The sequence below is a fragment of the Vigna unguiculata genome, chromosome 11 (genome assembly GCF_004118075.2).
Source record: "Vigna unguiculata cultivar IT97K-499-35 chromosome 11, ASM411807v1, whole genome shotgun sequence".
Classification (NCBI taxonomy): Eukaryota; Viridiplantae; Streptophyta; class Magnoliopsida; order Fabales; family Fabaceae; genus Vigna; species Vigna unguiculata.
This window is the reverse complement of record NC_040289.1, coordinates 5,200,366-5,267,926: the sequence shown is the minus strand read 5'-3', so window position 1 is coordinate 5,267,926 and position 67,561 is coordinate 5,200,366. Positions and strand designations below refer to the sequence as shown.

At 33.3% G+C, this 67,561-nt stretch overlaps 2 protein-coding genes and 2 non-coding genes across 5 annotated transcripts; 2 read left to right on the top strand and 2 right to left on the bottom strand.

Annotated features, from left to right (window-relative positions):
• Window positions 1–19,156: 19,156 nt before the first annotated feature.
• On the bottom strand, window positions 19,157–19,229 carry TRNAR-CCG. The gene has a single exon. It is a non-coding gene; the product is annotated as a tRNA-Arg (tRNA).
• Window positions 19,230–23,908: 4,679 nt separating this feature from the next.
• LOC114170122 lies at window positions 23,909–35,458 on the top strand. The gene is made up of 7 exons (XM_028055609.1): window positions 23,909–24,061; window positions 24,415–24,497; window positions 24,637–24,709; window positions 30,057–31,585; window positions 31,627–31,875; window positions 32,761–34,345; window positions 34,850–35,458. Exons 1-7 carry the CDS (start codon window positions 23,909–23,911, stop codon window positions 35,456–35,458), a joined length of 4,281 nt encoding a protein of 1,426 aa, XP_027911410.1.
• LOC114170904 lies at window positions 30,582–30,688 on the bottom strand. Its single transcript, XR_003601258.1, has one exon. It is a non-coding gene; the product is annotated as a small nucleolar RNA R71 (small nucleolar RNA).
• Window positions 35,459–45,350: 9,892 nt separating the features above from the next.
• On the top strand, window positions 45,351–56,757 carry LOC114170278. 2 transcript variants are annotated; one of them, XM_028055760.1, is made up of 9 exons: window positions 45,351–45,610; window positions 46,243–49,206; window positions 49,297–49,380; window positions 54,061–54,213; window positions 54,361–54,524; window positions 54,818–54,965; window positions 55,048–55,170; window positions 55,534–55,621; window positions 56,370–56,757. In XM_028055760.1, exons 2-9 carry the CDS (start codon window positions 46,417–46,419, stop codon window positions 56,561–56,563), a joined length of 3,744 nt encoding a protein of 1,247 aa, XP_027911561.1. In that variant the 5' UTR covers window positions 45,351–45,610; window positions 46,243–46,416; the 3' UTR covers window positions 56,564–56,757. The 2 variants fall into 2 exon arrangements, with proteins under 2 accessions (XP_027911561.1, XP_027911563.1); XM_028055762.1 differs by having other exon boundaries at window positions 45,353–45,610; window positions 46,429–49,206.
• The last annotated feature ends 10,804 nt before the right edge of the window (window positions 56,758–67,561 follow it).

Here is a 67,561-nt window from a genome sequence, read left to right as displayed (position 1 = left end):
ATGGATGGACTAAATTCAAAACAATCATTATTAAGCTGGCATGTGGCACAACACTAACCTGACACGTGACAGTTTATTTTTATTTTTTAAGAAAATAAAAAAATTTCAATAAAATAGAAAACTTCACAAATTAACATGTGGCACGATCATGACCTAACACGTGGTAGTTTATGTTTTTTTAAAGAAAAATAAAGAAATAAAATAAAAATAAAAAAAAATGAAAATTCCACAAGATGACACGTGGACTATACTGACATCGTGTTAGCGTTAACTTAACAAAAAGGAACAAATTGAACCTTTTTAAAAAATTGGATGACCAAATTGAATCCAAAAGTAATAAGAGGATCAAAATGAAAAAATTGTTGACAAAAAGAAGAAGATGGACATCTTCCTCCAATAAGAAGTTTTTATGAAGATGATGATGACTTATGAAGAAGTATGGAAGACTTGATGATGATGCATTGAAAAATGTTGAAGACTTAAAAGAATGCTTCGATTCAAGAGATACATTGAACACTTAGGTGTTTAGTTATTTAGGTCTTTATGTGTATGTTATTTAAAATAGTTAAATTAGTATGTCAAGAGTCAAAAGGCAAAACCCAAGTAGTAGAGCACTAGGAGAATTTTATTTATTTGCAAAACTCATTGGAATAATCGATTATTCTTAGTGATAATCGATTATCTTAGTTAAAACTGATTTTTGAGAAAAACCTCTACGATAATCGATTATCACCTAGTGACAATAGATTATCCTGACTAATAATAGGTTATCACAACAAGAAAAATGTTTTTAGAAAAGTTTATTTGATAATCGATTATCACTTATGATAATCAATTATTTATGGCAGTTGTGACTTAACATTTCATATTCTTAACCTAATTTCTAAATAGGCTTCTATAAATAGAGTGGTAGGCTTTCATTATCAAATACAGAAGTTAGAGAAGTCTGAGTACTTGAGAACTCTTTGTGAGAAAGCTTTGAAAAACCTAGTGTGGGTAGAGCGATAACTTTCATCAAGTGAGATATTGAGTGATTGAGTGTTGTTGTTGTTGCTAGGAGAAGTCAGTCATCCTTTGTGTGATTCAAATGAGGTGTTCATTCCTTGTGTGATTCAAGGAAGGCGTTTTCATCCCTTGTGGATTTCAAGAGAGGTGTCTTCATCTCTTATGTGATTCAAGAGAGGTGTTTTTTAAACCTAATCTTTATTATCATTAATTGTAAGTTTTGTTTATTTTAGTGATTGAGTTGATCTCGTTTTTTAGAGATTAACAACTAGACGTAGGGTCTTTTAATCCGAACCAGTATAAATATTTTGTGCAATTTTCTCTGATCTACTCTCTTTATTTTATTGTGTTTATTAAAATAAAGGAAAGAATTTTAATTGATCTTTGATATTAAAAGGGAAAATTTTAAAAGCACAATTTTTATTAAGAACTCAATTCCCCTCCCTCTTGGTTTTTGTCCAAACGTTAATCATTCCGCTACGCGATACCAACAAAAACCCAACCAAATAGAGGACTAAATTACTAATTAAGCCAAAATATTTTTTAGTCTGCTTTCCAGCCAAACAAATTTCATAAACTGTCTCGGGCAGGATAATATTTGGCAACTCTGACACCATTTTCTTTGCACTAAGTTCTTAAAAGTTCTTGAAGTTCAAAATGGCCAAACCTAGAGTGTCATAATCATTTATCATCATCATCATCATTATTTATTGTAGATAGGCATTGTATTTTCCTCAAACATTTTGTTCTTGGAGAGTTTACTTAAAATTATATTTTTACCAGCATCAAACAGTTCAACCTTATCATAGTTTCCCATTGTCGTTGTGAACCCCTTTTGCACCAGCTAACCAATACTGAGGAGATTACACTAACAAAATATCTAAGATAATCGTCTTTGATCCATTCTTTCTTATAATGACTACATCTGAAGATCCTTCTACCTTCATCATCATCAAGAAACTTGACTTTGCTTATCTTTGTTGTATCAAAGTTTATCAGCGATTTCTTATGAGATGTCATATGATGCGAACATCCCAAATTTAGATACCAAGACTCAACCTGAGAATTTGAGTCTTCTGCATTGGTGGTCAACATTAAGATAAGTGGTTTAGAGTCAGAATCTTCCCTCGTCATGTATGTCTATCTTCCTTGGAACTTTTTGTTCTTTCCTTTATCAGTGTGACATTCATAAGACTAATGTCCTAACTTATGACAATTAAAACATTTCACCTCACTCTTATCTTTCTTCTTCAAATTCTTCTCTACTCTGCCATTTTTCTTTGTTGAATCACATTTTTCAGCATTATACTCAACTTTGTCAGATTTTCGGTCACCTTTTGTTCGTTGCCGTATTATTATTATTATTATTATTATTATTATTATTATTATTATTATTATTATTTCAATGGTAGTTTGTTTTTATATATTATTATAGTGGGAAAATGGGTATTTCACCTATCAAAAAGGCCGACTAGAAAGAAAGTATGAAAATGACTAAAAAACCAATGTAAGAGACACGTATCAAATGAGGAACATTAGGCAAAGCACAAATTTTGCGGTTTGAAATGACACAAAAACCATTAAAAATGAGAGCTATCAAATAATTAAGAATGAGTTGTTTGAAAATCTCAGCTTTCCTTTGTTTTCTTATAGATATAGATATAATATTACAATCGTGCATTATTACGATGCTAGTTTGTTTTTATATATTATTGTATATTATTATTATTATTATAGTTGTTTTTTTTTATTATTAATAATGTTATTATCTTATTATTATAATTATAGTATTATTGTTACTATTAATATATTTACTATTATTATTATTGTTTGTTATTATTATTATTTGTTATAACATAAAAGAGAATAAATGACAACAAAAAGGCAACCTTTATACTGAAGGGTAAACAGGAAGAAAAATAAACTTTTACATAATAAATTAATACATAATTTTTTTTATAAATAAAAGTATCTAACTGGATGGAGAAAATATGAACTTGAAAATTAAAAATGGATAAATGAGAATAATCATAAATAATAGGAAGATTTTTTTCTTTATAAATGTTTCGTAAGATTCACTATAAACAACAAACTTACATTCACTCCTATAATTCACGTCAATAAAATATTAGATTGGTTTTAATTACTCTGTTCATATTTTTTTTTTCAAAAATGTTAAGTTATTCTTCAGTGTTTTTTAACTTTTAATTTGATCTCAATTTTTAAAAAATTGATGTAATTTGGTTCTTTTTGTTAAATTTCTTAGAACAAATCAATGATTTTCTATCAAAATTGACACTATGATTATGTTAATTATATCAAAAAAGGAAAACATCCTTATTAACAACTTCAATCTTGATGAAAAATATTTAACCCGTTTCAAAAATTTTAACCAAAAGGACCATATTGCATCAATATTTCAAAAATCAGGACCAAATTGAAACTATAAAAAATTTGAGGCCCAACTTGATTTTTTTGGAAAAAAAATGATCAAAAGATTAATTAAACCTATTAGATTTGATTATCTACTTCGTGTAGGCATACTTACCTTTGCTTTTTCTATTTTATTTCAAAAAGTGACAAACATTTTTGTTTTAAAACAAGTTTTAAAGCAATTTAAACATTTTTTTAGATAAACTTATCGAAAAATAACCTTTGCCTTCTTTAATTTAAAAAATATATAAATTGAATAAAAAAAATGAAAAAGTTCACGGTCAATTCCAATCCAAAGAAAAAAAAATATTTGGAAAGAATATTAATGGTTAAGATTTGAAGAAAAAATGATATTTTTTAGAAATCAACAAGAGCACTCCGAGTTATTACTATAATATTCAAATTTCGAAATAAAAAAATTTTCCATCAATAAAAATAAAAATTGAAATATTTTGAAAAAAAAGTTTTTTTTCCACAATCAATCGATACGCAACAATTCTGAAACTTTTGGTGTAATTTTTTTTTCTAGTTAACTCCAATTTTCATCAATACAAAAGTGGCACACCTAAAGAAAAAGCTCATTCGTCAACTCTATTTGCAATTTCTGGTGGAGTCAAATTGTGATACCCCTTTTTATTATTTCCTTCTTCTCTCATTCCAGAACACTAAAACACATACACCCCACTCCTGCTTATTCTCTCTTTGCCTCACCACCACTCTCTACACAGTTACCCTTAATCACTCTCTATCTAAATCCCTTTCCTTACACTTGGAACAAATTTTGGAAGAGTGACCTCAACAGGACCTTCTACTGTTTCCACTCTCAGCTCCCCTCCTTCTAGGTAAGTCTTCATTACCGTTTTGGGGTTCAATTCCAGCTTAAGCTCGAAATTTTGTTTCTGTTCTGAGTTTAATCAAGGGTTCCTTCATTCCCTGTGTCTTGATGATGAATTCTTTAGGTTGAACTAAAGGATTATGCATTGCTTCTCTGAAGTTGCTTTCACCAAAGCATTCACCAGAAAAAAGGTAAGGGAAACTAACCTTTCACTCTAATTTTGCATAAACATTGTTGATTAGGGCTAGAATTGCATGAATTGGGTGTTGATTGATGAGTGGGAACAATTGTGTGTGGTGAATTATGACTTTGGCATGAACTGTGTGGCTTGCATGTGAAAACAGATTGGTATTCTGATGATTTCGCCCAGGCGAGCAGCTCTCGCCTGAGCGAAAATACCAGAATTTCACCCTTGTTGTTGCGCGAGGTCTCGCTTGAGCGAGAGTCACTCTTGTCTAGGAGAAACAACTTAGCCTGAGCGAGAATTCACTCAAATATTGGGGTTGCTCTCTGTTTGAACTCTCGCCCAGGCGAGAGTGGCTCGCCTAAGCGAGACAATTCTCTAGCTCAGGCGAAATCCTCTAGCTTAAGCGAGATTCACTGCAGAATTGGATTTCTTCTCTATTTTAGATTAAATGAAGCTATGCTAATTGAATTAATGTGATAATTGTCTATCATGTACGTGAGTTTTATGAATAATAGTATATGCGATGGAATTGTGTGAATTTGGTTCATTAGAGAATGTGATGTAATTAGGATTTCAAGGGAAATTCTAAAGATGATGGCTTTAGTGAATGTAAGGACATGAGGACTCATTTTGGTGGTATCTTGATGCTCCAATAACCATTAAGACTCATATAGAGTATAATGGATTATGTTGGGAGGAGTAGTAGGAGGTCCTAGTCCATGGACCCGATCCGTCATAGACATGAAGGGGACCTTCCCTGAGAGTGGTTGGGTGAATACCCCTTGTGCCCAAAACTCTGCAGAGTTTGGGAACCGTCACAGGTGCAAGCCACCAAGAGCTCTAATGTCTCTTACATAATCCAGATATCGAGTCTAGAATCATGAATGCGTGTTATGGTTGTGGTGATTTGAATAATTATGATAAATGTGATAAACCTTGATTGATGCCTAATTAATAAACTGCATGATTTCTCTTAATTAAGTTAGTTTACCCTTCTTGCATATGTTTGTTCTTTTGTGCCTTTCTCTTTTGCAATGATCGCCCTTAATGATTGGCGTGAGCAAACAAAAGAGCAGGTGAGGACACACCCCTCCTGGATAGGAGTTGAGTTGTGGCTCGAGCGTTCCAGCAGTAGTAGTTACCCTTGTTTAGTTTAGATGGATGGTTGTTTTTTAACCCTTTTTCAATATAGGCTGTGTTGTTAGACAATACATGTATGGTTATTTTTGGATGACTATATTGATACTTTATATCAGCCTATTCTTACCATCTGCTTTGAATTATCATAATGTAATGTTTTGTTTGATAGCATAAAAACTATTAAAACGAGATGTTACACAAATTATCTTTAATACGAGTCCAGGGAATAAATCCATGTTCTATTACATAAGTAAAAGTACGAGTAAAAATACTTCGTTCTTGAACTCTTGTTATTATTCTGATAGATTTAATCTCGTTCATAGGTATTTTGAGAATAATACAATGATTTTTTCTAGGAAATCCCCAACAAAGAAAACATACTTTTTCTTTCTTTTTTATATCGAAGATATCAAAACCACTGCTAATATCCCACAAAATAATCCACCACAAATAAAAACTAATAAAGAGACCTAAAATCCATAAAAAGTCATCCTAGCCCCTTGTGGAATAAATAGAAAAATGCTAATTTCCTCATAAAAAAAAGGAAAAGATTCATATCAAGATAACATGAAATTGCAACCAACAATAACGCCAATGAACCTAAAAAAATGATAAGGCTGAAAAGATATTGCTTATTTTGCGAGACTCATATAATAGATCAATACTTCTTTTGATATTTTTTTTAAATATAATCAATTGCCCCCTCTTTTTCTTTTTAAGAATAATAATTATGGAATAACAAACCCCATAAGTTTACTTGTTTCTAAAGTAATTTTCATCAACTAGCACTACAAAAATGTAAACCTTTAGGGAGAATTCATCCAATTGTTTCAAGCTCTAAAAAAAAGATCCATAATATTTTTCCTTATTGACCACCATAACTAAAAAATCTTGTTTTTTTTAATATAAAGAAATAAAGAAGTCATTGCAATTACCAGAAATACTAGAATCACTAAAGGAACAAAAATGGAAGGAAATTTTATCATAAATAAGAGTACCTTGATTTACTATTTGTACTATATTTATTTTATTTTTGTCAATTTTTATTCTTATTTTTATTAAAAAAATAGGTCTATAATCACTAGAACTCCTATATCTTTATACTTAGTATATAGGAATTCTAGTGATTATAGCTAAGCCGATATATATCATAATATACTCTTTTATTATTCTTAGTATTTTTATTTTATTACTTTGATCTTATATATTTTGATTTTTTATTTCAATTTCATTATTTTTTCATTTTTAGGCAAAGAAAAAAAATTATGTAATTGAAATAACTCGGTTACAACTCATTTTAAAAGATTACATGTTTCGATTGAATCAATTAAATCCTCATGGAATAAATATTAAGCTACTTGTGAATCTTCAGGCACGGTCTTATCCCCGATGTTTGCTCAATTACTCTTTTACCAATTTAAATACAATATAAGTGTTTGGTTCAATAATAATGATATTCCCCAACATGCTAAAACTAGTTGTGATCCTACAGGTAGAGTAATTTAAATGTCAATGTAATAATTATTTTTATTTATCCAAATAAAATTATTAATTTATCAATTAAAAATATAAAAAATATTTATATTGTATAAATACTTTTAATATATATAAATATACATATATATATATATATATATATATATATAAATTTTAAAAATCAAATAAATTTAAAAATAAAAATTGGCGGACTATTCCACCAACCTAGGGATGGCAATGGGGCGGAGCGGGGACGGGTTTCGCTATCCCATACCCATCCCCATAAAAAAAATTCATCCTCATCCCCATATCCAAACCCAACGGGTATCAAAGTTTTATCCTATCCCCATCCCCGCCAGGTAACGGGTATAATCTCGTACCCATACCCGTACTCGTTTCCTTACTACTTTAATATAAATTTTAATTAATTTTTATAAAATAATAAAAACTCACAATAAAGAAAACATAATATTATCAAATATTTAATATTAGGATGATGATTGTTTCTTCGATATCAAATACTTTGAAATAAATTATAATTCTTTACATCTTAGATTAGAATACCAAATAAAATTTCATGAGAACTAAAACATTTATTAAATTTGCAAACTACAAACATTAATGAAACCTAGTTGATAAAATTAAAAATTATTTTTAAAAAATTTAAAGAAAACAATATTTAAATTAAAATACATTTTAAATGTTTGTTTACTTCTATTTTTTAAATTCTAATGAATCTCTTTTTTTATACACTAATAAAAATGATAAACATAATAATAAAATTTTAACATGAATATTGTATCTTTTGAACTCCAATATATGTTGGATGGTGATAAAAAAATATTCTTGGTAATTACATTAAATTTTGATATTATAGTAAATAAAAATTATTTATACAATTATAGTAAAAAATTACAGTATAATTGATATAATGAGTTAGAAAATAAAAAATAAATGGATAAAATATACTGAAATAGTATTCTACATGATGAAAATAAACAACAAATAAAAATATTAAAAAATTAACAAATGTATGTCTTAGAAACAATTTAAGAAACTATTGAAAGAAATCGCACAAAGGAAAACGAATGTATAATTAAGGGTATGATAAGATGAAAAATACCTTAGACATCTAAGAACACTTTTCAAACATCAACATATATACTCAATGGTTGAGATGAAAACGAATGTATAATTAAGGGTATGATAAGATTAAAAATACCTTAGACATCTAAGAACACTTTTCAAACATCAACATATATACTCAATGGTTGAGAAATAATTGTTTTAGCGAAATAAAAAAGTTCTTCAAATGAAATAAAAATTAATAAAAATAAGTAAAGAATTTTTTTATATTACCTACTAAATGAAAGGTTAATGCTATTAAACACTTAAATTGAGAGTACTAAACATACTCATATGAAAAGAAAATATACAATAAATAAAAATATTAAAAAATAATAGAAATATTCATATATGAGACATAAAAAAAAATTAATTGACATACATTATTTTAACATAATTACATAGATATTATGATAAGATGAAAAATATATTGGAGATGTGAATGAATTTCATGACAAACCAAATGACTAGAAGAAATAAAAAATTAAATATATATATATATATATATATATATATATATGGTTACTTAATTAATTGTAAATATTTTAATAATTTAAATAATGATGAAGATATGGCGGGGACGAGTATTATAGCGGGGATATGTACAACCCCATAACCATCCCCATACCCAATTGAAAAAGTCGGGATTCTCCATACCCATACTCATACCCAGTCAATACGGGAATCCTCCGTCAAAACGGAGACGGGTTCGGACAATATCCATACAGATGTGTTTATTTGCCATCTCTACACCAACCTACACTTTTGGGTGAGTTACAAATTCTAATCCGTTTTGTTATGACAGGTTAGCCTAACCAATATGTTTTTAGCATACCCATAACAGACAATCAAAATGAATTGTTGAACTAACTCGATTTGTTACTCCCAATGTGTTTTACTCTATTGAATTTAATTTATCTTTCTTAATAAATGGTTCTCTCTATACACATAACACGACCTACGCGTATGTATTTTCACTAACATATATTATCATAGTTTCATTTTATTTTTATTACAAAAATTGATAAAAATTTCCTTTTATAAAAAAATTTATAACTTTAGCAAAACTTTTAGTAGTATTTTTAATTATCTTTTTTATAATGATGAAATTTTAATTATATTTTTATTAATTTTTGAGTTAATTTTAACTACAGAATTATAATTTTATATAGTTATAATTATAAAAATAAAGATAAATATTTTTTAAAATTTTATTGTAGATAATTTTCTTAAATTGTTTGCAATATTTTATTATAAAAAATTATTTTAGTTCGAAAAATGAATTTTTCTGTGAAAGAATTAGCTAAATTTAAAAAACAGTAAAAAAAGATAAAATTGATAAACGATTAATTAATATTAGGTAAACTTGAAAAACAAAATGTACAAAAAAATGAAATATCCTCTTTATGTAATAGTATAGATTTTAGTGTGAAAAAATTATTAAATTTAGAAAAAAAAAAATGGCTAAATTTAAAACAACAAATAGATAAAGGAAAAAACTTGTTAAACTATTAATTAATAACGGATAAACTTGAAAAAAAAAAAGTGTACGCTGAAATGAAATATTCTCTTTATATTTAGCGTAAACACATGTTCTAAGGCATATGTGTATGTATTTTTTAAATATGCGTGATATTATATTAATAGATGATGATTTTGTAATATTATTAAGTTAATATATAAAATTATATTTATTAAAAATAAAGTGAAATATATCAGTAAAGATGAGAGAATAATGGTTGATAAATAGGAAAAAAGAGAAGAATCAGAGATAAACGATCTTATTAAAAGCTTGTAAAAATAGAGGTCAATTTTTAAAAATTTTAAAAATAATTATATTTTAAAGAGTAAAATTGAAATTTTAAAATATGGATACAAAAGAGAGAATATCTTTATATATTAGCATAAACACAAGCATTATCGTGCTTGTGTGTACACATTTTTTAAATATGCATGATACATATTAGTAGATGATGATATTGTAATGTTATAAGTTTATATAAAATAAAATTATATTTATTAAAAATAAAGTGAAATATATCAGAAAAAAATAAGAGAATAACGCTTGATAAATAGAAAAAGAAGAGAAGAAGCAGAGATAGATGATCTTATAAAAAACATGTAAAAATAACGGTTAATTTTTAAAAAAATAATAAATAATTATATTTTAAAGGATAAAATTTAAAATTTAAAATATGAATAAAAAAAGGAAATCTTTATATATATATATATATATATATATATATATATATATATATATATATATATATATATATATATATATATATAACAAAAAATTCATTGATCATTCACTATCCACCTATTTATTCGTCGGGTGTTTAAAGAACATTCGTGAGTGTTTTAAAATCCATAGGTACTCGTAGATACCCGCAAATATTTAAGAAAAGATAATTCAACAACTTTTCTTTCTTTTCAAATATCTAAATATTTTACTTTTAAAAATAATCATCACATATTTTTTTCTCAACATATTCTATTTAAATTGTATTATTTTAATATATTCTTAAAGAATTATATATTGAAATTATATTATTTAGTGTAATAAATATGTGACGTACATGGAGAAATATATTTAGAGAACGTTTTATATTATTTTAAAGTATGTGACTTTGATACCATGTTAGAAAAGAGGGCTTTAAGCCTAACTCAACCCCACAAAAACAACTTGTAAGGTGAGGTTTGCACCTCACTTATATACTATGAAATTGCCTTATGTCTAGTCGATGTGAGACTTTCAACAAAAACAAATGGAACTTAAAATGAGTAACTTACTAGAAGACATGTACATTTCACTTAGATGACAACAGGTTAAGTCGAGCACAAATAATGTTTACCTACAATTTGATCCACAACACGAAAAACACCAATCACCCACTATCTGTCTATTTACTCGTTAGGTACCTATGGATACCCGCAAATATTTTAGAAAAAATATTTTATAAATTTTTAAATAAAATTAAAAAAAGTATAAATTAAATTTTAATTTTAATTAAATTTAACTTAATAAAACATTAGTTAAATTTTAATTTTAATTTTTTGCGGGTAATGGATATCCGTAGGTACAAATATTCTAATACTTGTACCTGATCCATTTATAAACGGGTATTAAAATACCTACTATATGCGAATGATAAATATTCGTGGATACCAACTATAAGTCACAGATTTTATCTGCGGATACCCGTAAGAACGAATATTCTTGTCATTCCCAATTCCACCTAATGAATCATGTTGGTCGATTACATATCTCCTCCAGCTTAAGAAACCCCACATCAATATTTATGTATGGTTAAATCATTCTATTGTTAGAATTAATTGACGAATTAATTCTATTAGTGACGCATTTGCAATATTATGATGGGTCCAATTGTGATTTAATAAAATCTAAAGACCTATTAATTATTATTATGAGAAGTGATAATAAAATAAAATAAAGATAAAATAAAACCAACTTGATGGACGTTGGTTTATAAAAGGGATTGGGGTTCTGTCTCTGGCCATAAGGTTCTTTTCATAGTAACCCATGAAGAACGTGTGAGAAGAGAAAGAAAGGCAAAGAGATAGATTGGGAAACGGTGGTTCAAGAGCACACGAAAGAATACAAATTGAAGAACGCATATTCACATGATCTCTTATGGATCAAGGTTAGTGCTCTATTATGTTTTATCATGTGAGAATCCTAAATTCTAAAGATCCTTAATTGTCAGAGCAAATGTTGTAGGATTTATGATTCTCCTTAGATGTTTCTCCTTTTATGATGTTTGTCTCCAATTTTTATGAACCCTAATTAAAGTTTTAAGGGTCATTTAAGTTTTTTGCCGCTTTAAAAGTTGAATGTGAATGCATGTTTGAAAATGAGAATTGTTTATCGCTGCTGAAATTGCATCTCATTGTTGCCATTAATTGGAATTGTGTGTGTGGTTTAACTACAAATAGATTGAATGTGCCATTATTGAATACATGCCACTAATTGAAATCATGTTTCCGCTACTGTTACGTGTGTACATATGAAAGTTGTTTATTTTAATTTGGAATGAAGTAATGAATGGCATAGTATGAAAACTGTTATTGTGAATGTGTCAATTCCAATTCCTTTTCTCTTACGCTATTTTATTTTTTTATTTATTAAGATTAAAGTGTAATATTTTTATTGGTTTACGTTACCAATAAAATTAATATTAATTATTTTATTTATATAAATAATTAATAATTTTATTTTAATTTGTAATAATATTTATGATTGTTATTGTTAAATTAAAATTAATGAGGATGCTATATAAAGTTTACAACAATTAAATGTGTAATTATTTATTTGAAATCAAGTATGATAAATTTTGTAGTCACCAAAGTGGCCAAAGTTTTAAAGTTTTTTGTGATTTCAAATTATTAATGTTTTTTATTTCAATTACCCTTAGTATGAATGCTAATTTATGAATAATTAAATTTATGGGTTAATTGAAATTCATTAATTATAAGGCATTTCAGAATCGCCCAAAGGTTGATTAATTGTTCTTATAATTAATGAGCATGATTGTAGATAATTTTGTATGTGTCACTAGTTTTATTTATATACCCAAAGGTAGTAGGTGATTCTAGTTGATGCATATTTTAATTATCAATTATGTTATAATATGATTAGCATCATTATGCTTATGTTTGTGTATTATTGGATCTCCCAAAGGAGAACATTAGTATGCATAGAATGATTGTTTATGTCTGAATCTATTTTTTACGTTTAGTTTTATGACTCAAAGCATTAATGTTAGGCATGTATTAATTACAATCTTTCTTCTGGTATCTTTACACTCGCATGCTACGTCTGTTCTAGTCTTTAATGGGTTGAATTTCCCTGACTGGAGTGAGCAAGTCCAATTTCACTTAGGTGCGTAGGATCTTGATCTAGTTTTTCAAGTTGAAAAGCTGGTTGCTATCACGGATGCCAGTAGCAATGAAGGGAAGGCCCATTACAAAGCTAGGGAAAGATCAAACATAATTTGCTTAATGTTTATGAGAATGAGCATAGCAAGCAATATAAATTCAGCTATTCCTAAAACCGATAACGCAAAAGAATTTATGAAATTTATGGAAGAGCGCTTCTAAACTGCTGATAAATCTCTCGCTGGGACACTGATGAATACGTTGACCACTATGAAGTTTGACGGTTCGCGTACTATGCATGAGCATGTGATCCAGATGACAAATATCGCAGCAAGACTTAAGTATCTAGGAATGACAGTGGATGAAGGTTTTCTCGTGCAGTTCATTCTAAACTCGTTATTGTCTGAGTATGGTCCATTCTAGATGAACTACAACACCATGAAAGACAAGTGGAATGTGCATGAATTCCACAGTATGCTAGTTCAGGAGGAGACCCGACTGAAGAACTTAGGAAGCCACTCTATTCAATATGTGAAGAATCAAGGAGCTGTTGGAAAGAAAGTTACTAAGAAACATGGAAAGGATAAAGGACCACTGAAGATTGACGAGTCCTCAACCAAAATCCAGAAAAAAAAATGACAAATGTCATTTCTGCGGGAAGTCTAGACATTTCCAGAAGGACTGCATAAAGCGTAGAGTTTGGTTCGAAAAGAAAGGTGAGCATAATGTTTACGTATGTTTTGAATCAAACTTAACTGAAGTTCCCCATAATACGTGGTGGATTGATTCTGGATGTACAACTCATGTTTCTAATGTGATGCATGGATTTCTTACAACCCGAACCATAAACCCAAATGAGAAGTTTTTCTTCATGGGCAATAAAGAGAAAGTTCCAGTGGAAGCGGTCGGGACTTATCGTCTAATCCTCGACATTAGATATCACTTAGACCTTATGGATACTTTTTATGTACCTAGTATCACTAGGAATTTAATTTCTTTATCTAAGCTTCATGTTGTTAGATACTCTTTTAAGTTTGGGAATGGTTGTTTCAGTTTGTTTAAGTGTACTTTTATGATTAGATTTGGTACACTTTATGATGGTTTATATAAATTGAATTTGGATAATTTATATGTTGAAACTCTTATGACTTTGCATCACAATGTTGGCACTAAACGTAGTTTAGTGGATGAACAATCTGCTTACTTGTGGCATAAACGTTTAGGACATATTTTCAAAGAAAGAATGCAAAGATTAGTAAAGAATGAAATCCTTCTAGATTTAGATTTTACTGATCTGAATGTGTGTGGATTGTATTAAAGGCAAACAAACAAAATACACAAAGAAAGGAACCACGAGAAGCATTCAACTTCTTGAAATCATACACACCGATATATGTGGTCTGTTTGATGTAAATTCTTTCAATAAAGAGAGGTACTTTATCACCTTTATTGATGATTTTTCGCGTTATGGACATGTTTATCTACTGCATGAGAAATCTCAATTAGTGAATGTCTTGGAAGTTTATATAAATGAAGTAGAAAGGCAATTAGACAAAAAAGTGAAAATCGTAAGGTCTGATAGAGGTGGTGAGTATTATGCAAGATATGATGAAAGTGGACAACACCCTGGTCCGTTCGCTAAGTTCCTTGAGAAACATGTTTGTGCTCAATACACAATGCCAAGCACACCACAACAAAATGGTTTATCAAAAAGGCGTAATCGAACCTTACTGGATATGGTTATGAGTATGTTAAGTAATTCATGTTTACATGTATCATTGTGGATGTATGCTTTAAAGACTACCATGTATTTGTTGAATAGGGTTCCTAGTAAAGTTGTTCAAAAGAATCATTTTGAGTTGTGGACGAGTAGGAAACCCAATTTGAGACATTTGCATGTTTGGGATTGTCAGGCAGAAGTAAGAATATACAATCCGCAAGAAAAGAAACTGGATGAAAGAACAATCAGTGGATATTTCATTGGTTATCTAGAAAAATCAAAAGGGTATATGTTTTACTGTCCTACCCATACTAAAATAATTGTTGAAACTGGAAATGCTCGGTTCATTGAGAACGGTGAAACCAGTGGGAGTGAAGCTTCACGAAATGTGGAGATTAAGGAAGTTAGAGTACAAGTTCCTTTAGCTAGTACTTCTTTATCAAGAGTTATTGTTCCACATGTTGTAGAAACTCACAACAATCAAGAAGAACAATAAATTAATGATCCTGAGGTTAACAATGAATCAATAGTAGAACAACCACAAGAAATAGTATTAAGAAGATCTCACAAAGATAGAAAGTCTGCTATTTCGAATGACTATGTGGTTTATCTACAAGAGTCAGAAAATGACTTAAGTATTGATAATGATCCAATTTCTTTTTCAGAAGTCATTAATGGTGATAATTCTGATAAGTGATTAGATGCCATGAAAGATGAGCTTAAATCAATGGCACATAATGACGTATGGGACCTTGTGGAATTGCCAAAAGGATGCAAGAGAGTTAGGTGTAAATGGGTCTTTAAGACTAAGCGTGACTCTCAAGGCAATATTGAACATTACAAGGACTGACTTGTTGCCAAAGGTTTTACTCAGAAAGATGGCATTGACTATAAGGAAACATTTTCGCCTGTTTCTAAGAAAGATTCTTTTAGAATTATCATGGCATTAGTAGCTTATTATAATCTTGAGTTGCATCAAATAGATGTTAAAACTGCTTTTCTGAATAGGGATTTAGAAGAGGATGTTTATATGGACCAACCGGTGGGGTTCACTGAAGAAGGAAAGGAATACATGGTATGTAAACTTAAGAGATCGAGATATGGACTTAAGCAAGCTTCTCGACAATGGTATCTTAAGTTCAATGATACTACTGTGTCCTTTGGATTTAAGGAAAATACCGTTGATCGGTGTATATATCTGAAGGTCAGTAGGAGTAAGTTTATATTTCTGATTCTGTATGTTGATGATATATTGCTTGCGACTAATGATCTTGGTCTATTAAGTGAGACTAAGATGTTTCTCTCTAATAAGTTTGAAATGAAAGATATGGGTGACGCATATTATGTGATAGGAATAGAAATATTCTGTGATAGATCACAAGGACTGTTAGGTTTATCTCAGAATGCATATATTAATAAAGTTTTAGAGAGATTCAGAATGGATAAATATTCAGCATCTCTTGTTCCAATACAGAAAGGAGATAAGTTTAGTCTCATGCAATGTCCAAAGAATGATATGGAATAGAAACAGATGGAAAATATTCTTTATGCATCTGTTGTTGGAAGTTTGATGTATGCTCAAACCTGTACGAGGCCAGATATTAGCTTTGCAGTTAGTATGCTTGGTAGATACCAAAGTAATCCAGGACTGGAGCATTGGAAAACTGCAAAGAAAGTTTTAAGATACCTACATGGAACAAAGAATCACATGCTTACTTATAGAAAATCTTATCACCTTGAGGTGATAGGTTATACAGATTCAGACTTTATCGGCTGTGTGGATACAAGAAAGTCTACATTTGGTTATGTGTATCTTTTAGCTGGAGTAGCGATTTCATGGAAAAGTGCGAAGGGGTCTGTCATTGTTGCATCCACCACATAAGCTGAATTTGTGGCATTCTTTGAGGTCACAATTCAGGCTAATTGGTTGCGGAACTTTATTTCAAAACTTGGAGTAGTCAACAGTATTTCCAAGCCGCTGAAAATTTATTATGATAATTTCGCAACAGTCTTCTTTTCTAAAAACGACAAGTATTCCAAAGGTGTTAAGCATATGGAGTTGAAATACTTTGTCGTTAAAGAAGAGGTTCAGAAACGTAGAGTGTCAATAGAACATATTAGCACAGATCTTATGAATGTTGACCCTTTAACAGAAGGGTTACCACCCAAATTGTATGTTGGCCATGTAAAGAATATGAACATTATGTCTACTAGTGAATGTTAAATGTTGATTGTTAATGTTATTAATGTTTATGTGACACTCTGAGCTCCCTAACGTATAAGTTTATGAAATCTGTGTTTTCTTCTTTATGTTTATGCATGCAAATTATGATGAAGAAAACAAATTATGTTATGTTATTGCTTTGTAAAATGACATTATGTTTGAACCCATTATGAACTTCTCGTTTTTAAGGTTATATTAAGGAGAAAGGGATGATATAGTAGTACATGGAAGGGATCATGTCGACCAAATGATGTGTGACGACCATGACTCTTATTATTCTATATCTTTAATTATGAATAATGATGGAACCAATCTATGCAATGTCTTTTAATGCGCATTATGTTTATGTATTAAATCACATAATGTTATGACATCATATGAGTCAAGTGAGAGAATGTTAGAATTAATTGACGAATTAATTCTATTAGTGACTCATTTGAAATATTATGATGGGCCCAATTATGATTTAATAAAATCTAAAGACCTATTGGTTATTATTATGAGAAGTGATAATAAAATAAAATAAAGATAAAATAAAAACAAACTTGATGGACGTTGGTTTATAGAAGGGATTGGGGTTTTGTCTCTGGCCATAAGGTTTTTTTCATAGTAACCCATCAAGAACGTGTGAGAAGAGAAATAAAGGCAAAGAGATAGATTGGGAAACGGTGGTTCAAGAGCACACAAAAGAATACAAATTGAAGAACACATATTCACAGGATCTCTTATGGATCAATGTTAGTGCTCTATTATGTTTTATCGTGTGAGAATCCTAAATTCTAAAGATCCTTAATTGTTTTACATCTATTGGTCCCCATTTTTGTAGGGAAATCTCAAGTAAGTCTAATTCTTCTTTTTTTGTCTCAATTAGGTCCCTATTTTGGGAAAGTTGCTACAATTGGGTCATTTTCGTTAAAAATACACTAACAACGTTAACTATGTGTCACGTGTCAGCTCGTGGTTTTTTAATTTTTTTAACTTTAATTTTTTTATAATTTAAAAAAATTGTCACGTGTCAAGTTGACGTTGTGTCATGTGGCAAAGGGTAGTGTGATGTGGTAGTAACAGTGTCACGTTCACTATTAAATGTGAAAATTCTTAATTTAGTCCCTGTATTTGTTATTTTGTCTCAATTTGGCTCCAATATTTTTTAAACTAAAATAATTGATCCCTATTCAAATTAAGACAAAATTTAAGCTTTATATAAATGTCACTATAATATTTTTAGCAATATTAAGTTTATATTTTATATTGAACTTTATTTAAATATTTTTTTCAAATATTTATATATCAATAATTTCTAGATAAGTGTTAAAGTTGGTTTAAAAGTAACAACTTTATAAATTGAGATGTAAAATTTTAAATAAATATATTTAAAGTTCAATGCAAAATATAAATTTAAATAAACTTAATTTGGTTAAAAATATCAATTATAATAAAATTACTATTGTAAAATTTATATAAAAATGAAATTTGGTATCAATTTAGATAAGGATGATATTGCTTTAGTTTAAAAAAAATTGAGACTCAATTGAAATAAAGTAAAGAATACAGGATTAAATCAAGAATTTTCACATTCAATCGTGACACGTGACATTGTCACTGCCACATTATACTGTCTCTGCCACGTGGCACAACGTCAACTTGGCACGTGGTATTTTTTTAATTAAAAAAAATAAAAATAAAAAAACCATGAGTCGACACATAACACATAATTAACGCGGTTAGTGCATTACTAACACAAAAGACCTAATTGCAACAAATCTCTTCAAATAGGAACTTGAGACAAAAAAAAGAAAGAGATTTACTTGAGATTTCTCTACGAAAATAGAAACACTATAATGATTTAACCTTTATATATTTATGATCTATAATCGTTTTCATTTACTTAAAGAAAATCACATGAATAGTTTGTAATGAATAGTTTGTATATAGTTTTATAATAAAAAAATGATTAAGTTTAAACAAACAGCTAAATAAAAAATTGCTAAATTTAAAAAAACAGTTATTTAAAAAAGAAAATTAATAAAAATTATTTAAATTGGGAAAAAGTATGTAGATTAAATTGAAAATTCCCTTTATTTATATATATAAAATATTTAAAAAAGAAAGCGATCGCGATGGGACTCGAACCCACAATCTCCCGCTCCGGAGGCGAGCGCCTTATCCATTAGGCCACGCGATCAGATATTTGAAAGTGCTTATATTATAAGTTCTAAATTGTACTACTTAAACTGTCCCAAGTGAGGATAAAGTCAAATAAAAATAAAAACTTTTAAGTATAATATTGGTCCTAAATTTTTATAAATGTGTAGTTTTAATTCTTATTATTTCTAACAAAAAATGTCGCTGTGTACATTATATAACAGGATTGATTACTTATTTATATAAAAAAAATTAATAATAGCTTTTAGTTATACATTTTATTATTATCATAAGAAAAAAATGTTAATTGTTTTATTAGCAATTAGATGGGAAATATTATGTTAGGTTAAAATATTTTCATTTTAGAAACTTAAAGAAATTTTATGTTAGGAATCAAAATTATTCATTAAGTGCAAACTAAAGAAAGTTTAACTACGATAGAGTTCAATCTAAGAACAATCACATCTTTATAATTTGAAGATAAATGCAATTAACTCAAGAAAACAAATTGAGCATCAAAAAGTTTATAACCTCTTACTAGATTTATTTAGGCTTAATAGTGATTTAGTATTTTGATTAACTTAGTCTTTTATTCCTTTTAAAAAGTTTAATTTGATCCTTTAATTACTTAAAAGATTTAAATTTAAAAAAAAATTAATTTAGTCAAACTATTTAAAATTTTGATTCAATTAGTCATCTATTTTTAAAGACTGATCTATTTGTTACCATTTGATATTAAATTAGTAATTAAATTTAATTTTAAAATATATCCACATATTTTATACGAGCATAAACATAGACATTGTTGCGCATGTACACACTTTTTAAATATTTATAAATTTTCAGTCTTTAAAAGTAGTAATTAGAAAGAAAAAATTGAAAAAACAAAAGATAAAGATAATTATAGATAAAATCAATTTTAGTTATTAATAAAATATATTAAAAGTAATATTGTGTAAATAATTATTTAAATTTAAAAAAGTAGTTACTAAAATCATAAAAAGATTAAATAATTCTCTTACCATGAGTAATTATTTGAACTAAAAAAAGATCTTGCTAAAATGATAACCTGAAAATAATTTTTTATTATCAATAATTATTTAAATTTAAAAATTAAAAATTAACATGATAAACTTGGAAAGAACAAAAGAGGGTGTATCTTTTTCCATATATAGTTATAGGCTAAGATAAACAAGGATACTATATCACATTTTTTTGAATATTTATAAATACCTAAAGATTATAGATGAAATAAAGTTTAGTTATTGAAATAAAAAATTAAAAAAATAATACTATGTAAATAGTTTTTATATTATAAATAATTATTTAAGTTTAAAATTGTAGTTACTAAAATTAAAAATATTAAATAATTCTTTTATAATCAGTAATTATTTGAATTAAAAAAATATTTATTAAGATGAAAAACTGGAAAATAATTTTTTATTATAAATAATTATTTAAATTTAAAAATAATAATTAAAAGAGTAAAATTGTAAAAATAAAATAGGACATAATGTATCCTGTTTTATTATTTTATTATCAAAAATAGGATTTATAAATATATATATATATATATATATATATATATATATATTAGTTACAATTTTTGAAATAAAATGTTATTTATGCTTTGTTTCCTATTTATTCATTCTCTAAAAGTATATTTTTCCATTATTGTTTTTTATTTCTTCCACTTTTTTCTGTTAACTGTCTTGGTTATTTTACTTTTTTTTTGGATTTTTCTTTTACTATTTTATTTGCTAAAAGGAATTATGACAGACAAGAGATTTTTTTTTTTTTTGGAAAGAGTCCAGTTTTAAAATAATTATAAGAAAAAATTGAAAATAAATACATTCTTGGTAGTCAATCTCTTGCTGCACATTGTATACTGCAACGCAAACAAAATTAAAAAAATAAGTTTCAATTAGTTCGTATTTCCTCTTTATAGCTATAACACTACAATTGATCTTATTTTGATTAGGAAAAAAGAAAGAGAAAATTCTTATGTTCCTCTTTTAATTATTTCTTAAGAAAGTTTAAATGAGTGAAATATGAGTATGTTAAATGTAATTTGACTGATTTTCTTAACTCAATTTTTCTCTTAGCATTTTAATCATGAGTGAGGTGAAGAAAAAAAGGAGAGATAAGGTATGTTTAACAAAACTTTTAATGCATGAGTGGATAACAAGTTCTATAAATTCGTGGCAAAAAGTTATGAAGGGAACTATGACAATTAAAACACCAAAGAGGGGTAAATGAATTAAAACTTGAAGATTCGTTTGATTGTCGCTATTACTCAGGTTTACATACTCGACTTCAATTTACATTATTATTTACTACATAAACACATGTGGTATCGCACTTGTGTGTATATATTTTGTAAATATGCGTAATATTATATTAGTAGGTAATAATATTGTAATATTCTTAAGTTGTTATATAAACTAAAATTATATTTATTAAAAATAAAGTGAAATATATCAGAACAGATGAAAGAATAATCATTGATAAATAAATAAGAAGAGAAGAAGAAGCAGAAATAGCCGAATTTATAAAAAAATTGTAAAAGTAACGGTCAATTTTTAAAAAATTAAAAAATTATTATATTTAAAGGGTAGAATTGGTATTTTGAAATATGGACACAAAAAGGGGAATCCTCTTTATATATTGTTATATATAAACTTAAAATGGGTCGCTAAACATAAGATCTAGTCGCGAGATCGGTATGATAAATTAATATCTTTAAAATCACGAAAAGTTGATATTTATAATAATATAAATAAAATGTATGATATAATAAACTAAATATAGTTATTAATTTGTTAATCTTGTAAATTTGTTGTTATATCTTGAGTTGATCGAATTTGTTATTATTTTACCTATCACAGAGAGTAATTTAACTGGAATTCATTCTATATTCAAATATCTCTTACTGACTTGAGCGTCAGAGTCTTTGTAGATGGACTTTCACCTTTTAACGATGAGAAGCTCAGACACACGTCAACATCAAGCTCCTCCCACCTCGGATCATTCGATAAAATTTTGATACGAACATTTGATGTCCACCTTATTTTTCTTCGAAGTTATACGACATGAACATGAAATAGGAAATTAATAAACTTCCCAATTGTTTCCCGAACTAAAAATATTGTGGATTCCACCATGGAAGATTGACTTGAAGAAGACAAATTAAAGGACACGATCTCCCTAACCATCTCAAGCAAGCTATAGATTGGTAAGAACCTTAATTTTATGAACTTTCTTTCTTATATAAGTGTATCCTAAAACATTACTTTTTTAATAGTTCAATTGTTGGATATAACATGTTGTTAGGAAAATCAACTACTAAGGCTAAAAGGCTAGGTTTGGTATTTTGGTCTACAATCTTATAATTGTTCGATTTATTTTCTTTCTTAATTATTTATAATTGTGCTTTGATTGCAGTGTAATAAACAAATCAGCTCATATGAGTGTGGTTATTATGTAATGTAATGGATGTCAACTATTGTTTGTGCTCGTATCACAAATAGTTGAGAAACGGTAATAATTTCACTATATCAAATACTTATCTGCAATTTTGTCTTGGTTTATATACTAATTAAATTATTGTCTTGTGTGTAGAAATTCGATACTATTATACCAATCTCTGCCAAGTCCATTAAATATTTAAGAATAACTTGTGCAATGTACATTATATAGATGTACAATAGTATTTAGTACATTTGTATGTTGTAAGGATAAGATCTTGTATTTAATAGTATATTAAGTATTTTGCCTCATTTTGGTTTTAAGACTATATTTTGTTTCTAATTGGCTTTCTAGATTATTGCTGGTCTGTTTGCAAGTTTAATGTGTTGGAAGTAACAAAAACAAAAATTGTATTTTAAAAAAAATCCACTTTATGCTTTGGTTGAGACCAAGCGAAGCATAAATAGGAGATTCAGCCTCGGTTTTAGTCATAACTAAGGCCTAATACCTTTTTAGATTTCATATTTAATATTTTTTGTTTTTTATTACTGTTCTACCCTAGTTTTCTCCATGATTGATGCACTAGTTTGTTTTTTATTACTATTCTACCCTGGTTTTCTCCATGATTGATGCACTAGAGCACTATTCTGCCTCAATTTTATCTATAATTGAGGTAGTAGGTCCTTTAATTTATAATTATTTTAACTTTAAAGGGTATTATGCTTTGGTTCTATAGAACCGAAGTCTAACGTGGACCTTTCTGCTTCAGTTTCCAACCGAGATAATAAGACAGTAAGAACTATGAAATTTAATTAATTAAATAAATAATTAATTAATAAATGCGGGTAGTGGGAGCCTTTATGACATTAAATGTTAATTTTTGTGATGTGGAAAAATACTAGTTCAAATGGTTGAGAGTACTTGGTTGTTATGAAAGGACTTAGGTTCAAGTCAAGTGAGTGTAATGTTAATTTTCGTTTTAGCCATTAAACCAATTAAAAGTAGGGTTGTAATTGGGATTAAGGGAAAACTAGTGAGAGAGAGAGAAGCCTTCTTGAGTTAGAACAATAATCTGTGCTGGAATTTGTGTGTGAGGGAGAATTTGGAGGCCAATTGGAGAGGATTGGAGCTAATCAAAGGGAGTCACATGCTAACCTCAAAAGGAAACTCTAGCATTGTCTTTTGAATAGAGATATCCAGGTTAGGGGAGCTGGAACCGTACTTTTTATTTCGTATTGTTAATTGCATGAAATGTATGATGATTGGATGCATATACTCTGCCCAATTTGTGTATATTTTGTGTTTTCTGGATTTTCCAAAAACCGCTTGGCGGGTGATGAATTGCCGCCAAACGACTCATCCTTATTGCGTAACTTTGGGTTCCTCAAGAGGAACCACCTAGCGGTATGATCCTGACCGTCAAGCGACGCATGCCTGATTCACTTAGTTTTTGGGTTTTGTTTGAACTGACTGGCGGTGATGAACTACCGCTAGGAAACACGGGCTGTTTTGGCTCGATTCTTGGTGTTTTGGGGTTTTCTGGGATGATTATAATCGGAGAAAAAGGAAGTTCTAAATGTTGGTGAATGATTATATGTCATACGTCATTGAGTTACATGTGATTGGAGGTTAAATTGGATGAAATTGTATGATTATTCTTTTAAGGTTTGGAAATTTGTGGTTTTGATGTTACGAGACTAATCAGTGGTTGAATTGTACTGGAAATTGTTAATGAATGTGTGTGGGTTGTGCACTAGTATGAGTATAAGTTAAACCGTGTGAGAATTGATAGAAATAGGCAGAGAAAGGAAAAACTTGGGAAATTTGGAAGCCTTCGCAGGTGTGGAGCCATTTTAGGTTGCCTAGAAATGCATGCACCGCTTGGTGGCACGGGACCTGCCGCCAGGCGCTAGCGCATAGACATTTATTTTTGCGTGGCTGCGAGAATTACTGATGGTTCTGGGATTCTGGTGTATCAGGTTATTGCTACCTGTGGAGTTGGAAGGAGTAGTTGGATCAAATGTCTTTGGTGATGATATGTGTAAATTAGTGGTATGAATTTATGTGATTATTATTGGGAAGAGACGACCATGATAGTGCAGTAGGTGTTACAATTTAAACATGAAATAACTAGATTAGGCATATTGCAATGTAAGAAGGAAATTGTCTCCACGGAGCTGGCTAAGTGTACTTGAGATATATTTATAAGCTTGAGCATGATGAACCTATTATTGGTAGTTGGTTCGAGATTGAGGTTATATAGAAGGAAAGGTTGGAGTGTATGTAGTAGGATTTGGTGATGGCACACTGGGAATAAGACCACATGAAATTATGCGAGTCTAGTATTTGTACAATTGGATTGGTAAATTTGAATAGAAAGTGAACCATATTTAAGAAATCACTTACGAAATCACTTGGTGGAAAGTGTTATGGGCTTTGATGCCTAGGTTTGGGGTTGTAAGCTGTATGAGTGCTTAAAAACCAGTAATGCGCAAGTACTGCTGTAGCGCTTATCGGTGGTAATTGACCCACCAGGAGAAAGCTACCAAATCAGTGGAGCTCTGGAGCGCGTGGCGCCTGGCGGTGAGGTTCGTCCCTCAAGGCGATACTGCGAAAATAGTGGCATCAAAGGTGCTTGGCGCCTGACGACACCTGTCCCCCGCCAGGCGGTCTAGAAGTAAATTTTACTTGGTGACTCAGGAGCAGCGTCAGGTGATAATGCAAATGCAGAGCGATTGTTTGCTTTGATGTGCGTGATCTACAATGCTTTGGTGATACCTTAAAGGTTGACTTGCTGGTGTTCCTTGAGTTATGGCTCGGAACGTATCCCTTGAGTCATGGCTCGGGATAAGGGTTAAACACGTGGCATTCCTTGAGTTGTGACTCAGAATGACATCTTTTGAGTTGTGGCTCGGGTTTGTGAGTGTTGCCGGTGTGAGTATGTGAGTTGTTGATCGTACGAATGGGTCCAGATAGATTGCCCTCCTTAGTTTGTGGCTAACGAGTTTGGTAGTCTTGGGACGTTACGAACTATGTTCCTATTGGGAACTCCACCTAGTGTTACAGAGTATTGTCTATAGCTGGTTCTCGCACGTGTTTTAAAAGTTATGGCTTGTAGGTGAGGCAGTAAGACATCTAGAGGTATTCATCTAAAGACGTAGATCATGGATAAAATGGTGGTGGCCATGGGTGTTGGAATCAAAGGATGGAGTTCCTTTGATGTTTGTGTGTTATTATATCCGATCTGTATATGTTTTATATACTGTTAGCTCACCCTATTTGCTTGTGTTTGGCGATGATCGTGTACGCAATACACAGGAGCAGATGATGTTGCAGGTGAATCTGGTGAGGCATAGAGCCAGAGTGTGGGCTATATGGAAGAAAAGATTTATCAGAGTTTTAAGTTTTATAGTTTTTAAATAAATTGTAAACTTTTATATTATTAGACTTTGATATTGTAATTGAGTTTTATAAGTATGGATTTTGATCTACTTTGTGAAGAAATATAGTTTTAAATTTCCCGCGTTTTTGGGAAATGATATTTCAATAAATGAAGTTTATTTATTATTTCTTTATTTTATTATTTAAATTCGTAATATCCGGTCGGGATGTTACAAAAACTATCCTTTTTTTACCTCGTCCTGATATGCCTCGGGTGTATAACTGAAGTCACATAGCCAAAATAACCATGGCCAAAACTCTTTAATGCACTGGTGTTAGGGAAAGCTTAAACCCAATTCCAGGGAAGTTATACATTTGTGTATTGATAAGACCATTCACTATTTCTTGAAGCTCGATCTCTCTCCTAGATGAACCATATAGCCAAGAGAAACCATGAACTAGAATAGAAGAACTTGCTCCACCCATGAGTAAATAGTTCGTAGTAGCCTCATTAGATTGTACATCTTTCTTGGTATATCCAGATAGTAGATAGGAACATAAATTGGAACATTATAGAGCTACAAAGACAGTTCATCTAAATTCTCTCATTTGTCTTATTCAGAGTCATATACTCTACTTTAGTAGTCGATCAAACAATTATAGGTTACAATATATGATGAAGGATTGACCCCAACCAAGGATGAAGGCACATGCTTAAGAAGACTAAGCATGTTTAGAAAGGAAGTTCACTAATCCTTCATCCCTTTCATTTGTGTTTTTTTTTTATTCCCTAAGTTGGCTTAGTTGAATCAACTTTAGTTGACTTGTTGACCTTTGACTAGGTTTGACTTGTTGACTATAGTTGACTTGACTTAAGCCAACATGCTAATCTATGTTTATTTGCTTGGTAGGTTAATTAGGAGTAAGAAAGCAATGCTAGGTGGCGCATGGTGATTGGGGAGCATAAATGATGTGGAGGAGAGAGTAAAGCAAAGGCATAAAGCATAAAGTAAAAGCCATGAAGCAAGTGTACCTATGTATCTTTGGTCTCCTTTGTTTTTAGCACACTTTGGCCACTTTTTGGAGACATATGAGACACATTCTTTGTCTCTTTTTGTGCTAGAACGAAATTAGCCTTGCACACACCATAGTGCTCTTTTGTCTCTCATTTTTGTAACCTTATTTGACCTAGCTTCTAGAAGCTAGGGTTAGGTTTTTGTAGAGATATCCTTGGGTATATTTTATTTGCTTAGAGGCCCCTAAACTCTTCTATATAAGGGGTGCTCTTAGACATGTAAAAGGGTTGAACATTTTGAAGTAAAAACACTCTTGTGTCTCAACCATTTGTGAGAGTTTCCTCCCTTGGGAGTGAATACTTTTAAGCCTTATCTTGCATAGCAAGTGGCGGCACACATCCACTCATCTTCAAGGTTGCCATGGCTTCTAGCCTAGCCTTGTAGTGGCGTGCTTCTCACATTTTTACCATTTCTTTCCTTTCCATTTTATGTGTTCTTCTTCCTTTAATTGTTCTTGGTTTTATATGGTTTATGTGCTTTCCATTTCCTTTTCATTTTGAATCAATCCATCATCTTCTTCTCTTGAGCTTTGAGAAAGGAACCTTCACATCTAGATAGCTTGCTATCTTAATGTCCAGTGGGGATTTCACTTAGCTTTCTTATTCAAGTCACACCATATTCAATCATCTTAAAAAGGAACAAGATAATCCTTCATCAATATAGCTTTCAAATTAAGTTGTAAATTGCAAAATCCTACCTAGTCACATATAACCACTAGTTAAGAAAAGCCTTTCTATACCGGTTAAAAAAGACATTTTATACCAGTTCTGGAATCAATATTAAATTAGGGGTATAAAAACTTTCTATACCGGTTAAATAACAATCAATATAAAAGCCATAATCAACACCTTCCACTTTGCTCCTACATATGATGCTATCAAGCCCTTCCTTAATTTCCTCGTCTAACATCAATTCGCAATCTAACTCATCCTTCTCCAAATCGAAATGTACTTCCTCATAGTTCGCGTTTTTCTTCTTCTTCTTCTTCTTTTCTTACACACAAAAGAACAACTTGTCAGGTTCTGCTTGGAAGCGGTGTTTGCTTTCAAAAGAGAAGACGTCATTGTTGTCATATTCTCTAAACATTAACAATCGGAGCGAAAACAAGCTTCACCAATGTGAAATCATTGCATTGCGAACATATTTGCATCACGAGCATCCTTGAAAAGTGTTGCCATCGCACTTTTAGCACAACCATTTAGAACACAAGCTCCACCGTGCCTAAAGCAAATCTACCACCATGAACACATGAAATCATGTACCACCAAGCTTGCCTGCACTATGCTTCACCAAAACCCTAAACGAGGAGAACGATCTCAACCAACGACGAGCGAGCCACCACAAGAGTGACAACACACGAGGAACCAGAGCACGAAAGCCACCAAATCAGAGCATGAGTGATAAGTGCCAAAATACAGTAAAGATTCATAACAAACTCTGGCACTTATACTTTAAATTTGTGTTCAATTCATATTGATTCTCCCTAAATCTAAGTTTCAATCACATGCTTCCAAGTTTTGAATTAAAGAAACCATTTGATCCTATTTTGTGTGTTTTTCAGGAGAGATTAAAGAGAACTCAAGAAGAGTGAAGGAGAAAGCAAGAAATAGAGAAGAAAAGGAGGAAAATCTGCTACAGGTCGCTCAGAACTAAGGTGTTTCGCTCAAGCTAGGACAAGCTCGCCCAAAAGTTAAAGTCTTCTCGCCTAAGCGAGACACTTGCCGCCTTTCTCGCTCAAGCGAGCTTGATCTCGCTTAAGCGAGATTTCGTGAAGAAGCCATGCCAGTTTTTCAGTTCTCGCCTAAGCAAGAACATGGTCGCCCAAGCGAGACATTCCTTCAACGTGAAGAAATCTATCTCGCCTAAGCGAGAATGAGTGGCCCAAGCGAGACCCTTCCTTCATGCTGAAGTACTCTATCTCGCCCAAGCGAGATTCAGTAGCCCAAGCGAGAGTTCGGGCTGTATATATAGTTTGGAGGTTCAGAACTGCAAGGGAAGCTTGGAATTTTGGGAGAGAAGAGGTCCGTGCTGCAGAGCTGATACCAGGAGCATCACAGAGTTCTCATTTTCTTCTTCTTCTTCTTAGCTCATAGGATTTTGTTGGCTACCATGAGTGGCTAATCTTCTCCGTGGGATTGAATGTAATCTACTCGAACTTGGATGTAATCTGGTGATATTTATATATAGCATTTCTGTTTTACTCAGTATTGGTATTGTTGTTCTACTCTTAATGCTTACTTCTATCTGATCAATAGATGTTTTGATTTTGATTTTTAGATCTGACTGGAAAGTATTTCTGAAAATCTGATTTGAACGATGATACTTGATATACTGTGATGCTAGGAATAGATCTCAATATATCAATTGCTTTTAATACCCGATCGTAATGCTGGATAGTTTGTTGAATATGTGAGGAATCAATATTCAGGAAACTAATCTTATGAATTTTATACGCGAGGGATCGGTATAAATGATTTTTTGAGTGTGCATCAATATTGGTATTTTCAGATGTTATATATATTATATTCATCAAGATTACAGACAAGGGAGATAGATTAAATTCAATCCCAGTTTCTTTTACTGTATTTTTCTAAACTTTTCCTCTTTTACTGTATTAATTTTATGCAAAAGTTAATGTCAAATCAAATTTAAAATCTTTGTATATATATGCTGATCGAGATAATTAATTATTTTAACTGAATCCGTTCCTCGTGGGTTCGACACTCTTACTTCAAATCATTATACTACAGTTGACTTTTGGTACGCTTGCCAAGAGACCAACAAGTATTTTTGGCGCCATTGCCGGGGAACGGTGTTCTTTTGAAATTTCTAGTTATCTCATCCAGCTTTGTATATATTTTTCTTTATTAGATAGCTTATTAAATTTTCCCTTTGTACTAATCCTTGCTTGAGCTGTTTGATTTATGCTCTTAAGAGGTCAGGTTCCTGAAGATCGATTAGCATTTGACCCGGAGATAGAAAAGACAGCTAGAAGGAACAGAGGCAAAAGCAAAAAGAAGCAAGGAAAGACAAGGGAAGAATCTTCCAGTACTTCCATCACACCTCAATCAGAAAACATGGAGAATCAGAGACCAGCTCCAGCCAGGAAGACACTTGGAGACTATGCTATGCAACAAGGGCCGAGATATTTTTCTAGCATAGCAATACCATCCACCACTAAAACTCTGGAGATGAAGCCAGCTTTCCTCAGCTTGATCAGTTCTCATCAATTCACTGGAATGGATAATGAAGATCCATACACTCATCTCTCTACATTCTATGAATTGATAGGAACCATGGGCTTTCAAGAAGGAGATCTTGAGCATGTATACATGCAGTTGTTTCCTTTTTCTTTGGCAGGTAAAGCAAAGGAATGGCTTAAGTCACATCCAAATCAGAGTTTGAATAGCTGGAAGGATGTTGAGGAGAAATTTTTGAACAGATTCTTTCCACCATCTCGCTACATCAAAGCCAAAGCTGATATTTCAACGTTTAGGCAAGGACCAGATGAACCATTCTGTGAAGCTTGGGAGCGGTTCAATTCCTTATTGAGGAAATGCCCAAATCACGGATTTGAGGATATTGCTCAGTTGAACATATTCTGTAATGGTCTGAGGCCTGACACCAAGATGATATTAGATGCAGCAGCAGGTGGAACAATGATGAGTGTAGATGCGGAGCAAGCAACAAGAATCATTGAGGCATTAGCATCCACAGATCATCAAGCTCAGCATAATAGGCAGACTGTTCAGAGAAAGGGAGTGCTTGATCTTAGTACTACAGATGCGATCTTAGCTCAGAATAAGATTCTGACTCAACAGATTGAAGCACTGACGAAGCAAATGTCTAAATTACCAGAGCAGTTGCAAGTTGTGCAATCTTCTCCTAGTCAACAACCTATGAGATGTGACTTCTGTGGAGGAGATCATCCAAATGGTCATTGTTCTTATCAGAGTAGCTCACAAGGAGAAGTTCAATATGTGAGCAACCAAGGAAGACCAGGAAATTTCTCCAACAATAACAACTTTTCACAGGGGTGGAGAAACAATCCAAATCAGAATTTTGGATGGAAGCAAGATGCTGGTCCTTCAAACAGACAACCTCCTTATCAACAACAACAACAACATTATCCTTCGGTGCATGACAGAACATCTAAACTGGAGGATACTTTAGAAAAGTTTATGCAAGCTTCTTTGAATAATCAGAAAAATACAGAAGCTTCAATCAGAAATCTCGAAACACAGGTTGGACAGTTGGCGAAACAATTATCAGATCAGCAGACAAGTCAATTTTCAGCCAACACACAGACTAATCCCAAGGAGCATTGTAAATCTATTACCACCCGAAGTGGTAAAGTTGTGGGAAGAGGGATTGCAGACAACCTGGGTGTAGAGGAGGAGGTGTTGGAGGAAAAAGAGAGAGAGAATGAAAAAAATGAGTGTGAGGGAGAGGAAGGACAAAATAAAAGAGAGTTTGTAAATAAGAGAGAAGAAAAGGAAGAAAAAATAAAAGTGAGGAGAAAAAGAGGGAGAAGGGTGAGAAACAAGTGCCTCAGTTGAAGAGCCTACCATACCCTCAAAATCCCTCCAAAAAAGACAAGGAAAGGCAGTTTGCAAGATTCATGGACATTTTCAAGCGACTGCAGATTAACATCCCTTTTGTGGAAGCTATGGAGCAGATGCCGACATATGCAAAATTCATGAAAGAGCTCCTAACAAAAAAGAGAAGATTCTCTGAAGAGACAGTGGAGCTTGAAGCAGGGTGTAGTGCTATAATTCAGAATTCATTACCTCAGAAATCTAAAGACCCTGGGAGCTTCACTATTCCAGTTACAATCGGGACAGTACCAGTGGGAAAGGCATTGCTTGATCTGGGTGCCAGTATAAATCTGATGCCTTTGTCTATGCTAAAAAGAATAGGAGATCTGGAAGTGAGGCCTACAAGGATGACATTACAGCTAGCTGACAGATCCATGAAGTATCCCTATGGTGTGGCAGAGGATGTCTTGGTTAAGGTTGACAAATTCATGTTCCCAGTTGATTTTGTAGTAATGGATATTGAGGAAGACACTGAAATTCCTCTAATACTGGGAAGACCTTTCATGAAGACGGCCAAGGTCATTATTGACGTCGATGATGGCAAATTAAAGGTCAGGGTGCAAGATGATGAAGTCAACTTTAATGTATTTGAAGCAATGCAGCACCCGAAGGACAAGCAACAATGCTTCAGGATGGATGTGATAGATGAAATTTTTCTATCATCCAGGAAGCAATTGACAAAGGCAAGCCCATTGGAAAAAGCTTTGATTGGTGCTGCTGATGATCTGGAGGAAGATGAAGAAAAGGAAGTTGATGAATACAGGACACATCTGAATTCAGCAAAAGAAATTGAATCAAATGATATACAACTTGAGAAATTGCAGCAAGAAAATAGAACTGAAAGTCAGAAGCTGGAGCTAAAGGTATTACCTCCTCATTTAAAATACGTTTTTCTTGCAGATGGAGGTAACAAACCAGTGGTGATCAGTAGTGCTTTAACGGCTTCTGAAGAAGAAAAGTTGATTTCAGTTCTTAAAGCCAACGAGGGTGCAATAGGTTGGACTTTATTTGATCTTAAAGGAATTAGTCCATCCTACTGTATGCACAGACTTCATATGGAGCAAGACTACAAGCCTGTAGCACAGCCTCAGCGGCGATTGAATCCAACCATGAAAGAGGTGGTCAAGAAAGAAGTAATGAAGTTACTTGATGCAGGTATGATCTATCCAATCTCCGACAGTGCCTGGGTCAGCCCGGTCCAGGTAGTTCCAAAAAAAGGAGGTATGACTGTTATTTGTAATGATAAAAATGAATTAATTCCTACTAGAACAGTCACAGGTTGGAGAATGTGTATAGATTATAGAAAATTAAATCAGGCCACTAGGAAAGATCATTTTCCTTTACCTTTCATGGATCAAATGCTAGAAAGGTTAGCAGGGCAAGCTTTCTATTGTTTTCTGGATGGATATTCTGGTTATAATCAAATTGCAGTGGATCTAGAAGACCAAGAAAAAACTGCTTTTACTTGTCCTTTTGGTGTGTTTGCTTACAGGAAAATGTCGTTTGGATTGTGTAACGCACCAGCAACCTTTCAACGATGCATGCTTGCAATTTTCTCGGACTTGGTGGAAAAATGCATAGAAGTCTTTATGGACGACTTCTCTGTATTTGGGGTTTCATTTGATCAATGCCTGGAAAACTTAAACACCGTACTGAAGCGGTGTGTTGATACTAATCTGGTTTTGAATTGGGAAAAGTGCCATTTTATGGTAACTGAAGGTGTGGTGTTGGGTCACAAAATCTCTGCTAAAGGTATTGAAGTTGATAAAGCTAAAGTGGAGATCATTGAAAAGCTGCCACCACCCAAAAACGTAAAGGGTATCAAGAGTTTTCTAGGCCATGTTGGGTTCTACAGACGATTCATCAAAGATTTCTCCAGAATTGCCAAACCACTCAGCAATCTGCTCAACAAGGATACACCCTTTAATTTTGATGTTGAATGTTTGCATGCATTTGAATTGTTAAAACAGAAATTGGTTTCAGCTCCTGTGATAATTGCTCCTGATTGGAATTTAGACTTTGAGTTAATGTGTGATGCAAGTGACTATGCCATAGGAGCAGTTTTAGGACAGAGAAAATCCAAAGTTTTTCATGCTATACACTATGCTAGCAAAGTCCTTAATGAAGCTCAAATTAATTATGCAACAACTGAAAAGGAATTGCTAGCTATAGTTTATGCATTGGAAAAATTTAGAGCATATTTGATTGGTTCATCTGTCACTGTATATACTGATCATGCTGCAATTAAATATTTGTTAACCAAATCTGATTCAAAACCAAGACTAATTAGATGGATCTTATTGTTGCAGGAATTTGATTTGGTGATCAAGGACAAAAAAGGAAGTGAAAACTTTGTAGCTGATCATTTGTCTAGATTGGTGAATACTGAGGTGACCAACACTCAATCAGAGGTGCAGGAGGAGTTTCCTGATGAAAAATTGATGATGGTGCAAGAAAGGCCATGGTTTGCTGACATGGCCAATTTCAAAGCTGCAGGGGTCATACCTGAAGATTTTAATTGGCACCAGAAGAGGAAATTCCTGAAAGATGCACACCAATATGTGTGGGATGATCCTCATTTGTTCAAAATTGGAGCTGATCAATTGTTGAGAAGGTGTGTATCCGATGATGAGGCAAAAAGCATTCTGTGGCACTGTCATAGTTCCCCATATGGAGGGCATTTTAATGGAGAGAGGACAGCTGCAAAAGTCCTCCAGTCTGGATTTTATTGGCCCACCTTATTCAAAGACGCACACAAATATGTGCAACACTGCAATAGCTGTCAGAGAATAGGGGGAATTTCAAAAAGACATGAAATGCCACTGAATATCATTTTAGAGGTTGAGGCTTTTGATTGTTGGGGAATTGACTTTGTGGGACCACTGCCATCTTCTTTCACAAATGAATACATTTTGGTGGCAGTTGATTATGTGACAAAGTGGGTTGAAGCAATAGCAGCTCCTAAGGCCGATGCCAAAACTGTAATCAAATTTCTCAAGCGGAACATCTTTTGCAGGTTTGGTACTCCAAGAGTGTTGATTAGTGATGGTGGTTCACACTTTTGCAATGCTCAACTTCAGAAATGTTTGGAACATTATGGAGTGCGGCATAAAATTGCATCACCTTATCATCCACAGACCAATGGACAAGCGGAGGTGTCAAACAGGGAAATCAAGCGTATTCTAGAGAAGACTGTGGCATCTTCCAGAAAAGATTGGTCAATGAAGTTGGATGATGCACTCTGGGCCTACAGAACTGCTTATAAATCTCCCACAGGTTTATCCCCATTCCAGCTGGTATATGGTAAGTCATGTCACTTACCGGTTGAACTGGAGCACAAGGCATTCTGGGCCTTGAAATTCTTGAATTTTGATCCAAAGGCAGCAGGAGAAAAGAGAAAATTACAGCTGCAAGAATTGGAAGAAATGAGACTCAGCACTTATGAGTCCTCTAAGCTCTACAAGGAAAAGATGAAAGCGTATCATGACAAGAAAATTCTCAAAAGAGAATTTTATCCTGGTCAATCAGTGTTATTGTTCAATTCCAGGTTGAGGCTATTCCCTGGAAAGCTAAAATCAAAATGGTCAGGACCATTTCTTGTCAAGAATGTGAGACCTTATGGAGCCATTGAACTAGAGGATCCTGAATCTAAAAGGAGCTGGGTTGTAAACGGGCAGAGGTTGAAGCCCTATCTTGGTGGTGAGATTGATAGGCTCGCCATAATCATTCAACTTGATGAACCTTAAATGAAACAGGTGTCAGGCTCGTGACGTTAAACAAGCGCTTCCTGGGAGGCAACCCAGTGTTTTAATTATGTTTTTGCACTTTAATTTCATCTTGTGTGATTAAATATGTTTGTGTATGTAAGTATGTGTTTGTGTTTAAAGTTCCATGTTTATGTGTAAAAAGGTGAATTTTGGCATCCAATCATCTCAATAAGGCAAACCATGCAATTTTGGTTGTTTTCAAACAAAACTGGTATTTTAAACATGGGAATGAGTTTTGGTGCCAGAATTGAGATCATCAAATGCTAAAAATTACCTTGTTTTGGCCAAATTGTGAAATTTTGAGTTTGGTAGCTTGATTTTGAGTTTGTTGATGTGAAACTTTTTGGAATGATAGAGAATTGACTGAAGTATGGTTTGATGTGTGTTTTCGAGTTATTTGGATTGAAAGGATCATGAATCAAGTGAGGAGAAGTTGAGCAAAAATTTGAGAAGTGGCAAAATCAAAGTTTTCCAAAACTGCACAAAATCTCGCCCAAGCTAAACATGTCTCGCCTGGGCGAGATATGCAGAACCTGAGCTAACCAAGTTTGCTGATATACTCGCTTAAGCGAGTAGTATCTCGCCTGGGCGAGAATGCCCTGCACCAGGGGTGTTTTGGGCGACACAGCCTCGCCTGCGCGAGACTTTTTATTTTTTCCTCTCACGCTCATCTCGCTTAAGCGAGACTGAGTCGCTTAAGCGAGAATTCGCGTTTAAGTGAGGGACAGGGGCAGAATTCACTCACTTTTCTTCCCCCAAACCCTCGCTCACAACTCTCGCCAGAACTCTCCCCTCCTCAGCTTTGAGCGCGCCATCACTCAGTCTTTTCCCTGCATTTTTTTAACTCAAAATTTCTTGCTCCTTTTGCTAATTTCCCTTCAAGGTAAGTTCTACTCCTCATTCTCTACATTTCCATCAAGCATAGGCATGCTTTTGTGCTCTTGCAAACCCTAGGCAGTACCATAATCTGTTTTGATGCGTTTTATGTTATATTGTGAGTTTTAATATGAATTGATACTGTTGCAGAATAATGTGGGTTGTTTATGCACGAATTGGTTCAAAAATTTCATATTTTAAGAGTGCATTCAAGCTGTTTGACAAAATGTGTGACTTAATTTCGTTTTGGTTTGTCATTTAAGTTGTGAAAGCTGATTTGGCATACTTTTGGTGGGTTGAATTTCATCTTTGCAGGTCCATGGCTAGAACAAAGAGCACAGCTAGACTTCCCACTACTGAACCCAGCAAAGGGAAGAGGAGAAGACATGCAAGTAGCTCTTCTCCTGAAAGGCCAATAATCAATCGTTTTAGGGACTCCGAAAGAGAAGAACGGTATGAGAAGATAAAGAACTGGGTCTTTATCAAGGAAAGAAAGGTGGTTCTACTTCCAGATGAATATGATCCTTTCTTGAATGGCCTTATCAGGAGGAACTGGATGAAGTTGGCTGACCCGCTTCCCAAATTTGACCCAGAAATTGTCAGGGAGTTCTATGCAAATGCTTATTCTGAGGACAATCCTGGTGAAAAGAGATCTAAAGTTAGAGGAAGATGGGTAAATTATGATAGAGCAGCCATCAGTGAATTTCTTGGTAACCCACTACCTTTACAACCAGGGCAACGCTGTGACTTCACAACAAGAAGGAGGAGTCATGAACCTTATGACGAAAATGAAGTGGCCCTCCTTATATGCGCTGCAAATCGATCTTATCAAGTCGGACCCACTGGCAATCCTCTCAGAATTCTAAGAGGGGATATGAAAACCTTGGCCCAAGTCTGGACCACATTCTTACTTGCAAACATAGTGCCCATTGGTCATGTGTCAGACTTGAACGTGCCTAGATGTCATCTCCTTTACTGCATAATGAGGGAGGATCTCACTGTTGACGTCGCCACAATTATATCTGAAGAGATCCACAAATTTGTGAGATACGAAGTCAACAGTAGGAATGACAAGGCAAAAGGTGCTTTGGGTTTTCCGGCCTTGATCACAGCTCTTTGCCAGGAACAAGGGGTGGAGGTAGACCTAACTAAAAAGATAAGACCTGCAATTACCAAGAGATTCATTGAACATTTTTGTACTCACCCAGAGGACTTGGAGCAGCAAGAAGAGCCCCAGCTGGACCAACAAGATGAAGATCAACCAGCTGCAGAACAACTAGCAAGAGAAGAACAACAAACAGGGCCCACACAGCAACCTCAGCTCAACATGAATAATGAAGTGCTTGAGCAGATGAGATATCTGAGGTTGCAGATGGAGCACACTCATCAGCAAAATGCTTCCATTCATAGAGGACAACTCCATCTTCAGGAGTACCTCCACCAGAATGTCCGCGGACCATACCCAGGCATGACTCCACCAGAATTCTTCACTTATCTACAGTGGCCTGGGGACAGTCCTATTTTCCCAGGGGGAGGTGGACCTGATGCAGGTGTGGGACCATCAGGAGCTGCTGACGCAGATGGAGCAAACATTGAGGATGAGATTGATTTTGGAGGAGATTGATCCACATCACCATTCTACCCTTCAAACTCTATAAATACGGTTCCATTGTTCTTTTTCTTTTAGTATTTTGCAGTATTTATGTAATTACTACTATTTTGCTTTAGTTGTTTTGGCTAGAATGTTATATTTTCCAGTTGATTAACTGTTTAACTTTACTTTTTGGCTTTACTTTTTGGCTTAGTATTTTGTGCATAATACTTAGAGACAGCTAAATTTTTTTGGGAATCACTTTGAAAATCTTTCTTGAGAAAATTGGTTAAAAAGAAATCTGATTTCAGTAAGTATCCTGAGTCTTGAACAACTGAGTGAACTGAACACAGAGGTGAAAAAAAGGAAATTTTGGTTGAATTCATAATTAAACAAAATTAGGATATTAGTGCTGCATAGTTAGTCAAGATAATCAGTTGTAACAACAAGTGAGATACCAAGGAAATAAACCAGAAAACCCAGTGAGTGTGTGAATCCTTAAACAGTTTGAGTGTTTCCACTGTTTGTTAACAAATTGATATTGCTTGAGTTTTCATTTGATAACATCACATTTAAAGCATGGAAATGATTAAGGCAATTTTGTTGAATTTATAACTCAGTGCCAAATAGCCAACCTGTAAATAATCATCCTTTGTTGATAGCCCATTTGAGCCTAATTGTTTGAATTATGCACCTTAACCTTAACTTGAATTATTATCCTTTCCCTTTGCACACTTAGGGATAGAGAGCATAGGTGTATTTTTCAATTGTAAGGGTAATTGGTTGGTAGAATTACACTTAAGGAAGAAAAGGGCTGAGTATCATAATTCACTCTCTAGTATTATGTAGGAATGTATATACTTACTCAAAAAAAAAAGAGAAGAACAAAAAGAGATAAGAGTGAATTATGAATGAAAGAGAAACTTGGTGTATTGAGGTCTGAATTATGAGGAATGGAGAGTAGAATTGGGTTTGAATTGTAGTTATGCTCTCTTTTCTAAGTTGTGCTTTTTGTGATCTTGAAAAACCATTATTCTTGAAAGCCTAGCCTCATTACAACCTTGAAAAGACCTTAAGATCCATGCTGATTGTGTGTTTGTGGTTGGATTGAAAATGACTAGCAATTTTGATTTGTTGAAATTCAGTGGAAAATGAGAGAGACACATGCCTGTGAGACTTAAGAGAGAATTTCCTTGGTTATAATCACTTGTTCTTACAATTAGTTTTCCTGAAAAATTGGCTGCACTCTTATCCTACTGTTGTTTGATAATTGGACTCACCATTTGCTTCTGATTTTGAATATGTGGTTTGGAATGCAAAAGTTGTCTGGACAGGAACTGTGAAAATGATTTCTCAATAACCAATTTCAGTTTTAGTTTTGAATGGCTGTTGATTTTGTTACTTTGCTTGAGGACAAGCAAGATGCTAGGTTGGGGGGAGTTGATAAGTGCCAAAATACAGTAAAGATTCATAACAAACTCTGGCACTTATACTTTAAATTTGTGTTCAATTCATATTGATTCTCCCTAAATCTAAGTTTCAATCACATGCTTCCAAGTTTTGAATTAAAGAAACCATTTGATCCTATTTTGTGTGTTTTTCAGGAGAGATTAAAGAGAACTCAAGAAGAGTGAAGGAGAAAGCAAGAAATAGAGAAGAAAAGGAGGAAAATTTGCTACAGGTCGCTCAGAACTAAGGTGTTTCGCTCAAGCTAGGACAAGCTCGCCCAAAAGTTAAAGTCTTATCGCCTAAGCGAGACACTTGCCGCCTTTCTCGCTCAAGCGAGCTTGATCTCGCTTAAGCGAGATTTCGTGAAGAAGCCATGCCAGTTTTTCAGTTCTCGCCTAAGCAAGAACATGGTCGCCCAAGCGAGACATTCCTTCAACGTGAAGAAATCTATCTCGCCTAAGCGAGAATGAGTGCCCCAAGCGAGACCCTTCCTTCATGCTGAAGTACTCTATCTCGCCCAAGCGAGATTCAGTAGCCCAAGCGAGAGTTCGGGCTGTATATATAGTTTGGAGGTTCAGAACTGCAAGGGAAGCTTGGAATTTTGGGAGAGAAGAGGTCCGTGCTGCAGAGCTGATACCAGGAGCATCACAAAGTTCTCATTTTCTTCTTCTTCTTCTTAGCTCATAGGATTTTGTTGGCTACCATGAGTGGCTAATCTTCTCCGTAGGATTTCTGTTTTACTCAGTATTGGTATTGTTGTTCTACTCTTAATGCTTACTTCTATCTGATCAATAGATGTTTTGATTTTGATTTTTAGATCTGACTGGAAAGTATTTCTGAAAATCTGATTTGAACGATGATACTTGATATATTGTGATGCTAGGAATAGATCTCAATATATCAATTGCTTTTAATACCCGATCGTAATGCTGGATAGTTTGTTGAATATGTGAGGAATCAATATTCAGGAAACTAATCTTATGAATTTTATACGCGAGGGATCGGTATAAATGATTTTTGAGTGTGCATCAATATTGGTATTTTCAGATGTTATATATATATTATATTCATCAAGATTACAGACAAGGGAGATAGATTAAATTCAATCCCAGTTTCTTTTACTGTATTTTTCTAAACTTTTCCTCTTTTACTGTATTAATTTTATGCAAAAGTTAATGTCAAATCAAATTTAAAATCTTTGTATATATATGCTGATCGAGATAATTAATTATTTTAACTGAATCCGTTCCTCGTGGGTTCGACACTCTTACTTCAAATCATTATACTACAGTTGACTTTTGGTACGCTTGCCAAGAGACCAACAATGAGCAACACCAACAAAGCACACTAACGACGATGAGAACCAAAGGTGAATGCGAATGCGAATGAATGTTAAATTTAGATAAATTTAACCTATAGACTTATGACATAAACCATTTTTATTTAAAAAGAAAAGAAAACATTATAATAAAAATACTAAATAATGTATTTTGTGAGATCCAGGAAATTCATAAAAATAAATAATTAAAAGAATATAAGAAATAAAAGGTTGGGACTACCTTAGGAGAGTTCTTTAATAAATCCTAGACAAGAAACAACGTGAACCTAAGTGGTTTAGAGCACTTAATTAGGTTGAAGGGACTTGGGTTCAAGTCCTGAGTATGTCATTAGTAGATTTATTTAATTTTGTTTTACTTTGCTACTATATTGTGAATGTGAAAGCATGATTTAAATTCATAAGAAGGAGTAAATTGACAGGGAACATGAATTAGTTTGGTGGTTGTGCAGGAACTTGGTAGTTGGGAGGTCATGGGTTCGAACCTTGTGTTAAAGGAAATGGACTTTATTTATATTTTTGTTTTGCTAGGTGATGGAAAATCTGAAAAACTATAGGAATTCCATGAGAAAACAGAGGGGTGTCAGTTTAGGTGCACTAAACAAGAATAATGGTTATAAAACTTAAAAATAAATTTAATTCGTTTTTCTTTTAATTTATTAAATTGGGCTGAGTTGGGGAGGGGGAAAGGAGTGTGTGAGAAGGCCAAGAGTGAGAGTGAGTGATAGCAAAGGAAAACAGAGAAGAGATTGGGAATTTTCGTGGTCTAGAGGGAGTGAGTGAGGGTTGAAGGAATTGAAGAAGATACCTATAGAGGGGGCCTGGGACAACAAGCACAATTCATTAAATTTCAATTGGAGCGAGGATCAGAGGTAAGGGGGGGCTAAACCTTCTTTTTGTTATTGTTTGACTGTGTTCAAATTAAGATTTCAAAGTGATTGTGGGATGGTAAATTTGTGAAATTTACTTTTTGAGTTAGATTATTTGTGTTAGGGGAAACTGAATTTGTTTCTTTTATCTTTTGTGGTTTGATGCATGATTCTTGTTGTTTGCTCTTTGTATGAATACATTCAAAATGTTTGAATATCTTTTATTTTCTGTGTGAACCGGTAAGAGGAGTTATTGTGATTTTATATGGTGATACTGGTGTAGTTTTACTGCACTTTTTGTCAATAAGATACCTACTCCATATTTCGTATGGTTTCTTTTAGATTTCGTATTGTTGGTTCAAATATTGTTGGGCGTAAAGGAGCTACCATATTTTTTTCTGGAATGGGTTTCGTTATTAAAGTTTAAAAGCATATTGCCATGAGAAGATTGGTAATTTAGTTTTATTCTCGGGTTATTACGAATAGATTTACGAGTGGGTTCTTATCAATAAACGTGCAGAATTGATGTGTTATTGTGTTGTTATTTTTATTTTGTTTCTTTTCCATTTTATATGAAATGATACAAAAGGGGATTTTTCTTTAGGGGTTGGGACATTTAAGTTTTATGTTCCGAGGCCGTGAAGATTCTAATGAAATGGGGAATTGCTTTTAACATGGCAGATTGAATACACCTTAATATTTAAGTAATATTATTCTAGTTTACCAATGTTTCCTTTGTGGCTGGAGTTTTGGGTAAAAGATGTACAATAAACTCATTTGATTGGATGGTAAATGGTGATTGTTTTATGAGTTGATGTGTGGCCAAATAGATTGCAGTGGCGTTATTATAAGTATAAGTGCGGATTTGGTTCTCTTTCAAAAATGTATGGTATGAATGCAAATTTTTACGGAATTAGTAATTTTCATTGGATGTCTTGGTATTATAGAGAAATTTTGGATTCTTTATATTTCATCATGTGGAAATTATTATGTGTTGTTTCATTTTAGTTAAAGATGTATTGAAACATATGGGTTGTGCTAATATTATAACCGCATTCACAATTCTAATAATTCCTTTTATTTTTTTTATCAAAATTAAATGGAATAAGTTAATGTTCGAGAGTCCAGGGGTTATGATGTTGTGAAATAAATAAGGAAATAGTTTGAGTTTGAAGAATTATATTGGTGTTATATATGCAGCGGGATATATATATATATATATATATATATATATATATATATATATATATATATATATATATATATATATATATATAAATGGAATGAGTATCCTTGAATGTTTTAAATTGCGAATTAATGCGCGAATGGAATTTCTAGAAAAGTTTGGTTACGGGGCCGTAGATTCCTTATAAGGTGTATTTAATGTTTTTTTGGTGTAATATTTTAATTTACATGATTTTAATATTTATGTATGAATATCTGTTACCATAGATAGCATGAGTTTTATATATATGCGTATGCTGCGGATTAGCGGGGTGATGATTATACAAAGCATATTTTGTAGAAATTTATATTATAATACTATGAAGATTTTTGGGTTATGAAGATGATGTTTCGGATTGGCGGAGAACTTGTTTGGTTAATTGTTATATGTACACTATTTTAGCACTTTAAACCAGTAGTATCACATTACTGGTGTGGCGTCTAGCGGTGCAAATAGACCCGCTAGGCGGAAGTCACGCAATATGACAGTTTTGGCAAAATGGTAATGTGGCGCCTGGCAGCGCTGAGTGTGGTGCCAGGCGGTCAGTGAAGTTGTTCCACTTGACAATTGCCTAGGCAGTGTCGGTGTTTTATTTTCTGCTGCGGCAGGTTGTTGTGCTAACCTTTGGGCTTTAAGGACTAAGTTCTTAGTGGGTTCGGGATATGCTGGATTAGTTACGAGCGGGGAGGTTCGTAACGGAGATTTGAGATGCGTGATTGATGCGGGCGGGGAGGTCCGTATCTGTGGTACTCTTGTGTGGGGATACGAGCGGGGAGGTTCGTATGTTCCGTGCTCACACTTGAGGCTACTATGAGCGGGGAGGTTCATAGTAGGTGTTCACGCATGTTGGACTACGAGCGGGCAGGTTCGTAGAGTTGGACTACGGGCGGGGAGGTCCGTAGAGTTGGACCACGAGCGGGTAGGTTCGTGGGAGCATGATAATCCCTAAGGACCAAGGTTGTGAATGGATCTTTCTCATATAGGTTATGAGATTGGGGTATAATGTTATAGAAAAGTCAATAATCTAAAATTGATTAAGTTGGACTGGGTGAGGGTCAATTCTTATTATTTTATTGTTTGTATTATTTTTCTTTTCAGCTCACCCTTGCTTGTTTGTGTGTTTGTGTTTGGCGATGATCACGTGACTTGTTACGTGGGAGCAGACGTGAATTCAGGTGATCATGCTGATGCTTAGCAACAGAGCGGGGCTACCGATGGGGGGTTTTCTTTATGTTATGCTTTCCTACCTTTTGTAATAGACATTATGATGTTTTATCCATTATGAACTTGTAATAAAGATGAGATAGTACGAATGGATTATAGCGAGACAAGTTTGAAATTTCCCGCGCTTGGGAATTTATTGTAATGTCTGATTTTCTTAAAGTATATTTTGTGAAAAATCAGTTTTATCTAGTAATATCCATCTGGGGTGTTACATATTTAACAAATATACCTACATTATTACATCTAAAACTAAAATTATTTTTAATATGACTTAACTTTTAAAAATACATATTTATTTTAATTATTTTGTTAAAATTTTATTTACTTTTTAAAACAAATAAATTTGAAGTGTCAGTTAACATGCAAACAAACCTTATTTTATGGTTAAATATGTTTTTGGTCTTTCAACTTTTAGTAAAAATTAGAATTAGTCCCTTTTGGAAACCTTGAACCAATTTAGTCTCTTATCTTTAGAAATGCATAAATTTAGTCCTTTAAATTAATTATTTTTCAAGTTTATTTGACGTTTCAAATGTATTTCTCAACTAACATTGAAACGAACATGTATCAAACAGTGTAAATAAACTAAAATACTAATAAAATGTGTTTGAAATGTAAAATAAATTTAATAAAATTTGGTTAAAATGACTAAATTCACATACTTACATAATTTAAAGATTAAATTGGTTCAAAATTTTTTAAAGGTACTAATTTCAATTTTCACTAAAAATGAAACGACAAAAAGATATATAATCCCTTCCTTTATTTTGCCATCACCTCTTTCATTAAATACCTACCAAGTTTATTCAATGGCCCAACTAAGTGAATTAATGACCAATTAATCCAATGTTACCTAATAGGATTAGAGATTTGTTTGGATTGATGAGTTAAACATAGCTAAAGAAAAATTAGAAACGAGATATTTAAGGTAGAAGCAAAACAAAAATACTATGAATGTACTGTTTGAATTAATGGGTAATAACAATAATAAACAAATATTTTTTCTTTGTTTTTAGATAAAATAAATACATAAACTATATTAAAAGTATTTAATGTTAGATATTTAATTATTTTTTTTACTTTATTGTTTTTGTCAAATGATTTAATATGTAATTCTTTTTAATTGTTTAAAAAGGATAAAGGGAGAAACCATTGTCTTTTTGTTCCATTTCATTATAAACAAATTTCCTTCCAAGTTGCCAGGTCACACGTTCTGATGGCATAACAGTAGTAACTACAAACATGCAAGGGTACTTTTGTAACTCGAAAAATGACCAAAACTATGTACAACAGCGGTGGATGGAGAAATGTTTAGAGAGGGAATTTTCTGTTTTCTAGAGAGAGAAAGAGAGAGCGCAGTCATTTTCCGGGAAAAAGGGTCGAAGCAGGAGCAAACTCTGAAGAGATAGCGTAATTGGAGAAAGCGTGAGTAACCTGGAGTGGGTTCTTTTCATTTTCCCTTGAAACCTCTGTTTCTGGTTCAAATTTCGTACTTTTATTTTCAATCTTTCCCCTTTTCAACTTCAGCAAACACAAGGACGGGTTTTTCCCCTTTCATCAGGTACCCAGATAAATTTTCATGTTCTGTTATCAGTTTTTGCCGTATTTATTTTTTATGGTAAAAGGTTAGATTGGGGGAAGTAGGTTGATCGTGTGTCTGTGTGGTGTGTTGAATGGTAATGGAATTCATTACATTAAAATGAGATGGACTAAATTGACTAGTTTCTGGACTATATGTGTGAGTGCAATTTGTTTAGAACTTAGTGAACTTAAACAACATTTTTTCACTTGTCATCTTGCGTACTGCGTGTGACATTGATGTAGTGTCATACTAGTCATTCCCAAATTAGGATTCGTTATCAAATTCGTTGTGCCTGCGTGCGTGTGTGTGAGAGACAGAGACAGAGAGGGAGAGAGCTAGATGTTCGTTTTATGACCACACATGAGAGGCATAATGGTCCTATAGCCATGGAAAGGAAGCTGGAATTTTCCACCAAATAAAGTTGTTCTACTGCCCAAATTCTGTTCTGTCTAAAAAGTTGTAATTCGTTATGTTTCTTTATAAATTAGTAGTTACATCTTAGCAAATTTTAATGTTATCTTTAAGCAAATTCTATTCCACCATAGAGGTGTAATTCATTTGTTTCCATCTGTAGTGATTGTATTGTTGCATTTTAATTTGTGTTCACACAGGGCCACTGCTGTACAATTAAGTTGTGTTTCCTTGGTGCATGGGAGTTGCTCTAATCTTGGAAGTTTCAATTCGTAACATATTTATTTGGTGTCCAAGTATTACTAGAAGTTTAGAACTTGTTTTTTATTTCGTTTCTTAATGAAGTGTTCTCTTAAGAAGTTACAAACAATGTCATGATGGAACAGTCTAGATTCTACAAACATCTTCAATGCAATAGCATGGAACCTAGAAATGAGGAGTTCCAGCCGGGATCTCAATCAGTAATTCAGGACCATATGGATGGCATGCATAGTATTAGACGACCATCTGACTATAGCACATCAGATGTTAAACCGGTACTTAATTATTCAATACAGACGGGTGAGGAATTTGCTCTTGAATTCATGCGGGATAGGGTGAATCTCAGGAAGCCCATGTTTTCAAATGTTAGTGATTCCAATTCCAATTATGCAACTGGTTGCATGGAACTGAAAGGTGTCTTAGGCATCAACCATGCAGCTTCTGAAAGTGGATCAGACATTTCTGTGCTATCAAAAACTGAGAAAGGTCCGACAGAGTTTAACAGACCGAGTACATCATTACATGGAGACAGAAGCAATTATGGGTCAATTCGGTCAATACCAAGAGTTTCACTGAATCAAGAGAATAGTCGATTTGTACGTGGGTATGGGTCTTCTGTTGGTTCTGACAGCTCGACAATGATGAAGTGTCTTTGTAGCTTTGGTGGCAGAATATTACCACGACCAAGTGATGGGAAGTTAAGGTATGTTGGAGGTCAAACTCGTATTCTTCGTCTAAGAAAGGACATATCTTGGCAGGAGCTTATGCAAAAAGCATTGTTAATCTATAATCTGGTTCATGTACTAAAATATCAACTTCCTGGGGAAGATCTTGATGCTTTGGTATCAGTGTCGTCTGATGAGGATTTGCAGAATATGATGGAGGAATGTAATCTTCTAGAAGATAGAGAGCGCTCAAAAAAGCTTAGGCTGTTTTTGTTCTCAATGAGTGATTTGGAAGATGCTCATTTTTCTCTCAGCAGCATTAGTGATGACTCTGAGGTCCAATATGTTGTTGCTGTTAATGGCATGGACTTTGGATCAATAAACAGCTCAACCCCACTTGGTGTCAGTTTCTCAGCTGATGATCTGCATGAATTGGAAAGGCAAACTTCACATCGAGAGACTAATAATAGAGCTGCTGTAGAATCTGTAGGTGCCAGTGCTCCCTTGACTAACAAATCTGATCCTTCATTGACTATTCATTCTTCACAAGCAATTCTACCAAATGCCTCAAATTCTTATGAACTTGATCAACTTTCTTATGGTGACCAAATGCCTCAATTTGGGGAATATAGTCGTCAATATTTTGTTCACCATGGCCTTAATTCCACTCATAACCCTGTTGGAGAGACTTTTATTCCCATGGCTCCTCATCTGCTTAACAATCAACAAGGGGTTCAGAATGAAGACCATCTATCTAGTGGATTACAAATTCAAAATTCTCAGTTATCTGCAATGCAGGTGAAAAAGATAAGTGATAATTCAGTTAAGCAAGGGAGTGACTCTGAAAAAGTTTTAACCTCAGAAACCACGTCTCCAGCTCCCGTACAAACCTTTGACAGTGGCTTAAAAAGTAATTTTCCTGAAGCATCGGTTGCAGTTACCATGCCTGAGGGACATCCACCTTCATTACCTTCAACAAAAAAGGTTCAGCACAAGGATTATGAAGAGTTGTCTTCTACTTCTAGCAGTGCATTTGTTCCGACTTATGTTGATTCCCATCCAAATGCAATTGATTTGAGTTGTCTTCATCCTCCTCCACTTCCTGAAAGAGTTTACTATTCAGAAAGAACTCCGAGGGAGCAAGTAGAGTTGCTAAATCGTTCCTCAAAGTCAGATGACACACACAGTTCTCAAATTCATGTGTCAGATTTACTTTCTGATGTCAACCCAGAGGACCCAGTAATAGAATCTGGGGGCAACTTGCATCCAACTGACGAATTGGTTAATACAGAAAAGCCCTTGCATGCAGATGGCCATACCACTGACAATGGGTTTTCCAAAAATCAAATGAGCAAACCGTTGCCTGATACAAACAGTCTTATTAAGTCAAAACTATCTGAGCTCACAGACCCTGAATTGAAGCCAGTGTTGTCAAGTAATGAAGGAACTAAAGATGTTGAAACTGAAAATTATCGCAAAGATAGCCAAACCAAGCCCTTGTTTGATGAAACTGAAACCAAGACCAAAACCAAAGATGGTAAATCAGATCTTCCTACTTTGCATCATGTTTCCTCTGCTAAGCGTCTTGATGATCTAGCTTCCAATCTTCCAGAGATTGATTGGGGTGAAGCCTCAGGGAAGGAATCTAATGATGGTTCTGTGGGGCAAGAACTACCTGTATCTGTAACTGGGAGCGTAACTAAAGATGTTAATCAAGATTTCCCCCAAAATGTTGTTTCCAAACAATCTCAAGGGGACATTCTTATTGACATTGATGATCGTTTTCCCCGGGAATTGCTTTCAGACATGTTTTCTAAAGCAATACATGGAGAAGATCCCTCCAGTCTGCATCCATTGTCTGGAGATGGAGTAGGCTTAAGCATAAATATGGAAAATCATGAACCCAAAAGATGGTCATATTTTCATAAATTAGCACAAGGGCTTGATAATGTCTCTCTTATTGATCAAGATCATCTTGGTTTTCCACCTGGGATAGGAAAAACAGAAGATAGTAGAACACATCATGTTATGCCGCTAACAACTGATGGAGATCCCCTACATCATGAAGATTCCCATCTCAAATTTAATGAAGAAAATCCTGAGGACTTGCATTTAAGGATTGAAACTGAAACTACCATTCTGAAGTCTAATTATAATCAATCCCAACTTAAGGACAATGAGAGTATGCAGTTTGATGCTATGATGGAAAATCTAAGAATGCAAGGGTCAGAGTTTGAGGTACTATTTCAATTTCATATTTTATTTCTTTTTGCGTAAGGTTGTATAGATCTGCATTTCCAATAATAAAAGATCTTTGCTTCAATTTAGGATGGCAAATTTGATGTGAAAAATAGCAACCTACCTCCACCCCTTGATCCTTCTTTGGGAGATATTGACATTAGTACTGTGCAGGTAAAATCATGTTCTTATGTATGCTACATTTCTTATATACTTTATTTCATACATGGAACATGTTCTGATATTTTTGGGCAAACTGGAGGCTCTGTTGCCTTCCCAAGAAGCCTTTCACCTGCTGCAAAGAGTTAATGATTATCTGCCTTGTGTAAATGGATTATTTGTGTGTGTATCAACATGCAGGAATAACTATAACTATTAGAGTATACATGAGTAAGTATACTCTATTAGATATGGTTGAGTACTGCATATGATACAAATCTCAAATATGACAATTTTCTATATATGGTTGCAACAATATAATGTGTGTACCCATAAGGTTGTATCTCTGTTGATCACATATACTTAATTGTCTTTTTGACACCCCAGCTATATATATATATATATATATATATATATATATATATATATATATATATATATATATATATATATATATATATATATATATATATATATATATATATATATATATATATATATATATATATATATATATATATATATATATATATGGGTATGATATGATGTTTTGGAGGCTTGGTTCTTAGTTACTTCTTTATTACAGTTGTTACATAATTTGAGTTGGATTCTTCAGATTTCAGAAGCGTATTGGTAATAATAGTTGATTGGATCTGGATCCATATAATCTAGATTTGGACATCTCATCATGTTATTCTAATTTACATTTATCTTTTTCATTTAAAGCTTAGTGCAGATGTAGAGTCTGTCATAACAGCAATTAGAACTTGCGATATTTACTTCCGAGTCTCTCCAAGGTTTTAAAGAATATCTAATACTCTGTAGACCCCAGCTGTCATAACCTAATTGTCTAACTAATGCGTATCTATCATCCATCAACGGGTATTAGAGCTCCCATATTTTGGGAGCAATTCGTGGTGCATGCCAAAATAGAAGAATGGGATCAATAGTAGCAAGAATTGTAAGTCTCTGTTATCTCGTAACGATGCCTATGGGTATTGAATCACAAGAGATTTTAGATTGAAGGGGTAGATGAAGAAAGAAAGAAATAATGCTGGCAGTGGCAGTGGTTATGGAGTTACGTGGAGCTTAGGAGGATGATAAGATCTTTATCAACTCAAGAAGTGTCGGAGAAGAAGCTTGTGGAAGCATGTCCCATGGTGATTCAAATTTGTATCTCACCAAAACCCAATTAAAAACATGTAAAACAGAAACATTTTGCAAAAGAAATTAGAAAATGGATCAGACTTAGAAATAAGAAAGAATATGCCACCTTTGTGATGAATCCCAAAGGATAAGTGCAGGAAGATTCGATACCGGAGAAAGCTTCTCAAGATAAGAATGAAGACAAGAGTAGAGAACTCTTAAGACTTTCAAAGTGAACTCACAAGGAAGATTTCATTCAATCCTCAAAAGTGATTTTACAAGAGGAGTTGACTCTCTTCTGTAAGAAGCATGCCATGGTTCTGAAGAGGAGAAAACACCTCTCAAGTGTTTAGAAACATGAAGAAGCCCAAATGCAAACATAAGATAGCTTAAGCTAAAGTTAACTCAACTAATCCTATGTTTAATACTTAGTTAACTCCTAATTAATCCTAGCACATGGGTGGTTTCTTAAAATTAGAGAAAGGCACATGGTAGCTAACTCCTAATATTAAGAAAAAGCTCATCATCACATCTCCAAGAAGCACATGTAGATGTAGTGCATGAATTATAGTAGAAAGCCATGTGAAGTTGTTACAACCATCATTACACTCATGAAATTGACATGTGGTGGTTAATAACTCTTTATGTGACTTTCTGAACTTATAAATTTTGTCCCACATGATTTGGGTGACTCTTGGGTTGTAGAATATTCTGGGAGAGTTAAGGAATATGCTATGATCTAAGAGTTTAAAAAAATTGAGAGCTTCTTTATGTTCTTCAACTTCTTTTAGCATACCTCTTGTGAATTCTCTTGACAGCCACCCAATGAGAATCTGAGGGATTTGACATGAATTGGCAGACTATTAACTGCAAAACTAATTTCAGGTCTTGTGTTAGTTGCATACTGTAAGTCTCCAACTACAAATCTGTAAAGAGTTAGATGCTGAAATAACTCACCGCCACTTTTAGACAGTTTGTCTGTAGAGGTCGTAGGAGATAAAATAGAATGAGCATCAGCCATATATTCGTGTGTGGGAGATCTCTAATGTACTTGCTCTGAGTCATAAAAAAGGGATTTGTCAGGTAAGTGTTTGATCTCAATACCCAAAACATAGTCGAAATGGCACAGTTTCAGAGAAAATGTGGAGTTAAGACGTCCAGTAATCTGCCGAATTAGTTGGGGTGAGCTGCCAGCAATGATACACAGATAAAATACGTGTATCAGATATGACATGTGTATAACATGTATCTGATACAACAATATTTTTAATTTGAAAATAATAGGATACAATACGTGATATATGTATATTGAAAAATTTATAAAAAAATCTTAAAAACACAATAAATATGTGATTGCTAGAGTGAATCCAAATTAAAATAATATGTATTAAATATTCTCAAAAACAAAATATTATTAATTATTATTATCATAAAATTATTAGCACTATAAATTAGATACTTCATTGGTAAGTATCGATAAAGTATTCTAGAGTATCGGATACGGATACGTGATACAAATTGAAGTATCATTGCATCATAGGCTACTAGTGATGATAATATCATCCACATAGATGAGGATTAAAATAGTGTGAGCTTGAGTCTTGTATAGTAACAAAGACCGGTCTTATTTATTAGCTTGAAACTCAAACTGAATAAAGGTAAGTTTTAGTCCATCTAACCACTGCTTGGGTGCTTGGTTTTAGGCCAAAAAGGGCCTTGTTGAGTTTACAAACAAGAGATTTCTCTTCAACATCAGGGGGCTGCACCATATAAATTATTTCATCCAATAAGCCGTTAAGAAAAGCATTATTCACATACAACTGAAATAATTTCCAATTACTAGTGAGGCCAAGAGTGGTGATGAGTCTGATAGTAGCAGGTTTAACAACAGGAGAAAATGTCTCTTGAAAAGTCAGAGCCACGGACTTGATGAAAACCTTTAGCCACTAATTGAGCTTTGTATTATGAAACCCTGTAGCCTCGAATTATAAAATCCAGACTTATACCTGGTTTACATGAGATGATTATTAACAGTTCTGTTCTGGGAAAGAAAATCAGTGGATGCAGAAGACTCAGAAGCGGATGAGGAGTTAGAGTCTCTTTAACACAGTGGGTGACACAAGTGAAGGGCTGCCTTGAACATTATGGTCACCAGTTTCAAAAGAGGGACAGACTGCTGTGGGGGTGTAGCAGCAGGTATATGAGAGGAGACAAAAGTTTGAGGTGTGTGAGTTGGAGAGAACAAAGAAGGATTAAAACACTGAAACAAATCTTTATTAAGGAAGAAATAGTGAGACTTTACTGGACAAGACTAAGACAGGCAGAGCAAGATTGATACTCACTCGACATAAATAAAAAAGAAACAATATTCTTTTGAGAGCTTAATTTTCCTCTCTTAGGTTGTGATATTTATATATTAACTGTAGATTGTTCTTATATAGAATGAGGAGAGGAAAGAGTAAAAAACAAGTAAAGGCATTTCTAGGATCCTAGGTAGAGATAGGTACAGCACAAAACAGCTTTTTAGTAAAGCCTATTTTAAGCCTATTCTAACAGTTAAGGAGGTTATAGAGCACAAGGTTGTGCAAGTAGGTACTTACTGACAATGGAAGTGATTATGTGTTGGCTGATAAATATTATTCCCAATTTTTATTTTAACAATTGAAGGAAAGGATAATGAAGGCTGCCTAAGCTTGATGCAATGAAGATGTCTTAGAAATTGATTTTAGGGCCTAACTTACTTTTACAAAACCAGCCTCTTAAGTGAGGACTGCCCAAACTTTATAAGCATTTAGGCCATATTTCTCGTTGTGGGACTAATCCACCGACCATGAGGCTGCAATTAAGACAGCCCTCCAAAGATGTCCTCAACTAAGGTAAGCTAGGGGTGATTGCAATCAAGGAAACTTTCAAGCAGGATGGCTAGGGTTTTACCCTGGATGCAGAGCCCCAAGGTTGAGCAAGCCAATACTGACTTGGAACATGGGGAAAAGTGAGTATCATTTTCTGATAATTTGAAGAGCACAAGGATCAGTTTTTATACAACTTTGATCATAAATGCTATGCCCAACTTATGGACATCAAATCGGACTTAATTACCACAAACAAGGAAACATTGACCAATTAATCCTAATGAAGGAATATATCTAATTAAACCTGTATATAAATAAAAAATGCACTGGTTAAATGTTATAGCACCATGCTTCTGCTTCATCATTCTCGATACTTCTTCCTCTTGTGGGCTAAATGTAGTCTGACATTCTTTGGCACATATTTTTGTAAAATATTTAGCTTCTCTAACATGTACATTCTCATTGTCTTTACAGACAAGTTAATAAACCTCTTGTTCAAGATGTGCTGTTTTAGAATTTTTCTCTCTTTTGACCTTGTAAAGTTTGTTTATTTGGCCATTTGTCTGTTATATGTGTATGTGTGTATTCACAAAATTTGAATGTGTACATTATATCGTGCCGTAGTGCTTGACCTGAAACCTGAAAATATTTAGTTCTTGACTTCATCTATTTCTTTGTTTTCTATGCAAATTGGTAGGTCATTAAGAATGAAGATCTTGAGGAGCTGCGAGAACTAGGTTCTGGTACCTTTGGGACCGTGTACCATGGAAAATGGAGAGGAACAGATGTTGCTATTAAAAGAATAAAGAAGAGCTGCTTCACTGGTCGGTCATCTGAACAAGAGAGATTGGTAACTTTTTATTTAATGGATGTTGTATAGGATGCACTATTTTTTTGTTCTCATTAAAATAAAATAAGAAAAATTCTTCTTTCTGTCATTGAATTTCTTTAACCATGATACATTTTGGGGTGAGATGATATTTGGTTCTTTTCTCAGACTGTGGAGTTTTGGCGGGAAGCTGACATTCTTTCCAAGCTTCATCATCCAAATGTGGTTGCATTTTATGGTGTGGTACAGCATGGACCAGGTGGTACAATGGCCACTGTGGCAGAATATATGGTGGATGGTTCTCTTAGGCATGTATTACTTCGCAAGGATAGGTAATGCTTTTGAAAATAGATTTTGCATCTGTGTTATATTGCATAAGATTATGGCTTACTATTGCCTCAAATTTGTTGAAAAGAGAGCTGTCCTATTGCAACTTATTTCTTGGATAGAACGCATTAATATTTATTGGGAAAAATTCATGATTTGGTATAATTGTATGACCGCCAATAGGATCTACCAAAGTTTATTGAGTCAGCAAGAGCATTTGAGTGTTAAATTATATGTCCAGTCCTTTTTGTTTTTAAATGATTTTGGTTCAAGATTCTTACAATGATTTTATATTTAGGTATCTTGATCGTCGCAAGAGGCTGATAATTGCAATGGATGCTGCTTTTGGAATGGAATATTTGCACTCGAAAAACATTGTGCATTTTGACTTAAAATGTGACAATTTGCTTGTAAACTTGAAAGATCCTTTACGTCCAATATGCAAGGTATGTAGACTGGGTCTGGTAGTATTTTTCTATTAGCACGGAAGATCACTTTTTGTGTTGACTGAGAAATTTTCTTACCTAGGTTGGTGATTTTGGCTTATCAAAAATTAAGCGAAATACTTTGGTTACTGGTGGTGTGCGTGGGACACTACCTTGGATGGCACCAGAGCTTCTGAATGGCAGCAGCAATAAGGTCTCAGAAAAGGTAATATTTCAACTTATCTGTATTAAAATGTTTTTCTTCAATCACATGACTCAATTGAAATTTAATTTAACTAAGGAAATGTGGTCTAGTATTCATTTCTCTTTCTAGATGTAGAAATTTCTTTCATCTCACATGTCAATAAAACACTACCAGTTCACAATACTCTGGTTTTCAGGAAGTTCCTGTTGAATTATTTTTATTTGACCTTTTTAAATTTTGAGCATTCAAATTCGTCTATTTCATTCTCTTGCCACCTTTGAAAATCTTTTGTTCATCTGGGATATTTGTAGTTTACATCTCAATAATATATGAGAATGAAATTGTTGAAATTCATTTCAGTTTCTTACCCTTATCTTTCTGTAGGTTGATGTGTTCTCCTTTGGCATTGTATTATGGGAAATTCTTACCGGTGAGGAGCCATATGCCAACATGCATTATGGTGCAATTATAGGTAATATCTTATTCTCATCTTTTATCCTTACTAGTCTTTTTGTGTCGTCTTGAAATTGACACTTTGTATTCAAGGAACAAACATTAGACAGTAGTAGAATATAACAACATTGTTAAAATTGAGATTTTGTTAAAATTGTTAAAATTATAACAACGGGTAAGGTTGTAAAATACCCTAAATAGTAGGATCATAACAAGGATCACAAAATTCCATTGGAATCACGTCAAACATACATAACAAGTTTGTTTTTAGCTAACTTTCTAGACTATCTGTGTTTGGTCCCATTTTGGTTGAATTAATCTTGGAAAAATAAACTGATGTTCAAAGAATTGGTTTCTATTTGACTGGTAAAGTAGAATAACTTTTGGAGGGTCCATAAACTTGTGGTTCATTCACTAAAATCTATTCAGTTCTTAAAATGTAGATTTTAAACCCATTTCAACTTCACAAAATCGATCTGTAAAGCAAAACTCATTCTCATTTACATACTATAATTTGATCTACACTTTAGTCTAGTTCTTCTAAAGGATCTGTGTAGAACCAATCACTAAAATCTTTTCAAGTACTTAAAAGGTAAATTTTAAACCTATTTCAACCCCAGAATCGATTTGTAAAATGAAAATCGTACTTATTTATATACTATAATTCGATCATATCTCTAGTCTACTTCAATACATGAGTCCATGGAAAAATTTATGCAAAAAGGATCTCTGTGTAGAACATCACTAATTTGTGTCTTCCCCTACAGGTGGAATTGTAAATAACACATTAAGGCCAACCATCCCTAGTAACTGTGATCCTGAATGGAGAACCCTGATGGAACAATGCTGGGCTCCCAATCCTGCTGTCAGACCATCCTTCACAGAAATTGCCAGTCGTTTGCGCATAATGTCTGCAGCAGCAAGCCAAACCAAAACACAGGGCCATAAAACTTCAAAATGAGTTTTACATTGTAAAGTTGGCATTCATACTGTCATTTAATGGTCATCCAAGGAAGTAACTTATACAAGTATGGTTCTTTATATACTGTAGTTTTTTTTTTTCTTTTTCTTAACATAATAATCTTATACTACACTATGCAAAGTTGTATACCAATGTTTCAACACCAGTGCAAAATTTGTCATTTAGTTTCTGTATATTGGGTGCAATGTTTTTCTTGTTTCTTAGTTTTCCAATCTTGTAATTGCTAACAATGATTTTATTATAGATAGTGGCTATTACTCATCTAGAGGGCAGTGTTAACGATGTGCTAGACATCTTAAAGGGGAAGTAACCTCATTTAAGTATAGGCTATTGCTTTCTACACCCCACAAATACTAACTGTATTTCCACAAGAAAAGAAAAAGACTCAAACACCCTTTACCTTTGCACCACACCACCACTGTTCTCATTACCATCACTGTCACAACCACCATCATCACTGCAGGTGTAGAGGAAGGAGAGTGGGAGAACCCTGCAAGGGAAGAAGAGAGAAAATGTGAAAAAAAAAAAAATACTCATACCCAAAAAAGCTTTCTGAAACATATTTCATGTAGGAGTGTTTCAAAATTTCATACCAAAACATATGAGTTCCGGAAACCTTTTTCGAAAATCTCGTTTCGGAAAAATTATTTTGGAATTTTTTTTGTAAGTTTCGGAACTTTTATTTCAGAAATTTTATCATGGAAACTTTAGAAGATCATTTTAAATATTTGAGGGATGTACAAAGAAATTGTGGGAGTGGCCTTAAATATACTTCTGATTTTCATTTCTCACAATGCAGCAGTGCTTGAAACTTTTGTCTCCTTTAAGTTGTTTGGATTTTGGGGTTAAATATTATCTGAAACCAAGCAATAAATCATTGGCTGTTACTTTCTGCGTCCCATCAGATCTCTTCCTTCTGGATTTTTTTTTTCCATAATATACTCACTCACTTTTTCAAAAGATACTCACCCACTCCTATTCTGAAAGAAAAAGAAAAATCCGAAAGCTATGATGAGGTGCAGGAAAAAATTTCATAGGGTGCAGGTAGTAACACCGTAAATCATTTACTTATGCACATTGTTTGAATTCAAATTTGTTATGTGTATGGGCGTTTTATGATAGGAATATTGTTTTCGGCAGCCTTGTTCCTAGATGTTTACTTCAACCCTAATTCTTGAGGATTTTGGATGACTTTGGAGCTTCTGCTCATAGGATGTCATACAAACTAGTGGTACTGTCATGGTCAATATTTTCATGTCTAAGCTCTCCAAATAAATTATTATATACTTTATTTACTTCATCCAACCTGTACATAACATAGATTTATATGTTAGAATTGTGAAAGGTGTGTTTGCATGTAACAAAGACGTGAGAACAAAGTAAGTGAAGTTTTTAGAACTTCCTATGATCACGCCACCTTTCGTTTAGTCTAATGAAAATTTTTCAAGCTAGTCAAATCTTTATTGGGTTGAATGTTTTCTCCGCCGAAAACCTTGTGTTTCTTCTATGAAATTCGAGCACTTAATGAGTGTTTGATTTTTAACAAGTGTCTTTTAGTGTCTTTGATGCAACTTGTGAATAAACATGACCAACATTAATCATTGTTGTCAATTTCCTCTGTGAAAAATTTGTTGCACTTAGTTTATGTAGCAATAAGCATGGAGGTGCAAGTGCCTACTTATTTCTTAGACTCTTGTCCGTTCACTTTGTAGCTTTTGGATTGGTGATGTAATCCTGAGAATGGGGGATCTTGATCAACTCAAGAGATGTTGGAAAAAATGAAATCTATGAAATAACAAGAGCAAGTTGAAAAAGAAAATAGAAATTGAATTGAGAAAGGAAATGTAAGAAAACACTCCACCTTTTCTTATTATTCTCAAAGGATAAATACAACGAGAATTTGTCACTTGAAAAGTTTTTATTGAATATAGTGAAAAACTAAGTATAAATAATCTCCTTTGTGTAGAAAATACATATAGGTATTGTAATTATAATAAAGAAAATATGGACTAAGCATAAAACACAAATAATGATAGGTAAGAAATAATAGTAGATAATCAGAAGATAAAAGATAAGATATTTAAGATATCTAACACTTTTTCTCAAGTTGGTACACATAAATTGTATGTACCAAACTTGTTACAAATATAATCAATTATCAGTCATCATACGAATTTAGTGAAAACATCTGCTAATTGATCACTTGAGTTAACAAACTCGATTATTATGTCTCTAGATACAATTTTCTCTCAAATGAAATGACAAAAATCTTAATGTGTTTGGTCTTCTAATGAAAGATATGATTAAAACTAATTTGAAGAGCAGTCGGATTACCACATATAAGTGTCATTTGATCATTTGAGTGAAATTTCCAAATTGTGACTCTTTAAGCAATTGTTTAAGCCAAATAAGTTCACAAGTGGCTGAGATCATAACTTTATACTATGCTTTTGTACTAGATCTTGCCACAACACTTTGTTTTTTTGCTCTTCCAAGAGATCAAGTTACCATCAAGGGAGACACAATAACCGAAAGTAGATCTTCTATCAAAAAAAGATCCTGCCCAATCAGCATCTGAATAGCAAACAACTCTTGTATGGTTATTGGAACCATATAATAAACCTTTTCCAAGAAATCCTTTAATGTACTTTAATATATAGATGACTAATCTTCAGATAAAGAATTGAGAAATTGGCTCACCATACTGACTGTAAAGGAAATGTCAGTACGAGAGATAATTCAATTTCCTAATTAATCTTTTATATTGCTCAATCATTTGAAATAGGCTTCCCTTGATTTGGTAGGAGTTTGGTATTAGGATCCATGAGTATGTCAACATACTTTGAATTCATCAACCCAATTTCCCCCCAAAAGTCCAATGGATACTTCCTTTGTGAATCGTGATATAACAATATCATCGTCAGATTGTGCTACCTCAATACCCAAGAAATATCTGAGTTTAGCAAGATCTTTGGTTTAAAAATGGTGACAAGGTGTTGTTTTATCTGGGAGATGTCGTGGTGGTCACTGCATGTAAGAACAATGTCACCAATATATACTATCAAATAGACACATCCAACACTTGACTGATGAAAAAAGACTAAATGATCTGCCTCACTCTGAGTCATACTAAATTATTGAACAATGTTGCTAAATTTATCAAATCAAGCCATAGGAGACTGTTTTAGGTCATATAAAGATTTGCGAAGATGACATACCAATCCAGAAGACTCCCCTTGAGCAATAAATCTTGGAGGTTGCTCCATATAAATCTCCTCCTGCAAAGCTCCATTAAGGAAAGTATTTTTGACATCCAATTTATAAAAAGACCATTGTTGAAGAGAATCCATGGCTATAAATAAAAGATCAAAAACCATCTTTACCACTAGAGAAAATGTATCACCATAATCCAATAAAAAAACTTGTGTTTGTAACCTTTGGCTATAAGACAAGCTTTGAGGCGATCAATAGTACTATTAAGACCAACTTTGATAGATAGCAAAAATCCACCTACAACTAACAATAAGTTTCTCATATTATAATGGGACTAGCTCCCAAGTTCCATTATGCTGAGGAGTACTCAATTTATCTAGCATGGCCTGATGCCCAACCAAGATGGGCTAAGGCATCACTGACAGATTTGGGAATAGACACAACAAATAAAAGAAAGGCATGTATAAAAAAGTAAAGATAATTTATGGTAATTCAGAGCAATATAATGTGAAGAGGGAATACAGGTAGAACATACACCTTTGTAGAGGATAATTGGAAGATCATACTCAAATGTCGAAGCTGAAGGAGACAAAAGAGTTGGCACTTAAATTAAGTAACTTGGTGGTTGTTGGGAATGATGTCTTAGACTATGAACCTAAAGTGGTGGTGGAGGAGGAGAATTTGACGGTGGACTAGGCACAACAAGAGGAGCACAAACAACAGGAATATTTACTGTAGTAAAAGAAGACACATTAGAAGAGGAAGGAACTTTAAAGTAAAAAGAAGACTCATTGAAGGTGACATTTGTGGAAATAAAATAGCGGTTAAGAGAAAGAGAGAAACACTTATATCCTTCTTGTGATCGAGTAAATCCTAAACAGACACATTTGTATAATCTAGGAGATAACTTATCAAGACTAGGACTAACATTATGAACAAAATATGTAGACCAAAAACCTTTTTAAGAGGTAAGGCGTGTAGAGGTGCATGAGAAAATAAAATAGAATGCAGACTTTTGTTATTTAAAACAGAAGATGACATGAAATTAATAAGATAACATGTAATAATAATAACATCACCCCAAAAATGTTAAGGAACCTCACCATGAATTAAAAGTGTGAGAGTTGTTTCAATAAGATATTTATTCTTGCGCTCAGCTACCCCATTTTGTTAAGGTGTATAAACACAAAAGAAGTCACAAAATGTTTAAGAGAATAGGAAAGGTATTCACGACCATTATCACTATGCTAAGTTTAAATATATATCTCAAATTGAGTTTTAATTTCATTATAAAAGGATTGAAATATAGAAAACAACGATTTTTCATTAAAAACAACCAAGTGAATATGGAGTAATCATCAACAAAAGCAACAAAATTCTAAAAACCTAAATTAGATTTAACACAACTAGGTCCCTAAATGTCAAGGTGAACTAATGAAAAAGGTGACGAAGAACGTTGTGAGACACTACGAGGAAAGGAACTCCCACTGTGTTTCCCTAATTGACATGTCTCACACAACAAATTAGATAAATTGTAAACTAAAAACAAGTTGCTACAATTTGGCAAGATTGGGATGACCTAAGTGAGCATGAAGAAGAGATAAAGACTCCATAATTGTGCCAACATATGTAGAAGGACTGAGATGATAAAGATCATGAGACTCACATTCAGTGCGAATTATCTGTCCTGAACACTGGTCTTCTTTGGTAAAAGAAATAACACAATCAAGAGAACAAGTGTTAACACCTTGGCATGCATACCAAGTTATGCAAGTAATACCTAGTAAGATCGAAATATCGTTTTCCAAGAGACTCGTACAATACCAAATAATCGTGTAATTAATAACTAATCTAGACTAAAGAATATTTCATTAATTTGAGATTATGTGCAATAAAGTATATTTGTGCATAAACAAGTAAAGATGAACTTTGGTAGTTAAAACACTTAGATGGTGGAAAAGACAAGAAATAATATGTATCACCAACTTCATCTCATGCATATGAAAATTCACACTCTTTCTATTAATATACTAATGTCAACCCACAAATCTACTCAAGCCCTAATCATTTAGTACAATGAGCCTAAGTTTCCTTATTAAGAGTCAATCCTTTGAATCCTTAAAAAACAAACATGCTTTATGAACTAGGGTTTAAGACAACCAATGAGTCAAGCTTCATTCCAAGACACAAGCTCCATCAGGTATCTTGTTTCATTTCTATGTTTCAAAGATATTTTCCAACACCTAATAAACCTTGTATCAAGCTATGGGTGATCAAACCAAGCAAGCATTAAGCAAAGAAACAAGAATACTAGCATTTGATGGAAGAGGCATATATATATATATATATATATATATATATATATATATATATATATATATATATATATATATATATATATATATATATATATATATATATATATATATATATTCAAAGCATTTTGAAAAATACAAGAGTTTAGTAATTACATCTACCCCCAACAAAATAAGTTAGCTTTCTATTGTCATGGAAAGTCCAAGCTTACAAAAATGGAAGATGGAAAAAGATGAAGATATAAGGAGGAGGAAGAAGAGATTGCTCCTACAAACCCTAGTAGACCTCTAAACTCCAAAATGTATTTTTCGAGCTCTAAATGATCTAAGATCCATTTCCCTTAAGAAAACAAACAGATATAAGGCCAACTTGCCACATCAGCAAAAATGGTGCCTGGAGCGAGCTATACATCGACAGGCACGAGCGTCAAAAGGTGATGAAATATGGATTTGATCATTTGGCACCTAGCGTCTTGTAGGTGGCACATAGTGAGGGGCGCTTGCTGGAAATAAGGGGCGCTTGGCGAGAGTGTTGTCCACCTGGTGCTAGCTTTCTATAAGGCTAACAATATGGGCTGCCAAACGGGCTAGCCCGTCAAGAAAGAGACAGGTTGGGTCAAGATCTTCAACCCGTGGCCTATTCCAAACCAGCCAGCCTGGCTTGTCAGCCCATTGGATTTTAGGACGTGTTGGTGGCATGTTGGCTTAAACTCGTCAGTGTAACAAAAAAATAGGGTTAACTGGCCCGTAAGTGAGATTAGTTCTCTTGCATCCCATGAGGTTTGGCAGTTTCCTTTCCCTAACTCGATTTTCTCATTCCACCAAAGGAGAAGTAGACGCACAACACACAGGTAACTGGCAATGGCAACAGGGTGATGGAACACCAACAATGATCAACCCTTGTCTCACATCTCTCCCACTTCGCCCATTCTCTTCACTTCACATCTCCCTTAACTGAACACATCAAGTGGCGACGTCGTGACCCCCACCGTTGGCGATATTGATGACGACACAAGTTCATTCCCAATTTTTGATTTTCCCCCTTTTTGCCATAAATGATGTGTACTTATTTGAGTATTTGGTTGCTTCAATTTTCAATTTCCCCTTTTCTGCCATAATTGTTATGTTCTGCTACTACATTGGTCATTGTTCCCTATTTCTGTTGTTGAGTATTTGTTGTGTTCAATTTTGAATTGTTGTATCTACTGGTTGATGCTCTACTACTACTATTTGTTTGGTGCTCTACTATTGCTATCTATTTGGTCCATATTTTTGCTACTGCTATTTATTTGGTGCTATGTTGTATCAGTTTTTTCAATTTTCAATTGTTGTTATGGTGCTTACTACTGTTGTGTTGTATTGCATTGTATTTGTTGTCTTCAATTTTTCAGTTTTGGTTTTGTGTAATAGGAACATCATGAAATAATGGATGATTCAGTTAGCAAACCTGTTGATGGGGATGTCCATGACAAACCAAATATTGCAACTGACAATGTGATTGGGATAACCAAACTTGTGAAATTGATAAGAAAAAGAAGAAGTTATCATCCTTTGATGTTTGGAAATTCTTTACTAAGATTGAGGTTTGTGAAGATGGAAAAGAGAGGACAAAGTGTAATGGGTGTAACCACGAAAATATAGTTGGTGGTGAAAAATATGGGACTTCCTATTTAAAGTTTACCAAAAGTAAATTTGATGATGTGGGTCAAATGATGATGGACATTCAAGGAAAATTGAAAGCCAAAAAAATAGACCAAATGGTATCCTGTGAATTGTGTGCTAATTTAATTATTCGACAAGGTTTACCATTTAAATTTGTTGAGTGTCTCGAACTAAGGACTTGGATAACTTATTTGAATCCTGAAGCAACACTAGTTTCTAGGAAAGAAGGACATATTGAGAATATTTAGGAGAGAAAAGATGAAGTTGAAAGATGAGTTGCATAACATTACGAGTAGGATTTGTTTAACCTCTTATTTATGGACATCTTGCACTACTAAAGGTTATATAAGTTTAACAGCACATCACGTTGATTTAAATTGGAAGTTGAGGACCAAAATTCTTAACTTTTGCAATTTCCCTCTAGCTCACACTGAATTTGAGTTGTCTAAGAAGATAAATGAATGTTTGTATGATTCGGAAATTGAAAAGAGAATATTTTCTATCACCTTGGATAATATTTCTAGCAATGATGTATTGGTGAAAACTTTAAAAAATCAATTGGTTTTAAATAATTCATTGATTTGTAGTAGAGGGTTCTTTCATATGTGTTGTTCTGCTCATCTTTTAAATTTAATTGTACAAGAAGGGTTGAAGGTACTTGGTGATGCTCTAAATCAAATTAGAGAGAGCATAAAGTATGTTAAGGGTTCTGAAATTAGAATGATTAAATTTAAAGAATAAAGAATGTCTTCAACAAATAGGGAACATTGATGCATCAAGTGGATTGTTAAATACCAACGAATTTTTGCATATTTACGCTTAGTTGATGAGAATTACAAGTATTATCCATCTGAGGAGGCATGGCAAAGAGTAGAAAAAATCATTGCTTTCTTGTCCCCATTTTATGAAATACAAATTTGATTTTTAGCTCAAGTTATCCTACATCCAACTTGTATTTTTTTCAAGTTTGGAAATTCAATGCCTTTTAATGGAGAGTGTGCAAGATGGAGATGAAGTTATAAGAAATATGACTGAAAAGATGATGGTGAAATTTGACAAATATTGGGATGAATACAATATTGTTCTTGCATTTAGGGCAATTCTAGACCCAAGGATGAAATTAGTTACGTTGTGTTTCTGCTTTGAAATAGTTGACCCTCTTTGTTAGGAAAAAAAGGTGGAGAAGATAAAGGAAAAACTATACATTCTATTCTCTCAATATTATTCAAATGCTCAAAAGCGTACCTTCAGTGATGTGTTATCCTTATCTACTATGAAGCCAAACCTGTTTGATGTAAGTTATTTACTTTCTTCTAATTATTAATTACTATTGTTCATATTAATATACTCTTCTTTTGTTTATCATGTTAGGAATTACAACAATGTAAACTTCAACTAGTAGCTAAAACGGAAAAGAATCAACTTGATACATATTTGGATGAGCCAACATTGGATATTCATTTTTCAGTAGCTATATATGTTCTTAAATGGTGGAAGAATAACAATGAACGTTTTTCAGACCTTGCTTTGATGGCTAGGGACTTGCTAAGTTTTTCGATTACTAAAGTCGCATCTGAATCAACATTCAACATTGGTTCCAAGATTCTTAATAAATGTAAAAATTGTCTATTGTCAACAAGTAAGAAGCAATTATTTGTACTTTCAGTTGGAAGCATGATTTTTGTGATGGTAAATTATATACTATAAATGTCTTCAATTCCTTTTTATTCTCATACACAATTTTTTATATCGTGATTTTTTCTTCATTTTATTTCATTTAAAGATGATGAAGACAATGACAAAGATAGAAAAGTAAAGTAGACTTGTTCCAATGTTGCCTCTAATGATCCTAAAAGCAATATAGAATGACATTTGGTATTTGTTTCTGATTTAATGAATTGTCTTTTCATTGTAAAGCATCCTCACTTATTGAATTGCCTTTTCATTTGGTATTTTTGTTTAGATGGTGGAAGATGCTATGAAAGCTCTTGAGGCAACAATGGGTTGGATGGAACTCAAGTTTAAATTCATTAACTTTTCTGTTTGGTGTAAGTAATAGACTTTCATTACTTTTGAATTTGATGGAAGTTGAAATTTGGTACTTTTCTAGCTTTGATAGATTAAGGCATGCATAGGAAACTTGTGGATTTTATATTTGTTGTTTGGGGAGTTATTACGTGGATTTATTATCACTTATATATGTTTGATCACATGACCAGGTTGTGTTTGTGTACAAGAGTGCATGTGTAAAAGAATATTTTTTTCTTTTTCTAAAATGACAAGCCACACGGGCTGGCCCGTTGGCCTATTAGCCCGTTAGCCTGTCATGGGATGGGACAAGTTGAAGTTTCTCACCTTTTTTTTAATGTGTGGCCCGTCCTGGCCCATTTTCAACGGGCCAAAAACAGGTAAGGCTAGCCCATTTTGCCATCCTTAGCTTTGTGTAACAAAGTTGAAGCCTAGTAATAAGTGTCTAGTATTAGTTAAAATGCATATCATTTAAACACTTATCTTGCACTGATTATTGTAAAAATCATTAGAATTGCCCCAATTTTACATAATTATTGAATGAGGTGATGAGAAAATAGAAAAAGCAAAATTTAATGTATTTTGTGCTATTCTACAGGTAAAATAAAGTGAATTATAAAGTTGGCGCTGAACCCCAAAAGTTGTAGCTCAAGCCACATTTTAAGAAAACGTTGGTACAAAGAAACATGAAACTCCAAATTTGAAGTTAAGCACGAAAAAGAAACCTCCATGGCAGGGAAACCTCCATTGTTGAATTGCAAAAGATGGATGCCCAAGCTTGGGAAGAAACCCACTTTGGAAGGAAATCTCCATGGCTAAACTTCAAGGTTTGGAAGCTAGAGCAGCACCTTAAAATCTATAAATACAGGGCATGACATCTAATTTATTCATGATGATTTGAAAGTTAATTCTAGTGTAGTTCTATAGTATAATCTAGAGAGAGGAACACTTATACTAGCGTAGTTTGTAGTAAATATCTTGTAAAAGCTATGGAAGGAAGGATGCTTCTCCATGTTCATCTTGTATTCATCATCATGAGCAACTAATTCCCTCATAGTTGGGATTGAATGTAACTTCTAAACTCTCTCTGCATTACATCTTATTATATATGTATTGTGTTCTTGTTTCTATGTGTTGGTTACTTGATTTGTGTTTCACTCTGTGTTGATTTGGCCAATCATCACACCTCATTAGCATTAGATGCAGAGACGTCTGAATCTGGTGCTTAGATCCAATCAAGTCTCCTAACCCTTGGCATATACCAGACATGCATATGCGGGATTAATTGGTTTAAAGAGTCTTAAGAGAAAGGGAAATTTAATGTATTTTGTGCTATTTGGCAGGTAAAATGAAGTAAACTATAAAGTTGGCGCTGAGCCCCAAAAGTTGTAGCTCAAGCCACATTTTAAGAAAATGTTAGTGCAAAGAAACATGAAGCTCCATATTTGAAGCTAAGCACGAAAAGGAAACCTCCATGGCAGGAAAATCTTCATTGCTGAATTGCAAAAGATGGATGCCCAAGATTGGGAAGAAACCCACTTTGGAAGGAAACCTCCATGGCTAAACTTCAAGGTTAGGAAGCTAGAGCAACGCCTTAAAATCTATAAATACAGGGCATGACCCCTAGTTTATTCATGCTGATTTGAAAGTTAATTCTAGTGTAGTTCTATAGTATAGTTTAGAGAGAGAAACACTTATATTAGTGTAGTTTGTAGTAAATATCTTGTAAGAGCTATGGAAGGAAGGATGCTTCTCCATG

What these genes read in the sequence shown, in the direction of transcription:
- LOC114170122 (XM_028055609.1), top strand. Translation starts at nt 23,909, where the DNA reads ATGTATGATGATTGGATGCATATACTCTGCCCAATTTGTGTATATTTT. An exon ending in TCAAGAGGAACCACCTAGCG is followed by an intron (nt 24,062 to 24,414) that starts GTATGATCCTGA and finishes GTTGTGCACTAG; the next exon opens with TATGAGTATAAGTTAAACCG. An exon ending in GGTGTGTATCCGATGATGAG is followed by an intron (nt 34,346 to 34,849) that starts GCAAAAAGCATT and finishes TATCATCCACAG; the next exon opens with ACCAATGGACAAGCGGAGGT.
- LOC114170278 (XM_028055760.1), top strand. Translation starts at nt 46,417, where the DNA reads ATGATGGAACAGTCTAGATTCTACAAACATCTTCAATGCAATAGCATG. An exon ending in TTGACATTAGTACTGTGCAG is followed by an intron (nt 49,381 to 54,060) that starts GTAAAATCATGT and finishes GCAAATTGGTAG; the next exon opens with GTCATTAAGAATGAAGATCT. An exon ending in GCAATAAGGTCTCAGAAAAG is followed by an intron (nt 55,171 to 55,533) that starts GTAATATTTCAA and finishes ATCTTTCTGTAG; the next exon opens with GTTGATGTGTTCTCCTTTGG.